The sequence below is a fragment of the Zosterops lateralis genome (genome assembly GCF_965231275.1).
Source record: "Zosterops lateralis genome assembly, chromosome: 6".
Taxonomy (NCBI): domain Eukaryota; kingdom Metazoa; phylum Chordata; class Aves; order Passeriformes; family Zosteropidae; genus Zosterops; species Zosterops lateralis.
Window position 1 is genome coordinate 13,089,180 of NC_139761.1, and position 72,089 is coordinate 13,161,268.

The following is a 72,089-nucleotide window of genomic DNA, read 5'->3' on the forward strand; positions in this document are numbered from 1 at the left end:
GAAGAAAAAAGAAGAAAAGGAAAAGAAAAGAAAAGAAAAGAAAAGAAAAGAAAAGAAAAGAAAAGAAAAGAAAAATGAAAAAAAGAAAAAAGTTATTGTTAATTAAAAGAATTTTTCCTTAGAATCAAAGAGGCTGTGGATGAAGAAATCTGCAGAAATTATCTAAGGCCGCCTCAACCTTAGCATTTATTATTCAACACCTCACTCATTGCCCTGATTATAAATATTTAATCACTCAACAACTGTAAGTGCTTGTGTCTTCCTGGAGGACCTGCAAGCATTAGGAAATAAAGGGATGGGGGGGAACAGGGAGGAGGGGGACTAGAAAGGCAGAGAGCCTAAAAGATGTGTAGAGATTATGCAGGGACAAGTGAAAAGGTGTGAAGGACGCCACTGAATTGGGCCTTTGTAATCAGGTTGCACGAACACCTGAACGCTAATTCATTTTGTTTCTATTCACTGGACTTCAAAGCCATATTTTCTTTATTGCGTGGCAGTCTCTGACAGAGGGTGCCCTTGGAGAACAGGCAGAAAATGTTCTTAATGAAAGCAGAGCCCCGAGCAGTGAGAGGTGCCATCCGTGTACCCTCCTTTGTCTGTCACAAAAAAAGCAGGCAAGCTTGGCAGGCTTTTGGGCCTATCAATAATGCATGAGAAGAATTACATCCACCCTGATGCCAGGAGAAGGGAACGGCAGAGGAGAGGGTTGTGTTACACTACCCTGAAAGTGCGTTCACTTCCCATCCATCCTCCCTCTCCATACAGAACACATGCTGCTGGAGTACAGGTTCATGATGTATGGCTTACGTGCTCTCTGAAGGGATGGTGTCACTTTCTGTATCTGTAAGGGTTATGCAGATTTCCATCTCTGCTGAGGAGGTGCTTGGAGTATGCTGCTTCAGCCTGAAATCCTGTCAGATTTGTTGTGAGACTTAATTCAATATTATGAGGGGGGAAAAGACCTTAAAATGTTAGCAGGGGGAACCATCTTTGCTTCTTCATACTTGGCATTGTTTGGAGAGTCCCCAGTTTACTTTCACTGCAAGGATTATGGTTTAGACATGAATGTATTTATTTTTCTTTGGTGTTTTGTTTTTGGGATTTTTTTATTTTTCTGCCCAGCACTGGAAAGAAAAATAAATACCTTAAGAGGACTAAGTTTTCATGTAGGAATAAGGAACTTCCAAAAACTCAACACATTCAATGGTACAGCATAAAATTAAGGATACACACTGCAAGTTATAATTATTTTTTAGCTTTTCTCCTGTAAGAGGAGCTGCACCCTTGAGGGCTTATTTCTTTTAGACATTATTGAGCACTTTTCATAATTTCTTGTATAAACATGTCCTCTACAAGCACAGCCACCATTTATTTGGCAAAGTGCTCAGAGGTCTGTATTATCTTCTCAGGTTTTCAGGATACAGTGTGGGCATTCTGCAGATTGTCCCAGACAGTTGTGGGGCAGATTTTCCAAGAGATTTTTCCTAAAACACAGATGGGAGTTAAACGTTTATTTACAGGGTTTGCTCAGCTCAGTTTGGTGAAAGGACTACTCCTGAAGCCTGCAGAAATACTTCAGCCTGTAGGTCTGAAGGTGAGACTAAGGTGGAAATGGTGATCCAAGATTTCTTGTGTCCAAGGCTGACTGGGAAGGGCTGAGCATGCAGTACAGTTTAAGACTATCACCCTTATCTTCATTGGAAAAAGTGAACTAACTGGACAACCAATGGGTGGGTTTGAGAATTTAATTGTGCCCTGTTTAGGTAAAGGGATTAAACAAGACATATTGTTCCTGGTGGAATTATCTGGCATGCAGCCTCACCATCCTGATTCCAACAGCTCTACTGCACAGATAAGTCTGGTCCTTCATGTCAGAGCTGTTGAGACATTTGTCACAATGGAGCCCAATAACTAAGCAAAAGTCTCAGGGGAGGAAGATAATTTTGAGGCTTCCAAATACAAACATTTGTACTCTACATTCTAGTGCAGGTGGACACTGTCCAGAATGTCCAGAAGTTGTGAGTGATCTTAGGACCATTGACAACAGTCTAGGAAAAACAAGTAAGACACCAAGGCAGCAAAGAACAAAAGAATCTACAAACTTCACTTTCTTTAATGAAATAATTTAATTCCTTTAGCAGGATCTGCATTTTTGTGACTTCACTGTGATGGATCACAGCGATCAATAATGAGAGTTCTGAGATATTATTTTGAAAGGATTAGTATTGTCTTCTTCAACACAGGTAAATAGGAGACTACTAAAGTTAGGATGTATCAGCAAGTTGGAACCTTCATCTCAAAGTGGACAATCCATTTCAAATTCACATTTGAAATATACATTGTAAGAGAAAGATTACCCATAAAATAATAGGGCCTCCCTTTAAACTGCCTGCTTCCTTTACAATGGTTATTTTACATAAATGCATTTTGATAGACTAACAGTAAATGGAAATACACAGCCACTGTGGAACTCAGTCATGGTGGGTGTCTGAATCTGAACTGGAGCTTGGGGTGATTGTAGCTAATATTTCAATTATAACACTCAAAATCTTTCTATATGCAATGGAGCACTGAAAGGCTGGCTTGCTAGGCCTCTGTTTTCACAGAAACACCCAGAGATGGGAACCCACTGCCAGGCTTGAGAGTAGCATGGATATGACACAATTCCCTTTGCTTATGGCTCTCCAGACCTCGCAGCAATCCTGAGAGATTCAGATATGCTGTGTGTCCTCCTCTATCATTTCAGGCATTGCTACCTGCTTAGAAAGCTAACCCACAACCTGTAAATCTCGTTGCAATAATGAAGCTTGGCACTGCCTGTTGGCGTCACCTCCTCCTCCTCCTCCTCTCTTTCTCCTTCTCTGTGTGCCTGGGGTTGGCCACAGCCGGAGCTAAGAGCATGCTTGTGCTGTGGTGCCAAGCAGCCTCAGGCTTCTGCCAAGCAACTGCCTGTTTTGTCTTTGGCTGCTGTGTGTAAAATGGCAGATCTAATGAGACATCGTGGAGCAGCTGGTTTTGGCTGTTCCTCTGGCACAACTAATTATAGCCACAAGTTGGGGTGTGAACCATTTGTACCTCAAAGACCATTTTCACCCAGGTGAACTCCTTCAAAAATTCCTTAGTGGGAGCAATTTCCTGGTCCCAGCTCCAATATTACTTGTGCCAGACTCTACTCTTTGTCCTCCCATCCCACTGCATTTTCCTTCTTGGATACATTGGAGATCCAAAGCCTCATCAGCGCTTAAGCAAGTAATCAGTTCAGAGCGAGAGCCTTTAGAAAAGCGCCCCCAAGCTCTGCAGGGAAGGAAACTCAGAGGGACAGACATTGCCCCTCTGCCTTCTGCATAATGTGGATCCCAAAATGTTAGCTCAGGGTTCACCCTACCCATGCTGTGTGAAGTTGTTAATGCTGCCTGCTCTGTAAAAAAATGACATAAGCCATAAACATACTAATGGAAGACTGTAATTCTGGCTTCAAATGTGAAAATACAATTGACTCTAAGAGGTCTGTTCTTCCCTTGGTTTATGTGGATGAGTAATACTAATGGAACTTACACATATGGACATTGAGGGGAAGCTTATTTTTCTTGAAATTAGTAAATATCAAACTTTTTTTTATATGACTATCTTCAAGCTGCAGTCAAGTACCCAGCGCTCTGAACTGAACTGAAAAAACATGTCCTAATTGGAATAATTCTTAGTGCTTCTTCCACCTGTCTTCGCTTTGCTCTCTCTTGTTTGTTTTTTTCAGAAATGAAGATGACTCGTGCAATGCAGTTTTGATAAAGATTAAATAAAAACAACAAAAAAAATCTCCACATTTACTGTATTTTTCTTAGTAAGATCAGTGCACAATGTGTCATCTTCCTCTCTCCTCCTTGGAGAGATAAAAAGTGACTCATTGCCTTGCTTTACTTTAATATTTTAGATATATGAAAAGACAGAGACAGTAACAAGAGACTCAGTGAACAGGAATATGAATGCAGAAGGTGGGGGAAGAAGGTTTGGAATGCTACATAAAGAGGAGAAGTTGAAGTGAAATAATGTTGTGGAGAATAAGCATGCTTGCTTTTGATGGAGGAGGTAGAGACAAGTGCATTTCTGTTTACTTAATTAGCATGTGGAATACTTTGGAATAAGTTATATGCATTTTGATCCCATATGAGTTATTATAATAGCTTGCCAACATAAAAACATTTGAAAATGCCAAACAGTGTAGTGAATCTTTAAAAGAGCCTGTTTGCAATCAATGGTTGTTTTATGTTCCTATTAGAGAATGGAATGATATATGGCACTGCTGCGTGATATACTACACCCCAGTTTACTGAATTTATCAAAGAAACAAACAAGACCACAATGACTCACAAGTGCTGAGGGTAGTGGAGACCTGTGTGGGCTCCCAATAGTTTAGCTAATCCTTCATAGCATATTGTATGCTGAAACACACTATCATCTTTTAACTCCCTACTTCTAAGTCATTACATAATAACCCTTTTAACATACATTATTGAAAAATCTCAGCTATAGGCTGTCATTTTAGAAAATTTGATTAAATCCCCATGATGAAAAATAAGGTATTGTAATACATGCACTTGTGTTGCAAAGGTCCTGCTGTAGCTAAAGCTTGGATTCCTTATTATGTTCAAACAAACTGTCCTGAGAAAATAATTTAGTGAGAAATTAACTTAGAGAACTAAAAGCATTTAGATCTGAACAAATTACTGAGCAAAATTGCCTTGCCATGAAATATTAGACTCATTGTCAAAGATGTTTAGTCTACTCTGGGTGTTTGATCTATAAGGGCTCTATTCAAAGCTAATTTCCTTTTCCATGGTTTTGGCCACAGAGACTCCATGAAGCCTCTACAACTTGGCTCTTAGAGATCTCTCAGCTTGGTTTTAGAGCCAAATGTTTCTGGGCACTCGTCCGGAGGAGCTTTGGCTCAAGGCTTTGGCAAAAGCCACTGACTAGAGCTGAGAAAAAAAGTTGTCATGCCTACCTTCATGCCCTTATATAGGGGAGCCATTGACTGATAACATCAGCTCTGTTCTGCTCCTTGTCCCAGAGGGGAACAGTGATATCACAGAGAGCAGAGTCCACCCAGGCAGGCTGACAGCACCATTAGGGCATGCACAAATGACTTCCTTATGCTTGTCTGTACTCTGCTAGAAATATTGGAGGGGGCTCTGGCACATGGATTTGTCACAACTTGCTCTGGATCTACTTGTATCTACAAATTGACTGGCATGCTAACAGATGGTCTTTCTTCTGTGCATTTATCTTGCTTAAATATGGCACTGTCCCTGATGCTGAATGGCTGCTGGCTTCCACCCCAGAGGTGGCTGCATTTCAGTGTCAGATGAGGGAATAAAATGCTCTAGGACCCTTAGGGACGAAAGAAGAACTGTACAAAAATTATGTGTTGCTCATGCAGTACTTGCACAATTTCTGGATGTTTTTAATGTTGATTTTCTGGTAGACCCTTATACTTCTGGGATGGTACATGATATGTTCATATGCTGTGGTCTGGAACGCCTCTTATGTTCAGAACAAGGAACAAATATGACTTCAAAAGAGATCTCAGGCAGAGGCAGAATATAAATGCCATTCTGTCTCTAAGGTGACCTCTACCAAGTTGTACTAACAAGGCTAATGCCATATGGTGACAGTACGAAACTGAATTTTTTCTCTGAGTGAAGAAATTGCTTTTGCTGAAACTTATCATAACACCAATCTCCCTTTGGCCTCAAAGTCTCAGAGATGCAGGAGGAGTGCCCACTGCCTAGTAGGCACAGACATCTGGTCCTTTCTACTGAAATGTGGAAAGAAATGTACAATTCCCTCCCAAGAAAAGCTGTTGTCAGACAAGTGGCACTGCATCCTACTTTTGCTTTTTATGTCTTCCAGCTTCTCCTACATGTGAAGAGTCATTTTGGCTTTCTGGTGCACCATGCCTCTCAAAACACTTGCCATACCAGTTTGGTCAAAGTGCCTACAGCTCATTGCCTCAGGCAATGAACCACAGTGGATTCTGCAAGAAGCCCTAGCCCATGGTCCCTGAGCAGCTTTGTAGGTTGGGGCAGCACCTGCTTGAGAAGCCCAATTCCTGTCTCCTCTGACCTTGTGCAGAGACTGTCTGCTTCTTAATCCAGGTGCATCTCCATGTGCAAAGCTCCCGGGTTCCAAGACTTTGTGAGCAGCTTGTCACTTGATACGTCTGATTACCATAGTCGTACTAGACTTTACATAACACCTCTACATACATGTTGACACCTCACATGATAGTCAGAGAATTTCCCAGACACCCTTTGCAATGTAATGTGGCACCAAATTCATCAAAGCTGGCACAGGGAAACATAAATCATATTTCCAAACTCAACTCGGGGCATTTGAGCTGCATGATCTCTCTTTAGGCTAGCCAATTTCCAGATGCTACTGACCTTCCTTTCTGTTTTTTCCATCCAAGTTTTTCTATGACTGAGCAAATCTTCAGAGAAGACAGGCCCCTAGCATGCATATGTTCTAAATCAATTTAGCTTACCATATGTGGAGGTTTCAACCCTATTGGTTGTTTAGGCCAGATGCATCAGGTGTGGGGACATGTTCCCACCTCAAAGGAGGCATCCGTGCATGTTTGGTCCATCAATCCTCTACGACAACAATTCTGCAAGTCATACTTAATGTAAATAAGGAATATTGTCCTTCCTTCAGATGGCATCCTTCTTTCAGTCTGTCCTGAAAGTACACTACACAGCCTTAAGATGTTGGTTTCAGTTTTATTTTATTTTTAAAAAGTATTTTAAGCTATCAACTTTGTGAAGGATTGTGATTTCCATATGAATATTCTTAAATATCTACCACGCTATAGTTTTCCCCAATATTTTCCTGTGTAGCTCGCTTCTGATCATTTATTTATTTATTGCTCCACATGATATACTTTCTTATCAATTTTCTAGGACCAAAACCAATAATTCCATAAGTGTGGAAGACAACAGTTATGTATGAAAAGACTATAACTTCATTATATGATATTCTATGGAATTATTTTTCTGTGCCTTTGGTCCACATTTGACATGGTCCTTGTTTGCTTCTATGTTATATGTAGAGCTCATATTAAGTTTTAATTGTCAACTACTACTTCTAGATCTTCCTCCTGGATCATTCCTCAGAAGACTTTATATTCCTCAGATTATTTCTCTGCTGTATTTTTTGTATCCATCTGTTGTGCTGTACATTGAAATGACTGGAAATTTCTTTTAACTGCTCTTTATTCATGCTGTTATAATTAAATCTAAGTCTTGATTCATCTCCTTCACATCTCCTGCACATTTAGCTTCATCCACCAACTTTGTCAGTATGTTGCTTACTCTGTATTTGAGTTTGTTAATGAAGATATTATAGTGGACCAAAGACTGTTCCCTCTGGTGCCCTGGTAGGCATCTCTCCTCAGTCATTACACTGTGGTTTGTCATTACCCTTTCATTGCAGTATTATTTACCTATTTATCCACTTATGATTGTTTTCAATCCACATAGCACGGTTCTTCTCTAAGACAACTTCAATGAAGTTTTCAAGTAAGGTTTTATCAGGCACTGTATCAAATATTTTTTTCTGAAATTCAAATACATTATATGTGCCACTTTCTCTTCATCCAGTAATTTTGCTCTTTTATCAAATACATGACCAAGGTTGTCCGGCAGATTAAGAAGGAATTTTTTGAAGGATTCAGACATGTGGTCCATGTTAATGAAATTTGCATATATTAAAAATACAGCAATGCTTTTGTGATCAAAAATATATTGCAAGGGTAAATCAAAGTAGTTGTTTCTCTATCCCTTTATTTGAACCAGTTTCCAGTTAGAGGAGAATTATCTAATTCTACAATGAACTGTACATGCAAACACTTCCATACAAAAACCCAAAAGGCACATTAGAAAAATCTGAATAATTTTACCATACTACTGTCCTTTGATTACTGAAAGAATATCCAAAGGTATAACTTTTGCTGCTTAAAATTGAAATCCTTGTAAAAGTGTTAGTGGAAAGTTGCTTGGACAAAGGAAACCTCTGATGACATCATTACAATTTCTTAAATTTAATGACAGTAGTTCTAATCTGTTAATCACATAGTCGAATGATTACAGAATTATTTAAAATACAATTTTTGAAAATTTTAAAATTATATTTTTGTGTCAGTCTAGAATTCTAATACAGTAAACTAATTAGTTCATTCAATGATAATTGGTTTAAATAGCATTTCTATATTTGCAAATAGTTTTTTTTCTTCAGTCTACATGATTTTCCTAACCCTTCATCAAATATTTTTAGAATGATAATAGCACAATATATTAGTTTACTAAGATGATCTGTAGTTCACTTTATTTTTGGAGTCTTGGCAGAACGAAAAAAGGAGAAACTTTTTCTTTACTGCCTTTCTTTTCCATAAGATGGAGAACCTCAACTGTTCTGTATAAGAGATGTGGTCAATATCAGAACACCATGATATGGACCCTGACATTTTTCAGGTATTAAAACCATGTGCTTCTGTTTAACCCATTGAGAAAAATAACCAGAAAATTGATGGCTCATATTGTAAGGAGTTTATTTGGTGGTGTTCTACTCTCTGTCCATCTATCCATTTACCCATTCATCTGAAACTATAAAGCTAGTGTCTTTTTCAGCACTTAGAAGCAGCTGAGTTTCTTTTCTTTTCTTGCACTGCATATGATTAGGGCTAAGAAAAACATGTAGTGCTAAAGTGGCAGTACAGACTCAGAGGAAAACCTGTCTCTGAAGAGCTGTCACGTACCATTTTGTCCAGGCTGCTCATCTAAACTCATGGAGCTAAATTTATTCCTGTTATAACTTTATGTCTTTATTACAGTTTTGGCCCCTTATGCCTTCTTTCCACTCCAGAGGAAGCATTTCTTCCCAGTGCATGAAAGATCACTGCAGTATCTACTCTGATCTACTTTTTTGTGTGGTCTTGAGAACTTCTACTGCTTGTAAGAAAATACCTCATAGCCAGAAAGTCCTTGCAGATCTTATGCAATTGTTAAAGTTAGAGAACAAGGTTTGACAAGTGACCAGAATGCTCATTGATGACATACACTCCATACACTGGATAAATTTTCAGCTTGCAGCTGGAGAGTTATGAACTTCTGGGGTATCTTCAGTGAGTCCTTCAGCAGAAGCAATGCATAATATTAACCATAGATCTGAACAAGTTGAAGCATGTTGAATTTTGAAATTTATCAATGATAAATGGGCTTATTTACTTTTCTTAAAAATATTTACCCTATTTTCACTCTGAACCAGTATGCTGTGATTAAAACCATTGAAAATAAATGACATTCCACAGCACTTTGTAGAAATTATATTACCTCTTGGGATGCACAATGATCTAGTAAATAAAGTATACTAACAAAAGAATCAGGCATATTGCCACAAGTTTGTTCCAATGGTAAAAAGAAATATGGTAAGAGGGTATTGGAAAACAAATAAACACAGAATGCATTAAAGCTGAGAAGTGAACAACAGTCATTTCTTTAAGACAGAGATGGTGTTGTAACACAGAAAGCAACACAATTCAAACATATAGATAAGAAAAGGAACTCTTAGAAGAACTGGAATAATAGTGAGTGCCATGTGAGTGAATGAATGGAAGGTAAGATTTTCAATTCCACTCCTTCAGTAATTTTGTAGTTTTGCAAATCTCAACCAATTAATAACAGAAATGTGAATATTTTTTTTTATTCATATAAGGATAAAAAGAAAATGAATAGTTTGCAATGGCTTTTTGGGGAAATAATAGTAATAGAACATATTTAGAAATCTTTTACATTCATAAGGAAAGGCAGGAAAGCCTCAGACTTTTAGACAAGGGAGTTACTGTGCATTCTCATCAAATTCCAAGGGAGGTACTCAGCCTTGTCTTTCATTTATCAAGGACCAAATGTTGCCACTGTCACTCTCACTGAGGACTACCTTATTCCACAAGTGATTTGTTTGACTCAGTGTCAGAATTTGCCTCTAATTAAGGATTTTCTTGTGATTAAAGCACAAGGTGCATGTCAAGAGACTTGTTTTCTCTGGGCTTGTGAAAGTCAGGAAATGCTTCCAAACCAAATGTTAAAGTCTCATACTAAAGCAGGATGCCTCTCTTCTCTAATACCACAAAAAAAAAAAAAAAAAAAAAAAAAAAAAAAAAAAAAAAAAAAAAAAAAAAAAAACCACAAAAAACAACAAAACAAAACAAAACAAAACAAACAAACAAACAAAAACAAAAACACAAACAAACAAAAACAAAACAAAACAAAACAAAAAAAACCCACCAAAACAAAACAAAGAGTCTGATTTCTGGGGGCCATAGCATTTCCCAGTGAGTTAAACTCCAAGAGACAAGTACTGAACTCTGTGTATGTACATCGTCGTTTGTCACTTGAGAGTAATCTCGACCTTAAGTACCAGAAACACAGGCTGCTGGCTGAAGTGATAGAAAGGAAATATCTCTGAGGAGGTAATTGATCAGATATAAGAAGATGGCATAAGTCCAGAACCCAGATTAATGGAAACCTGCAAAAATATCTATTTATGATCACTCGTGTCTCTTTGTTCAATGGTATTAATAACTATGTCCACCACTGGTATGTTTTGAAATAAATTTCTCTGTACTTCGTTGAACTGCCTGGATATCCAGTGCTGTATTCATTACTATCACTTTAGGACAGAAACTTGCATCTGAAATTATGCAGTTCAAGTACAAAAAAAATTGTAAGCACGACTGAAACTGATAGTATAATAGAACAAATAATATTCCATTATTTGTTGTTTACATAAACTCTTAATAAATGTAAACAGTACAAAAAGTAATATGAACAATATAAAATTATATAAACAGTAGTCCTAGTAAGTTGATGATCATTAACAGCCATTCCTGAACAGAATTTCTCCTAGCAAATGGCTGTTCTTCGTATCACATAGACAGGGATTTCCCCCCCGCTCAGAACATGCCAACTCCTGGCTGCAGCTTCAGCCAGCAGCATTTTCTACTGTAGATGAAAATGGTGAAACCTGAAAAGGGACTGGAAGTGTTTAAAACATCCTTGTAAGCCAGAAAATTGATTGGAGATCATAGAACTAGGCAAATCTGCATAAAATGTAAATTGAAAGATAACATGCATGAACAGGAGACAACATGCTTTATGTGCTGAGAGAATGTAGTTTGTCTTATGTGGATCATTCTAGGGGCTGATTAATGACTTTGACTTTCAGTCACAGGATCCATTTCTAAAACCAACAGAAGTATTAGGTGATCATTGATTCTCCCCTTGGCTGATGGTAATGATTATCAAATATTAGCATGCTGTCAGTCTCTATTTAAAGCTCTTCAAGAATGAATTAAACATGGAAACTAAATAACCTTGAACTCCCCTTCAAGATCCCATTAAGATACAGTAGCACACGAGCTACAGGTAAACACTGTGCATGCCCTGAAATGAAGAGATTCAGTATTCCATGCTAAGTCACATTCCAGAGGAATTAAATAATTGACGGGTGGGTGGGAGGAAAGGAAGGGATAAATAGCCATAAACATGCAGGCAGTAAAATTTTCAAAACACTAGCACATTCAAGTAATAGGATATACTGATGGGTATCTTCAGTCTCACATGCTATGATGAGTATTACTGTTGTGTAGATTTAATTGACCCTATTTGACTGTTGTTTATTCAATTGAGTATGTAGGTGTCTAACCATAGATCTTACATATTTAATTGGATAATTTATAGCCAAAGTTGCAGAGATACTTTTTAAAACAAGATTTCTGATATCTGGTTCCTTCCCGAATACATTACTGAAAGAATGATAGCCAGTTAAAAAACTCTTTCAAAAACACAAACAGGAATTAAGTGCCCAAAACCTATTGACTCACAACAGAATTTATGTTAATAGCACACCACTGGAATCTTGAAAATTTACTCCTGAAACAGCCCTATCATTCGATGCCATGTTTTGGACAAAGTTGGGGCCACTGACATGAGATAGGTATTGGCCCAAGTTTGCAGTGAAGTTGATGTATCAAAGCCAGATCTTGCCACATTGTTGGAAAATACACGCATGCATAAAATTTTGCTAAATACAGAGATAAAACCAGAAGGTAGTGCTGATGTTGACCTGTACAGTTGTTTCTTTTCTTCCACATTTGCTTTCTTTCATTGGCGTTTTGCATGTATGCACTTGACTAGGGATTAATAGGTTTGTTAACTGAGCTAGGATGGAGATCTGCAGAGGAAGAGAGGGGAGGGAAAAGCAAAAAACAGCCTGCAGACAACTTCAACAAGCGAATTTTCTTGGCTCAAGCTTTGAAGATAAAGCAGTGCCCTAGGGACTGTGGTAAATATAAGCTCTCGATTAGGCATCAGACACAAACTGACCAGCCTCCAATCAGATTTGTTCTAAAGTGTTTCATCGAAGCAGCAATGTGCAGATGTCTTTGTCGCTTGCTTTTTTTTTTTTTTAATTTATTTTCAGCTGAGGAGAATGAAACTTTGATCAGCCATTTTAGCTCAAATGATGTCTATTTACACTGGCTATTTTAATATATCATAGATGCATTTCACTGTCTATATGTGAACTAATTATTGGGCTTTACTGCCATTTTATTTCATGAAACCCCTCTGAATTCTCCATTAAACAGGGTTTTGTCTGAAGCAAAGAATGCTACTGCAGCAATATTCATCTTCTACTATCCCTTCTTTCTACTGTGACTTTCATATGGCACCATAGTCTTCACAGCTGGGAGGTTGTTCTCAGCAGCAGAGTTTCTGTCCTGAGACAGAGATTCTGGAACCTACAAAAAGGCTTTGAGCATACTAGAGGCTTGATCCTAGTTTAGCATGATGCCAGCTTAAAATGAGGGACCAGTGACCTAATGGCTAAAGAGACTGATCCTTCCCAATCATTCTGAGCTTCTGGAGATGAGAGTGAGTCAGAGAAGAGGAGAATGAGCGTGTAAGTCTATTTTCCAACAGCAGAAAAAGAGTGAGAAATGCTGACTAACTCTTGCTTAGCAGCTGTGTTGGGGTGGAATTGAAAAGCTTCTGTACACACAAAATTATACCTGTTTAATTATTGGAATCTTTCCACGTGAAATGCTTAAAATTCAACAATGCATGCATGCCCTCAGCCTGCACTGAAAGTCAGCTAAGATAGGTCATGTCACCTTGCATTTTCCATAGGTGAAGTGCATATGTGAACAGAAGCCCCAGAGCCTAGTGAATGCCCAGTAACTTCTTAAGCCACGGTAATTTGATACCAAATCAGCTCCTGCCTGAGCTTGGCATCATTTAGGTGACCTGACCCTTCAGGTCTTATGTCGATCAGATTTTGGTAGGGCTTGGGCCCTTGTTCTGAGGATTTATAGAGCTAATTAGTTCCTAGAGAAGTACTGTACAACCCAATGATTCCAGATGGTCACTACAACAGGGCTATTGAAATAAACATTCATGAAAACTGCACAATGGGATGTGACAAGGCTTCATTTAAACTGCAAGTCTGAAGATTAAAGCCCTGCTGCTTGGCATTTTCAGTCACATAATGGAGTTTTTTCTATGTACAGTACTTATCTTGTCTCTATCTCTGTAGTGTTTGAGCACCTCCCAGACTTTGATGTTTATCTCTCTCTGTGCAATTTCAAGTATTTCTACCTCTATTTTACAGAGTGACAAGAAGTGGGATAAGGTCCAAGGTCACACAGGAAGACTGAAGCTTAGGATGGAACAGAAAGGTGACCCAGGCAGGGCAGACCATCCTTTAGCCCATCTTGTCCCTTTGTTTTCCTGCAGAGAATTTGAGAGTGTTGCTGAGTTTCTCTCTGAGACTGATCACTAGAATGGACAGGAAGATATTTGTTCAAAATTTTATAGCAAGAGAGGGGTTTGGGTGGTAAGCAACCTTATCATGGGAGTTCATCAAAAAAACACATCAAAGTTTAATTGTTTTTCAACTTAAAAACCCAGACAATCCTTGCACTTTAAAATTTGTAATTATTTTACAAAACTTAAGGAGATAATATACAAGGGGAGAAATACTTTGAAGGTACATTAAAAGAAATTACTTTTCTGTAATAAGCAGCATATATTCAAATAAATGAGGAGAAAACAAAACAAAACAAAATACATTTTAAAAAGTCTTTAAAAGCCAAAAGGTAAATTTTGGAGGATTTTTTTTTTAATACAAAAAAAAAAAAAAAAAAAAAAAAAAAAAAAAAAAAAAAAAAAAAAAAAAAAAAAAAAGTTTCAATCTCCCTCTTTTTAACCTGTTCAAGCAGTGGCTGGTAATGTGCCATTCTAGCTTACCCCTTTATGATCCTTTCCGTCACAGTACCATGTAGTGTCAGAGATTACAGGGAAACAAAGGTCTCTTTATTTGCAGTGAAATAACAAGAGCAAAAGTAAATAGAATGTTGATAGGTCTGAAAGATTATAAGAAACCAAAGCCATATATATGTTTCATTCAAGAAGCACTGAACCAGGAGATGCACTTATTGAGCACTCATGTTCATTCTGCTGTCTTCCTCAAGACCCTGGATTTATTCCCACTATAACACACATATTCCATGTTTGTACCACCTGGTACAGAATTTTTGGGTACTCTTAGCAGATTTTAAGCAAGAAAAGTCCCTATTTTAGGTGCTTTTGATCTCAACAACTTTTGAATATAAATTAAAAGGATTTATAATTTCTCTAAAAAGGATTTAATTTCTGACAGAGCACAGAAATTATTGAGATAAATTTTGGGGTTTCAACCCGATTTTTTGAACTCAACTACAAAACAGAGCTTCTCCTTCAATACAGATCTTACAAACTGGGAGTAGCTGTTCCCACATTTAATAGTGGTATGTAGCCTCTTGAATTAATTTTAATTTTCAATGTTGTAAACCTGAGGAAAATCAAGTCCAGTATGTCTATCCTATACTCATTATTGACTCAGGCATAATTCATATTGGTTTGAATCAGTCTGAGTAGATATTTTTACCTATTACTCATCCCACAGTCATTTCTATCACTAACCTCTCCAAGTATCGGTAATGAGAAAACCTTCACAACAGTTTCTCTAGGCAACATTCATGATTCTATGAATATTTTACATTTTTCTAGTACTTAATATTTCCAAATCCCATACACACTAGGATGACCAGATTCAAATTGCAAGAAGGTCAAACAGGGCCAACTTTTGTATTGCTGCTGTATGTTCTGCATGTTGCATTGTTGCATTTCTGAATTTCTTTCCCCTTTCATTACTCTGCAGTCTTTAACATTGATGGTGAGAGAACCACTTCCTTCTGTTTCTCTGTTCAACTGAAATTCCCCTTTGCTGTAGTAGATTGTTATTATACATGCCTCAACAGCTAAAGTGGTAAATAGGCATGACTTTTGACAGTTTTTTAATTCTCTGACTTCTCTTTAAAGGTCTTCTGAGGACCCCAAAATGCTCATCTCAAATGACTGTGGGCCATCTTTCTCTCTATAAAGGGGAAGATTGACATAGCAATAGAGGATCAGAGGAAACAAAAGGTTCCATCTCTTGTACTTAGGGCAGTACTTTCCCAAGATCATTATTTCCATCTAGGAAAGTTATGAAATTCCTCATTTCAGAGGAACACCCTTTATAAGCCTTTATTGTACCTCTTGTTCTCACCTATATGTTCTTGGAATGGCTTTAACTGTGGTTTACAGCAAAGATTGCTCAACACTTGGACACATATGTCTACTCAAATTAAAATCTATCAGTGTAGCAGTATGGGAAATTATTCCTAATGGGGAATTCTTCTGAAGAAATCATAGGAAAAATCAAAGAAATGTCCTACATGTGTTGATAACAGCAAAGCACTCAAGGAATCTGTAGCCATGGATAAGTCTTTTGTGACTCATAGTGGTGTTCCTAAACCACAAGCATCCAAAAGTATTCATTCATCTGTGTTCATAGCTGCCTTCTCATTTGCCATGTGGTTGAATCTAACCTGAAGCCTGGAAGCTGGAGTCATGTTTCCAGGGAGGCAGGTAGCATGTCTGAGGCAAAGCTGAGTCCTGAGGCAGCTGAGGTTTGACATCTTTAGAGTGCTCAGTTCCATCCACAGCTGGGCAATGCAGGCTGTGTATTGGAAATGTTTTTGTGATGGCACACAGATACATAAGATACACAGCCTCTCTGGCAGCCAGAGAACCAAGGAGTCTGTTTCTGTCTAGTTGTCTGAATAAAGGGTGTTTTATCTTCACATACCCCTGTCTCTTTTCCATGGCAAGGGGGACTTTAGTGATGGGGTCAAACAGCTGTCACATATTGCACAAACCTACAATGGGTAATGGATACAGTTATACTTCATGTAGATTAGTCACACCCAAAGAAAACTTGCTTCTAAAGTAGGAATGAAAAACCAAAACATTCTTTGGTGCTTTTTCCCTTTTTTTCTTGAATGACCAAAATGGGCATATTAACATTGCTCTTCATAAAATAATGTGCTTATAATGCTTCTATAAATCCTGCCTGCTTTCTATTGTAAGCACAGGGAAAATTAAAAATTATTTCAAGACGTAAATCAGGATAAGAACTAGGATTTGCAATGGATAAGAATCTGTCTAACACTTTGACAGAGTACAGTTCTGTACACAAAGTGTAATGTAATAGCTCCCTTATTTATTCCTGTTTTGCAGAAAGCAGAAACTGTTCTTGCCATGCATTACCCCTATTATGTTCCTTCTTGGGAACCTGAGACCTTTTGAATCTATCTTCTGAACCATTTTAATATGCAGCAGAACAAAAGGATCACAGTGTCACTGATGAATACATTGTAAAGCCAAAACCATAATTACAAATAGCAAATGGAAAATGTATGCAGATAGATAGATTAAAAAAGTACCATATGCAAGCACAAAAATAATATTTTTTTACCATATTTATGTTAGTTAAACTTCTCTCCCCCCTCCCCCCTTTTTCTTTCCCTGGCTCCTCTCAAAGAAATCTTTCTTTCAATAGTCTCTTCAGACATGGAAAGGGACACCAAGGGGAAGGAAGAATCAGCTTTCATTGATGCCGTGACTAAGGGCCATGGTCTTGGCCTAGACCCCTGACCCTCATGTCTGTAGCATTATACACAGTGTCTGGTGTGATCAGCCCAACCTTGTTATTCAGCTTTTGTACTGTGCATATTTAATTTCAAAACACATTCCAATGGCAGCGGGGAAAAATTCGCCCTCTTTTAAGTGTATGATTCACCAGCTCTTTAGAGTCAGTTGGTGGCAGATGGGCAAGTGTGAAAACTTCTATTTGTGATCTCACACTATATAATGAGCACAAGCCACTACTGGAATCTCAGTTTCTGCATGGAGAGCCCTGTGCACTCACTTCCCTCTCAGAACTGGTTCTCTTAACTTTTGCCACAGTGGGAGCTGTGCCAGGAGGCCTGGACAAGGTCACTGTCCCCCAGAAGCGTCCCAAGGAGTACCTCAGGTTTTCTGAAGCTCCCTTCACAAGCCTTTTGCCAAGCCAGAGCACTGCTGCAGGGCACCCTTTGCAGTTCATCCTTGTAGGGCCTGACAAACAGGCTCTGCTTTCCACTCTGGGTGCACTTTTACCTCAAAATACAAGTAAACTGCTCTCTGCCACTCCTAATCAACTGCATTATAAAGCAGCAGTCTCTGAAGTGTTCTTGCATTTGAACCTATAAACCCTCCAACTCTGGCACAAAGTGGATTCGATCTCCTCTGCAGTCTTAAAACCAGAGAGGTTTCCACTAGAGAGTTTTCCACCAGAGCAAAGCATCCAGTTTCAGCTAGGCATGAAAATTTTAGTGCACATACTACGTGGTTCAGTCTAACTTTCAGCTGAAAGTTTGACAGAAAAGATGAGAATAATGAGACTTCTAGAGAAACTATGCAGAATGAAATTTGTCAAGTCATATCTAAAGGATTATCATCATGGTTCTTACATATGAAGAACGCAAACAATCTCATTCAATTCTTGTTTCTCCACTGGAGATGAATTAATTTTGTCTAGTTAAAATAAGACCCTTGTATGAAGTTGACCAATAATGGAACATGAACTTTTCTAAAAGTGAAAACAGTTCATGCTTCTAAGTTATTTTTATTGCTGGTAGTTATTATTCCAGTGCACTTATTTGTACAACCAGGTATCAGAATTTGAGTCTGCAAAGCACTGTACAAATAACAAAGTAAATAGTCTCCATTCCAGTAATCTTGACATTTGTCTGATAGGATCCACAATATTTAAGTGATAAATAAAGAGAATGACAATAAAAGAAGTTGTTATGACATCTTCACCTCAACTTGCTTTGTATCTGACCAGTTTCAGAGAAGGAAGTTTTATTTTCTTGTTCTGAGTCTTCATCTCCTTATAATTTTTGGCAAGGACCAGGGACATAATCTTGTGAAGTGCTGAGTGCCTCCTGTGATATCATCATCCCCTTAGTGACAGCCTCCAAAGTAGAAGGACTAAAAATACTGGGAAAAAAAGAAAAAAGGAAAAGAAAATAAGAGGTTCTGGGAATTTGAAAATTAAAATTGTTCTTGAAGGGTTTAGTTAGGCAGCTTTTGGCTACAAAAATGTTTAAAGAAGGTCAGTGTTGATAAGGTTCAACGTGCAGGGATTTGGGTACTTGTCCAGCATGAACTGAACTTCAACCACTTTTTGATGTATGTCTTGCACACTTCTTCATATGTTTGGTGCAGGTCAGCACAGGGCAGTGATAGCTTTAGTATATAATGCAGATTGTAACCATGTGTAACTATAAAATCTCAAGAGAGGAACTTTTGTACATGAACAAATTTTAGGATCGTTGTTTGCACTGCAAGAGAAAGACAAAGAATTAGCTAAGCTGAAAAAGGAATAAAATGTAAGACATTGATAAAAATATTGAACAAGCTTATTTACCATTGCATTAACATTGGGATTTCTTACTTAACTTAAGGGAATCCTCTTCATTATATGTTATTTTCATTTTTGCTGTATCTTATGTTCAAAAGACATGAAATATGCTTTCTGCTTTTTTCTGCTTACTGTTGTTATTTGTGGTTGCACCTCAGAAGAATGAGGGGCTTTTTACACACTCACAGAGGATGATCTCTAGGAGTAATAATAATAATAATAATAATAATAATAATAATACCAACAGAGACCAAAAGAAATGGAATTTAAGTAAGTGAGACCAGACAGTTCTTACAGACATCTTTGATTTAGAGGAGTTTTTGCTTCTCCTTTAGTCCTTACTGTTTAAAATGCAGTTTGACTAGATTCTTTCTGAAATTAGGAAGACATCACATCAGGCATCATCACAGCTCTGTCTTTCCGATAAAGTCAGTCCTTTTGGAGTTTACTGTGCCATGTAGAGACACTGTGGTATATCTTCAGAAGTAACAGGTCAAGGTTCAAGACATGCTTCAATATAACAGTGGGCTTTCATTGTAGATTATCATCCTTTTTCTTGTTTTCATGCCATGTACAATCAGTGAGTGTTTGTGTATCAGGTCTTGGGGTAGCAGGGGCCTTAACCAGAAAGCCAGCTACAAACAGTTCCCGTGATATCTTGTGTTTGAAATCCAGGCTGATTCCAGGCTCCGAATAATTTAATCTCTCCTCCAGTTTTCAGTTAGCAGGGAAGTTAAAATAAAATTTTATTTAATTAAACTACACAGATTATGAGTAATGTAGAGATTATTAACAAATATTTTTGAGGAAAGAGAATGCAGTGCTCTCTCTCTCTCTCTCTCTCTCTCAAAACACCTTGGCCTGGAGCCAGTTATTATTATAAGCTGACTGAGCTGGCACAAAGCCAAGCAGATGATAATTTTGCATGAAGCCAAAATGGATGGCTTTTCTCCCATGCTTCTCTTTCAGATATAGCTTGTGGGTGTGACAAACGTTTCTACCACCCAAATTTTAAAACTGCTCACAGATCAAGTGTGTGTCTGTCTGTGTGGGTGGGGTTGGTGCCATGTATTTATTGTGTGTTTAGAAAAGCATGACATCTTGCTTAGAATCTTACAAGAGTTCAGCTTCTGCCCCATTTTATTTTGTGAGGCAGATGATGATTCAGATGTTGTCTTCCTGGGCCTCGTTTTCTTCTTTGATACTTGAGAGAACTTATCAGGCCTATGGGGGCACAAGACTGTTGTCCTTTAGAAGCACCAAATTTAATGGCAGCTCTTCTGTGAGCTCAGAGTTCAGCAGAGAATGGGGCAATAGCTCATCCAGGCTTTTAGATTTTTATCACATTTATCTCTGATTCTATTTTCCCCAGATGGACAGTGGAAAGTGCAAAACAACCCTGATACTGCCTCAAGACAGGGCAGGGACTGGGAGCTCCCTGGCTTAAGAGCAATGCCTTAGTAACATACAGTCAGTCACCTCCTTGTCATGGTGGCTGCAACACAGCTTCAGGGAGGGATGCTGTAGCCAAGGAGGTAGACTTGATGGAAGAATTTCCCTGTTCTTTCCTCTCATTTCCTTTTCTGAAGAGCTTTCATGGCAAAGTATAGTGTGGCTCATGATGGTTACGTTATCAAGAGTAACTGATTTAGGGAATGGGAGGTTAAATGATTGGCCAGTGGACAAGGTCCCACACATCAGAGAACTGTGTATCTGCAGTTCACCTGGAGCAAGTATGTCCCTTCCATCCATCTGCTTCCATTTCATCAGTCTGCTGCTTATCCTTCCTTTAACAACTTGAGCAAAGAAAAACTTTCTCAAATCTAGGAAAAAGAGAATATACTAGAGTGATTGCTCTTCATCTACACTGATCCTTTTCCAGGCTTTTCACTTCTTCACCAAACACTCCATGGTCTTCTACACAAGTCCTCAGAAGTATATATTTTGAGCTTACTGGTGAATTTCAGCTGCATTGGGTTAATGGGGAAATAGCAGAATAGCATCTTAGAGGGCAGCTAAGAGGGTAATTAACTGGAAAATTTTTAATATATAAAAAGTTTTCTATGACCTTTTCTCTTACAGACTTGTCTGCAATTCTATCTATGGTGCAAGAATGAGCTACCTGGCAACCACCTTTTGGCCCTGAATACTGCGATAATATGTTGAATAAGTTAAATGATTGTATGGCAAAATATTGTCTGCAGTCATTCATATTAAATTAAATCTGTCTCTCACCCAAACTAAGATGCCCTAGAAAAACATGGGATTTAAACTTGTTTACAATGGCACCAGCAAGAGACAGAAGAGTTCATAACTGTCCTTTCAACCATTCTGGCCTTCTTAGTGTGATACATACCGTGGACAGTACTCAAGAGACCAGAAGGCTAGCAAACTGAAGCAGGTGAACATGCAGGTGACCAGACCTCACAAAAGTCATCACTACAGTTACCCCTCATCTTCTCCCGATGCATGTGTTTGCCTGAGAAGACACAAAGAGAACTTCAAATGGCTCTTGAGTAAATGCGAAAGACAGAGCGTACATGAGCCAATACATTTTCTTCATTTTTTGCTTTAAAGCCAGTCATGGATGTTCATTGGAGACCTAACATAAAATAACCTGTTCATCAAGCTTGCATAGTGAAGCTACTCTCCAGACGAAAAATTATAACCAGTTAAGCATGACTAGAAACTCATATATCAAAGTCTCAGGACCATGTTCCAGCTTGTGGATAATTATTTAAGGCAAGTTAATATTTTATTTCTTGCAAATCAAATACAGTCAAATGAAAAAGGACTTCATGGCCAGGTTCTCAGTGAGATTCTGCACCTCTGAAATGTACCAATATAGATGTCTGTTAGCAGCAGGGTGGTGAGAGCAATAACAAACACAGCTGATTATAATAAGAAAGCATGATATCCTCATCAAGGCTGCAGAGCCATTTGAATGGACACTTTGGGCTCGATTCTATTACATTGTGACCATTTTGGTGCAATCATTATGAGTGCAATGGAGGTATTAGGGCTTAAGACTGGAGTGATGCACAACAAAACAAAGCAAGGAACTCTGGAGGAACTAATGACTTTATTTTTCCAGGGCAGAAAAAGGGTGTGCTTTGCTGTAGTTTCCAGTTGTGTGACTGCAGAGGCTAAATGGCTGAGTAAGAACTGCAGGCTCTAGTCTCCAGAAGGTGGTCCTGATTCAGCAGGGTGCCTAAGTACTTGCAGAATGTTGAGTAATAAGCAGCTCCATGACTCAAACAAAGGTCTAACTATAGAAGATGTGGTTTAGTGGTTGAAGGAGAGATCTGGGATTCAGGGCTTTATGCATTCTAATCCCAGCTTTAGTGGTCTCTGTGGTCTTCTCTATTTTTAATGTGTAAGTAGTAATCCTTAACTCATGAAAAGGGCTAAGCTTTATTACATAACAACATGGTTCACTTTTACTTTTGTTATTGTTCAGTCTCTCCCAGTATTATACTTACCCCCAAATGCTCTGCTTTTGTAAGTTGCAGCACATGTCTCATTCGTGTCTGGTACTGCTCTTGGACAACCTGTCACAGTTTAACCAAAGCTGGGAACTGCAGAGATTATCTCTACCCCAGCCAAGACCAGCACACAACCTTCTGTCAGAATGGTAAAGAGAGACTTTCCACTGGGAACTGTACAGTACAGTGGATGTACACTCCAGCTATGCATACAAGGCTAGGGAGGGCAGAGAAATACACTTTGCCTTGAAGAAATGCATGTATCAAATTTTTGACAGTTCGACTGGCAATTCTGTGAAAGACTAAGATTGATCAGAAAAGACATGCTCACTCCATAAAGTGCTCTTCTGTGAGCATAGGTAACTCCAGCATGAATAGGTATCCTTTTAAGAGTAATCCAGATGGTAAAGGAAATACAGCTCACTTTGAAACACTGCAAAATTATTTTTTTAATGTGTCATCATTTTGTTAGAAAATTTTTGTTAATGACATAACAGGCTGCTAGTGTATATCCAAGTTTTTATTCTAAAAAGCAAACATTTGAAGCCCAGAAAAGAAGGGAGAGGTTTCTGTACCTGTGCCAAAAGTTCTGGCAACAGATCTTTTCTTTTGATACCCATTCCTAGACTAGCTTTGTCCACACTCCAGGTAATAGAAGAATTCAGTGACACAACGACATCGTGCATTCTAAATATGTCATTAGCAAAAAAATGTTCTCTGGTCCTGAATAGACAGTCACAACGATTGCCATCAACTAACTCACAGACACTTTCCATTTTTAGAAATTCCTATAAGCTACTCTAAGTTCTCAAAAAACTACTGAGTTTCAGTAATTAGTACAAAATTTTGTAAATAGAATATGGTTCAAAATCTGCAATCTCTCAAACTTTCCCAAAAGCACAATGTAATAGTAAAATGCCAGCTACAAAATATTTGTTCTAACACTAAAATCTTGCTTTCACATTTTTTACATAAATGATGATGAAGATGTGAATAATAGTATTCTATGTTGGTTTCTCTCTAAGTTGGAGCAACATAGAAAATAAGTAGGTGAAAAAAACAGCACAATTCTCTACAAGTTTATTGTACAATTTTTGCTTTTTTGTTGAGTGGAATTTGCTATTCTTCATCTTCCCTGTTAGTATTGGATTTTCAGATATCTGGGGGCTGGCAAAAAAGGGAACAAGGTAAACAAATATTGATGATTTATTTCACCAGTTTTTGCTTGTTTGTTGGAAATGTCTGCTAAAATTTTCATGTGTGGTGGTGAATGAGGAAGTGTGATGAAACAGCATACCAAATGGGATATGGACCTTTTGTCAAAGTTGAGCGTGTTCATCTGACCTACCTGGATATTGGTGTACTGCTGAAAGCTTGTACGGCAAAGGTTCATTGCCACAGGAATGAAGAAACATGAGGCCCTACAGAAATGTACAAATAGTGCTGTCAGGAATTGACTCTCAGACAGGAGTCAGAGAAAGGAATTCAACCTAACTTTTAAACATTTGGCCTTCAGGTTTTAATAGGAAGTTTTATTGCCTTCCAGTCACGTTTTGGTCAGAGTCAGATCTGTGGTCTGTATTGTAAGCAAACCTACTGGATGAATCCCTCTGGGAAAGCACCTCATGTGTAGAGGCTGAGTGGCTTTGGGTGGTGAATTAGATAATGAACTTTCATGACAATGTCAAGAGTTATGGATTTCTGAAAGTGTCCTATTGATTACTAATTGAAATGCAGGTGTCCACTTTTATCATGGACTGCATCCTACAACTCCTGTTCTTCCCTGTGCTATCAACATTTTCTGCAATTAGTATCCCATGCTAAGTCTCAGGATTGGTCTTTGAGTACTTGACAACATTTATCCAATTATTCATCATGAATTTTAATTAATCCTAACATTCTCACTAGTGCAAAGAATTTACGAGTTGCATTATGTGTGAACATAAAGTATGAACAAAACCCATAAAAATAGAAATTAAATATTTGAACCTTAATATTATCACTTATTATTAGTCTCTAATTGTCCATAAGACAACAGCTTTGGTCACCTGCTAGGTCATGTATCTTCATCTAGGTCTTATTACAATGTGCCCAGTGTTTTGCATTCTGCCTGCATATCCTGTCTGTTCTTAAACTTGATTATAGATCCCCCAGGCATTCATAGTGCATGTAATCCCATGGGAGACAGTAGCAGCAGGGGACAAAATGAAACCAGAGGATTCTCTCTGACTGAGCCATTTAAGAGGAGCTGTTCACTTGACCAGAGTATTGGTCACTTGCCTGTGGTGTCTAGTTCAGGAAAAAAAAAATAAAATCCATTTCTCCAGAGATTTTTGTACTGTTTTGGTTGGTTTATTTTTTTTTTTTTTTTTAGATTTTTTTCACCTCAAACTTCTTTGATCTTAGGGAGGATAGTGGAAGATAAGTGCACACAGTACAGAACATCTGTCTCATATCTAGAGAAATACTTGAGAAACATATGTGTTGATACTAAGTGGTTCACAAAACTCTCATTATTCTGAGTTTGTATGTGGCACCAGTTGTTGTTCAGGCAAGCATGAAACTGGAGTATGAGCATTTTCGTCTAACACAGATCTGTGGAAGTGGTATCATCAGATGGTCAATGGGAACTTTCCCTGGAGGGCTGGATACAATTTTACTTCAGCATGCACAGGTTGAGACTCAGTTGGGTCAACTGGAAGAATCTAAAGGGAGTAGGCCTATATGTGACCTGGGAGAGTTCAGCAGAGATTACAGACATACTTCATGGAGCATAAGAAGCTAGAAAACACAAAGGAGACAAAAGATGACAAAGTAAACATGGCTGTAGTTTTCCTAGCTATGTGTAAAATGTGATTGCATAGGAAGGTGCTAGAGCATGCAAACTTAGTCTATCAGCCATGTATTATCTTCATTATTTTACTCTCTATACTCCACAAAGCTTTGCAAATGTGAGTGCTTTTTTTTAAATGGAAGGTTAATAATTTTTCTGAAACTTAGCTTAATGCTTTTGGAGTACATTTTTGCATCTGTCAGTCAGCAGTAGCTTGTAACTCAACTCTGCTTTCACTGAACGATGCTTAAATGAATTGCCTTTACTGTAGCGTAGCAACTTATTTATCCAGTCTTCACTGTTTTCAGCCTGTCTCTTTCTCTGTCCCTTATTACATCCAGTATCTCAGTGTCTGATACTCTTCTGTGGATTTTAACCTGAAAACACCCCTGTCAGGTAGGAAGTATTATTCTCCCATTTTACAAACACGGGAAAAAATAGGGAGGTGCAAGGTCACAGAGGAAGTTTGGGTGTGAGCTGAGCATTTGGTGTGGGCCTTTAGGATCTGGATGTATCGAAATATATACTAAATTAGAGTTAATAATCAGGCTGTGCAAGAATACTATATGTGGATAGCCTTAGTTTTTGTAAATAATCATCTTCAACTACTTGTAGGGATTGTGTTTCGAGGTTTTTATTCTTTTTGTATCTAGTTCCAAAGACTATTTAAGCATTACATAAATTACATTAATTACACAAAACTTGAATTTTTAATGCAGAATTTTTTAAAACTATGCTATTTCATTTCCATAATATTATTATCAAAATTCATGTGTAGACTTACAACGAACAAAGCAAAAGTGTTCTGCATTTATTTCGCACAAGGTTTCTGTGAGGCAGAAGAAAATACGTAATGAGTCTGGCAAGGCATTCCGGGCTGACGTAATAGTGATGAAAAACCCCCTCATTTTGGTGATATCACAGAAATGATGAAAATCGTGTTTTTTATTTAAGATTGGAATGGTGTTTAAGAATTCAAATGGCTGGTTTTGGCAGACATCTAATTGTAATACTGTAACATCGCTGCAGGCAATTTTCTTTGATTTAATTAGATGAACTGTGGTATTTTTTTCTTTTTGCAAAAGGCTTTATTATGTAGAAATGAAATATGTATAAATTTAATTTTTAATCTTGTCACTACAGAGTAGGAAGGAATAAGCTGATTCTTTTAATTTATCCTCTTTGTTTTAGAAAAAATTAAATTAATCTTATCACAAATGTTTATGAGTAATTGATTTGAGTTTTGCACTCCAGTCAGAAGTGATAGAGTCAAGATTGCTTTGTGTTTTTTCTGAATTGAATGCACTGCAACTCTCTTTGAGTGTGTAAACACAAACATTTTGAAGCCTCAATGATGTTATTTTTCTTCCAGACTATGATAATATTAACACTTAAATCACAACTTAGAGTACAAAAATTTACTCTGCATTTTTCTTTGTTTGTTTGTGGATTTTCCATTTGTCTTTTTATTTTGGTTTGGTTTTGGGTTTGTTAATATACTCGTCTGTGAAGTTTAACTCCAAAAAGTACTTGATTACCAAAGACTTTCTTCAATACTGATTTCAGGTCTTTTTCTGTGGGCCATATCCAGAGGAGTTAATTTTAAGCAAATTACAGGCAATTATAGTTGCAGGTAATCAACATTACTCATAGGGCTCTATGTCCTCAGGTTGTAGCAAATATTCCTCACAGTTTCTAATTAGCTGTCTGTTTCAGTTTCCTAGATCTGAAAATGTTCTCGCAATGTCCAATAGCTAGATCATGATATTGATTGATTTTTCAAATATTGATTGTTTTGAGGTATCTTTAAAATTTTGTAGAACCATAGAATCATCTTTGTGCTTCTCCCGAAGATGAAGCCAAAAATCCAACTTCTTGGATGGAAATGAAAAATTTCTGCTTGCTTTTTCAGAGGCAACATTTTGTTCTGTTTTCGAAGATGGGTGATTAAGGAGCTCTTGAAATCAAGGACGGAATATCCATTGGTTTCAGAACTGAAGCTTTCCCTTGTGTTAAAACTGTGGCTTTTACTCCGTGAAACCTTGTTTTTTTACCAACCTGACAAAGACATTTTCTTTCCAGTGGCAGTGGGGATGATAGGACAGTTAATTGAATTATTGTCTGCTGTAAAATTGCTGGAAAAAAAGGGCAGGAGAGTATTTGCATTTATTTTTTTTTTTGCTTGCCATTGAAAATGTTGATGCACTTGAAGTTCTTGTCTAGTACCAGTTTTAATAGCAGAGGAGTCCACAGTGATTATCACAGCTTGGTCAAGGCCATGTAGGGCAAATCTGTGCTCTGGCAAATTATCTAATGAATCTTTTTCCTTTCTGTAAATATTTTTAATATAACTGGTGAAACAGTAGAAAGTTCATCTTGAATTGTGTATATGTTTCTTATAATGATGAAAGTGATAAGATTACACTCTAGTCAGAACAGAAGGCTTCTTTTTTGATTAATTCTTCTTTTGACAGAAAAATGCACTCTTCAGTGAACCTGAACTAGTAACAAAATGAAGAGTATTCTTCTTTGATTTTTTCCTTTTTTGTATCCCAAAAAATATTACTTGACATCAGTTGAATTTAAATAATTTTTTTAAAAAAGGTTTCAAAATTAAATTATACCTGTCAGTATTTTAAAATAAAAGTTTCAGGTTTATCTGAAATAAAAATATTTTCTAACTAGTTTGTTTTCACAGTTTAACTCAAAAGAAATTAATTTATTCGCAGTTCCCATTCAGCGTAGCTAAATGCAAAACTTTTACTGTGCTTCAATTCTTTTTTTGTATTTGATATTTGGTTGTTGTGGTTTGCATTAATGAATGAAAAAAATCAGTGCTAAACGCTTTTTGCATGCACTTTTTAAAAACCCTTTTTTTCCTTCTGCTTCATTTTTTAAAATGTCTTCAAAGAAATGGAATGTAAATATTTAGCCCATTTTTTTGCCAGTTCATGTATTACTAGAAGGGGTCTGATTTTCTCATGTGATTGTGTTTCAAAGTGGAACATGCTTATCTGTCTATTCCTTCATCCCAAACACAGGACTGGCTTGTTCACCAGTGTAAAAGAGAGTAGCTTCAGAATCTCTCTTATTTCTGCTAAAAATAACAAGCATCTTGCTCCAGATTGCTCAACAGTATTTTTTTTTTTCCTTACAGTACAGACCCCAATAGAAATAGAAGAGATGATTCTGTAGAGCCAGGAGAAATTTTCTTTGTATAAAGGGAGTGTCTCGTCACCTGCTTAAGGCAGTTTCCTCAAGCCTTTGCTGCTACAGTGACCAGAGACGAGCACAGGTTCTGGAGCAAACTCAATGTTTTAAAAATTAATACTGAGGAGAGGGAATCAGGACTGTGAAGTTTTGTTCTGGGGTAGCAGCAGCTCTTGAATTTGGCATTCCTGCTCTTATTTTTATTTTATAAGGAATGCAAACCACATTTGTAGTGTAGATAGTTTGCATGTGCACTGATGTGAACTGAGATCAGAATCTGAACTGCCAGTAAAATGTGCTGCAATATAATCTGCTATACCAAGGGGTTGTAAGGATTAATTATTGTTTGCAAAGCTCTTCAAGTTCCTCAGAAGAAAGATGCTATAAAAGTACAAAATACTGTTGTTATTATTATTATAAACTTTCAAATGCCAAAAACCAGGCAGTAATAATAGAAGTGCTGAAACAACTTTAACAATAGTGATGTGAACACATTAAGCTGTAATAAAGCCAGAGTCAACTAAATCAATCAAGTAGGCCTTGCAAACTGCTTTTTAGGACAAAATTGCATCTTTTCTAAAATAAATACAAGAGCATTCTCAGCTGGTGTAAATTAGTCCAGCTCTACTGGAGTCTGAGACTTGGATTTAAAATGAGAGTTGCATTTTTTAATTTTTTTTTCCCTTTTCTTCTCTTGTTGCCATTGTTCATCTGTGTATGACTGTCTGTGTGTGTCAATGTGTGTGCAGTTGGATGTGCATGCTGCAGAAACACCAGTGCTAATGCAATTTGTATCAGTTTCACTTGGGAGAAAGGCCAAAGTTATGACAAAAAAGTTTAATTTCAAACAGGAAAAGCCACTTACTTGTGTTTCCACCCATGCACAGGTGAAGTTTTGAAATTCTTTTGTTTTCATCTGACTTGTGCTCTGTAGAAAATGCCTCTGCATCAGATTTTGTGGGTGTTATGTCAGAAGAGAGGATGTTTTGGTACAGCAGAAAAGGGACCATGAGAAAATATGTTTAAATGTGTAAAATTGGAAGTTATACACTGCTACTTACTAATCCTCCTCTTCATTGACTCTTGCCCTGAATAGTCACAATCCTTACAAGACTATCAAGCAAAACTACTTAACCATCAAATTAAGATGATAAGTTGGGCAACTGATTTTGCTGAAAATCAGATTGAAATTTCAAAATATTTTCAAACAGTTTCAATCAAGTACATTTCGTAATTGTTTAAAAGTACTTTTTCAGTCTCAAAACCTGTGTAGATCTTGCTTTTAGGACTACTCATGCAACATGTTAATGCTATTATCTAACTACACTGAATTTATATGTCATCTTGTGATCCTTCAGAAAGATAATATATAAAGCATATATGATTGAGTATGTCAGAATTTGTATCTTGTTGCCATGAGAATGCTCTTTATTTCCTGGAAACAAAATACTTTTCTTGTAACTAGTCTGAGGATAAAATTTCCTACTGGTTTATGCTGTCAGCTAAACTTATATCAGCAAAAAGAACACAGAAAGAAGAAGAGATTCTGAGACTTGGTACAGTTCTGTCACTGACTTTCTGTTGTTTTTTTTTTTTTTTTTCCCAGCCCTCTTTTCCTAAGGTAAAAAGAAGAATGTAAAATCCTGTAAAATGAGGGTCATTACACTTAAATTGCTCACTGTTAAGCTGTTTAAAAAAGAGAGTGAGTTTGAATCTCCATGATTTTTGGACAGTTTATCATTTTTGATTTCAGAGCTAGTAAGGGACCAGCAAGTGCAAAGGAGGGGTTAAAGTCCAAAGTGCCAAAGAATTTGTATTTTGAACTGTGACTCAGTGACTGATATGGTATGAACCCCAACTCCAAGTCTAAGCAGATGTTTCAAATCTGTGTTTGCATAGTGCAGCTTGGGACCATGCACACTTCTAAAAGACTTATTATAATTTATTATTAATAAGAGTAATGATTGATATTGTTGCATTATTTAATAATTGCAGTACTTTCACTATTTAATAATAATTATTATTTGCACATGCAGCTCAGGTAGTTAAGGTTCTTTTCCATAAGAAATGCAAATAAAGATTAATGAGTGATTCATAGCAAGTAAGATAATTTGATAATTTTTCCCCTGCAATTAAGCATCATTTACTTCAAGTGATCCTCAGTATTTTCATTGTGTGCTCAATTTCTTAGTGGTGAAATCACTACTGAAATCACAAGGAATTGTTTCTTTGTCCTGATTACTGGGACATAACTTATACAATCCTTGTTAGCTCTTTGTCTTGACATCTAAGACTATAATCCCTTTAAATCAAGAACTAAGTTCTAGTCAACCTCTGTATAATGCCCAAAACAATGGTGCTCTAGGGTCTTTGAAATAATTAGTATTCTTGTACAAACCAGTAATAAAAATCAAATTTCTGAAAAATAAATATAAAGGAATGTGTCCTAGAAGTACTTGAGAAAACCTCTAGAACACCCATTTTTGCAAATGAGCACTGTGACTGTTGAACAAAGTAGCTATTATTAGAGTAAACAGGGAGAAAACCAGACAAAGTATATTCAACATGGTTAACAATTCTTGTCTTTTATTCATGGAAGTATTAGTATCATATATAAAATTACTATAAAACTCTTTAAATTATATACATTCTCTATTTAGCTTCTTGGTACTTAGTGTGGTGATCTTTTAATTTCATGGCTGCCATTGTGACACTTAAAATTTTTGTGCTTCAAAGATTTAGATATATTAAAAATAATGTAACATATAAGGTGTTATATAAGATATGAGTTGTTTTTCTATCATCTTCACACGTAAGTATGTAGCTAACCTCATTATAGGGAATGAATGGTACCAGTTTTGAACACACACTGAAATATTTGTAGGATTGGAATCACAGAGAAACCTTGTAACAGGTTAGATTCATGCCCTCTGATTATCATTCATGATGTAGACATAAGTTGCAGGGTACAGAGTCAATCTCTAATCAGTTTGGTTTGTGGGTTTTGGTTTTTTTTCTCCCCCCTAAATGGGAAACACTCTGCAACATGCAGCAGCAATAGTATTTTGAGAGACTTCTGCTTATGTGAAGGTTTTCTGTTTGAGCAGACACTGCTCAGTATGCAATTAGCAGTGTCCATTCCTGTTTTTATAAGCAGCATTTTAGCAATTAGGAACTTTTTAATTAAGTCGACTGTGTTCTCAGCTTGAGGCTTTTTGGGTGCACTCTTCCTCAGGAAAGTGAGATAACATTCAACCGAGACTTTCTTTTTCTTCAGTAGCTCTTCCAGCTTCCACTCCACAACAGGTCAATGCCTCCTTTTAAAGACTTCAAAACAATTTTTATTTTTTGTTCTTAATTCTTTTTAAAAAAATATAGCTTGTGTCACCACTGCTACCATCAAGATTCCTCTTTCAATAAGATGCTGACTGGATGAATATGGCTTCCAGTAACTCAGTCTTTGTTTTGTAAAAACATTATTACAACATTGTATAACACTTTAGAAATGTTTCAAATTTAGGCTGGCGTGGTGACTTAGCAGACTAGGGGGCTAACATATGGAGTCTGCAACACACTAGAGACTGTGGTTTTATTGCTGGCACCACTAGTCAAGTCAGGATTAGCAACCATAGTATTTTCAGCAAGATCTGAGATCACAAGGCCTCAGGTGTGGTAACCTAACCATGGCCAGAAGTAGGGCAAACAGGCAAAAGTAAAGATTGATTTAGTATATTCGGAGGAATACTTTTGCTATAAGGGCTGCATTTTTCTTAGGATTAAATGATTTCCTTTGTTTTCCATTAACTTAATCAAGCAGTTCAAAATTCAAAACATGCTCCAAATGGTAGCCCTTGCTGGGTGCAGAGGCACCCGTCGGGACAGCGACCCTGAATAGGATACGGCTGGAACCTCTCCTGGTCCGCGGCTGCAGCTGTGTGTGCGCCAGACCTTGAAAAACAATCTGAGGAGCAAGCAAACAAGCAAACAAACAGATTCCTTTTCATATGAACTCACAGTGCGGGCAGGATCCCAAGCAAAATGTTTCTCATCTCAGCCCTGTCTCTGCTGGTGAAAAGCACAGAAAAGAGAAAGAACTTCTTTGGGAAAGACAGGCTGGCTGAGAGTGGGAATAATATACTTTAGGTGTTGATTATAGTGTAACAAATAATGGTGAGATTTCATTAGAAAGTAAAAGAATGCAACTGTAGGAGAAAACGGATCCCATTAGAGAGCTGTGCAGAGCCTTCTTTTTATTTCATGGTTGAAGTACAAAGTGACAATATCAGAACAAAAATAAAATAAGAGGGGATCGCATTCTCTATCTTAAAAAGAAAAAAAAAAAAAAAAAAGAAAAGAAAAAGAAAAGTGGCAGCTAAAGCCAATAAAGTCCTTTATTTGAATGCCATTAGTGGGTTTGGCAGCCATCCGCACCATCTACTTCAGAGGAGCACTGCACAGATTAAGAGGGGCTGGATGCTAATTTGCACATATGGAAATGCTTTTTCTCGCCGTTCCGATGGCTCTGTTGTGGACAGATGGAATTAGTGAGCACTCCAAAGCCGTGAAGGCAAACACATAAAAAAAAGCCTCCTCTCTTCTTTCTTTCTTTCTTTCTTTCTTTCTTTCTTTCTTTCTTTCTTTCTTTCTTTCTTTCTTTCTTTCTTTCTTTCTTTCTTTCTTTCTTTCTTTCTTTCTTTCTTTCTTTCTTTCTTTCTTTCTTTCTTTCTTTCTTTCTTTCTTTCTTTCTTTCTTTCTTTCTTTCTTTCTTTCTTTCTTTCTTTCTTTCTTTCTTTCTTTCTTTCTTTCTTTCTTTCTTTCTTTCTTTCTTTCTTTCTTTCTTTCTTTCTTTCTTTCTTTCTTTCTTTCTTTCTTTCTTTCTTTCTTTCTTTCTTTCTCTTTCTTCTCTTTCTTTCTTCTCTTTCTTTCCTTCTCTCTCTCTTTTCTCCCTTTTTCTCTATTTCTTTCTCCTTCTATCTCTCTTTCTCTCCTTCCTTCCCTTTTTTTCTTCCTTCCTTTCCCTCTTTCCTTCCTTCCTTCCTGAAATAAATAACATTATCAGACCACTTTCCTTGGCATTGACAAACTATTTTATCATATTTCAATTGCAAATCATTTTTTTAACTGGGAGCTGCAGTCATCTTAGCTTAGAATCAAGTGTGCCAAACAGTGTTGGCAAATAAGGACATCTTCAGATAAATTTGGCTTTATATACTGTATATAGATCTCTGTCCACTTTAGCCTGTGCTTTGCAATGCTCTCTTTCCTGACAGTGTACAGTAACTAAGAATTGTATTTTTACATTCCAGTCCTTACATTAGTTGAACAAATGACATTTCAGCTGTCTTATGACCAGGATGTGTTCTGATATGTTGTTAACATGTGGGGCAGAGAATGGTCTTAGTGGGATGAAGGATGATAAAAAGTGAATCCTGATGAGGATGAAAATCCCTGCATTTCAAACATGCAAAAACTACTTCATCTGTCTGCCTTTGGACTAGCAGATACTCCATGGACAAACTGCAGGAAGCAGATAGAAGAGAGCAGCCTGGACTCTCGCCCAGGAAGGAAGAGGTAGGAATTATTCCTGGGGCTTTCCCCTGGGCAGCACAGCTCCCCACCAACTTCAAAATAGGGGTGTGTCTTCAACATGATTAAAACACTGGAAAAAGGATTAATCCAAGGAGACAAGACTCACTTTTATCTTGCTAATTTACAAGGGGAATTTCATATGCACCTTATCTATTGGCAGTCAAACAAAGCAGATGCATCATTCTTTAAAGCAGTCGAAAGTCAATGACCTTTGTTGCCAAATGTCTGTCTAGCCATTTTTTAAAATTTCTTTGAAATCCGCTGGCACCAACAATTAGCACCTGACCACCCCCCAAATTTTGGATGAAGTGAGTGCCGGAAACCAGATCAGGATTCAAATACAGTAAATAACACCTCTCTCTGTGCACTGTGACTGGCTTGTTGCCACTAGGAAAAGGTCTGTACACGGTTCAGTCTTTTTGGGGACCATTTCTGCTCTTCTTTAAACTGCATAAATCCACTGAACAAGGCCATACACCCTCAGAACTTAAGGCAAGAACTGGGTTTTGTAAGAGCACCTGGCTGGGATCTCTGTTACAGTGTGATGAATGGCTTGAAGAGGTGTTCCAGGGTCTTAAAACTACTTCACTCTGGCCTTTTCTCTGGCATTTTTCTCACCCATTCTCTTCTCTCAACTTCTGAGGGTGTCTCAGTTATCTTAAGGGATTCACAGCTAAAAACAGTGTTGAAACTCACCATTTACTTGACTTGCTCTGAAGAACCAGCTATGAAAATACTTTTTGCTACCAAGTGATTTTTTTTTTTTTTTAAGGACAATATTCTGAGCATGTTTCTTTGGTGGCATCAATCACAGCTATCAAGTGAATTGAAAACATGTGCACTTCAGGCAGAGGAACAAAATGTTGTTTGTGATCAGTTCCACTTGGTTATTAGCTCTATTCTGAAGAGCTCCACAGTTTCTGTAGAAGATGGTACCAAAGAAGAGATTTAATGAATCACTACCAAAAATGGCGAGTGCTCTTCTCCACTTATTTCTCTGTCTTTTTATTTCTTTTTCGTTTCTTGGGTTTTTTTTTTTTTTCTTTTTTTCCTGCTCTCCCACCCCCACCCCAATTCTTTCCCAAGTGCTCTGATGCCAGAGGCTAGAAAGATTTTGCTTCCAAAGAGCAGCATGTGGCTCTGGAGTGACAGATTCCTGACTGCTGCTCCAAGGCATTGTTCACAGCGAACAGGGAGGCTCTGACCTCTCTGATCACACAGCTGAGAGAGGAGGAGAGCATGCTACTCTTATAACTCTTACTTCTTTTTGTGTACAGTGCATCTAATGGGGACACACATTTATACTGCTCTCTTCCTTTAGAGAACAAGGCCCAGTCTTGAACTCTTTATTCAGGCTCTTCACACTCTCACTGAAGTCTGTTGAAGCCAATGTCCTTCAGGAGACTCACTCCTCCTGTGTTTTTCAATGCATAACATAAGTATATCTTCCAATTCTAGTCAGAGGCATTTTACATTTCATTTTCCATATTTTCTTTTTTTTTTTTTTTTTCCTACCATGGTAGAAGCCCTGGTGCTTTTCTTTCCCTAGCTACTTTTTGGGGATTTGAGGAGAGAGCCATTGTTTTCTAGTGTCACAGTTAGAAGGAGGAGAAACAACTTCCAAGCTCTCCTTTCCCTGTGTACATCTGGTTGAATATATGCTTCTTAGATAATCCCTTATACTATGATAGTTTTATCAAACAGTTAAACTTTTCTCCTTCTACATAAAGCGCAATGATAGTAATTAGACTTCTGGAATCTAGAATGTCAGGGGAAAGGCTGCACCCTTTACAATAAAGCTGGGATTTCACTCAAGTTCCAGCCTTATAGTAACCCCCTCCCCACTTCCCTAGAAAATGTATTGGCATTTCCTATATGATTTCAATGGCTTCAACATTTAATCCCTACAGAAGAGGCTTTAAATTGTTGCTATTGTTCACAGATAGAAGCCCCTTAAAAAAATAAAACTTTGAGCTTCAAGGACCTGCGTTAAAAAAAAAAAAAAATGAGGCTTGTAATATAAGATCCCATAAAAAATTTGTAAAAATTAATGCTTTGGGGAAATAATGGTGAAGATTTGCACAACTTGAAAGTTTCGTTTTTGCAGTGACTTTACAGGAAATTTAACAGCAATATTTGGCTTATAAGAAAAATATGTTTTCTGAAAACTGAACACAAAGCATCTTCAGGTGAAAAGACTCAAGACTGTTTTGAAGCATGATGGGAGTTATAAATTAAAACAAGAAAAAGCCAACCCTGAAATATTTGTGTTTATCTTGATGGTTTTTCTATTACAGTTTTGTTTCTCTTCAGTTTTATTCACTTTTTTTATTTCTTCTTTTAAAAAATGTTAAAGTGGTAATTTAAAATTGCCTGAAAAGTGAAATTTGAGTAACAGAAGTTGGGGAAAGGGTTCAGCATAAAAAATATTTAATTTCTTATTATTTACAGTAACCACGCTATCACAGCAATGATAAACAAGCTCATAGAAACTTTTCAGTAAATCCTCAATATCCAAAAATGGAAACGTAAACAGAATAATTCAGAATAATTACTGAAAGATTAATAATGATTATAAAAAGGCAAAGAGTGGGGGTTTTTTATGCTAGTTTGGTTATTTTTTTGGTTTTGTGTTTGTTTTTGGTTTTCTGTTTGGTTTCCGGGGGAGGGGGGAGATGTGTTTATTTGTTTGTATGTTGGGGTTTTTTTAAGTGTCTGCTCTCTGTTCTTTCTAATTATTTCTGTCCAAGAAATCCAGTTAATGCTGCTTGGGAAGGTCTTGTAGCTGGACTTCCCAGAAGAAGGCTAATAGGAATAGGAGAAACACAGCAAAGTACCCAAAGCCTGGAGTGGGAAGTTGCATTTCAGCCAGACATCCCATTTCTCAGCCTCCACCTGAATTTCTGAATCCTACTAGCATGGTGAGATGCTTCAGTAGTCCCCAGTGTCTGCAGCCTGCACCAAAAGAGAGCAAGGAGCTGTGAAAAATTAGCACATCTAATTTGTGAAGAAGACAACTGGGAAACCCTCTTAGCACGGATCCAGGTTGTGTCTTCCACTCATCAGGATGTTGGTGCAAACTTCAGTGTACTCACTCACCAGGAAATTCCAGACTGCCCGAAGGAGTCTTAGCTCCTTGTTGACAAGCGTAATCACTCCTTTATGAAGCAGTAAATGTTCCATACAGGCATGAAATTTACCTGAGTTCTTGTAAACACACCATCATCCAAAGAAAGATGAAAAAATTCTATGCTGGTTTTAACAAACTAACTTCAATTTTGTCTTTGCAGAGGAAATGCATAGAGGCAATGTTCTGAGATCAAAAAAAAAAACTTTCTTCCAGTTGAAGCTATTAATTACTCTTAGATTCAGGGCAGCTCCTGAAATTTGAACATCCTCCAAGGCTCAGAGTGAGGCTTTTCCCTTGAGTGGGAAGTGAGGAGATGCAAAACTTCATTACCCTTTGGGCTTCTAATACATTTTACTGTGAGGTATAGTTGCCCTTCCTGAGAGGTGGTTTAAATATTTCCTGGAGGGACACATCAAGTGAGCTGTAAGTGTGGCATGCTTCACATCCCACCCTCTGCTGACCCTCCCCCAGTTTGGACACAGCTGATGATTCAGCCTGCAGGGTCACAGATGCTCCAGTCCTTGCACTTTGGCCATGCCAGAAGCTGATCTCTTGGGTTTGCTCTCTGCATAAAGAGGCAAGACTGGTCTTCAGCGTACCTTCAAGAAACAGGAAAACTGAACCTTTTATAACACTGGATGCATTACATGAAAATGATGAGATGTGATCTGTAGCCTCTAAATCCTCTCCCTATCTGTGTATTCCTGACAAATAACTTTATTTGAGTTTCTTTGTTTCTGGTCTCTCCAGGTGATTCCTCAATTCCAAGCAACTGTTCTTGCAGACAGAAATGTGACCCCATTGCAGGGGGCAGAAAACGTGGGGTATTCCTGGCATGAGCTGTTTCTTGTGCCATTATCCCATGGCTGGTCTCAGCCAACCTTTATTTGGGTATGTGAGCTTATCTTCTGTTAATAATTTAAACCTAGTCCTCACAACATAGCTGCGTCACTTTCAAAGATGAGTGGATGAGGACATTTGGTTTTCTGTCTGTCCACAGAAAGCAAACAACTAAAATGTCTAATTAGAAAGCTACATAAAAGTAATAGAGGAAGTATAAGTTGAAGGACCATCCATTACAGAGAGACTGAAGGATTCTTGGAACTTCACTGACCATAAGCTCCTGTAAGTTGCAATTTCAGACACAGTTTTAAGCAAATTCCCTTTTTAGCTTCACTTGTCCCACATGAAAGAAATGCTAACTTTAACATAGCAGACAAGAACCCTTAAAATGAGGCAAGAGGAATTTTTTATTTAAGTGGAACATCATGGGGCTCATCAGAGTATTTAATAGTATTTTCCCTCCAGCTGTTTTTATTTATCTTTAAACTTCCAATAAAAGTTATGTTTTATTTCAAGAAGCAATCCATAATAAACTTTTCAGCTGATGGTAGTGGTTAGTGCCTGTGCCACCAACAGTGATGATTAATTCTTTAGAGAAGAAACAAAAATTATGCTTTGCTATGCAGTACCTATCAAAATGAATTTGAGTAGGGGCATTTGGGCCTTACCATCAATTTTCAAATTAGAGGAAACAAGAATCTCATTCAATTGCTCTACGATAATGCTGGGAACTTAAGATGGGGTCAGTTTCTTACTGGAAGGCAAACTCAGAGCAATTCCTGGTCTTGCACATCGTTGCTTTTATTCCATTGTAGTGGCTTGACTCCCTGGGCTAGGTGTTGTCCAGGCATGGTGGGAGGGACAGCAAGAACATGTTTCACCCAGTCCCTACAGACAGAGAGATGCTTTTAACTCCAGGCATTGTCAATCAAACCCTTGAATTGAATGAGATGTTTCACATGTGCCAAACCAAGCACATGTCAAAATCTACATGGGATTTGGGCCATATAAGCATGGACCAAGGGTGAAGGCTTCACTATTATTAGAACACAGGAAGCATACCAATTCTTTTCACTTTAAGTATCGATGGCAAAAACAGCAAGGCTGCACATAAACTCTTCAGCTAAGACATGACTTCATTCAGGCCCGTAGCCACAAAACCAGCTCCTTTTCTGACCCCCGGTCTCTGTCTCTTGCCTTCAGCACACTGTCTGTTATAGCATCCTGCCTACTCCCAAAAGTCTATCCCATGGCGTCATGGAAACTGCTCTTCCCCGTACTGAACTAATACAGATGGGTTTAGGCATTAATTCTGCTTTTGTCCAGCTGCTGACAAGGAGGAGGAAACTGTTGAGACAAGTTCAGTTAGAACTCTGAAGCTCACAGCACTGCAAGTTTCCATTGAGAAAAAGCAGAATTTTTACCCTGGTCAACACTTTGGGTGCTCATTTTGTATGGGTCTTTTTGACCAGGGTCTGAGCCTACTGTTTGATACAGCAAAGATGATCTTTAACCATAAAGCTGAACCTTTTCTGTGTGGAGCTGTCTCCTAAAACCTCATTTTGATAGCAGAAGAATATACTTCCTTAACTGACTGCCATACACAATATTGGAAGATGAAGGGCCTCCAAGATGTTTTTTTTCAGACAGGATGCTGAGTTGGAAATTTTTACTTCATTGCGGTCAGGTTTGGGCCTATTGTAAAAATATTTGTTCATCTATATTTGGACTTTCCATTGGGGCAGAGGGACAGACCATTTTGCTGATCTCTTTCTATCTGGTTTTCCTTCACTTTCTTCTGTTCAGGTTCTCATATTTATTACCAGTTTGTGTCATACTCACTATTTGTGAGTATGTATCTGTTTAAAAAGTGTGTAAAATGAAAATACTGTAGCATATACCATTGTTTACCTATCTTCTTCTGGACAGATGAGTTTCTAAAGTCGAGTGCATTGTTTTATATTAACTAAATTTCAACCCCCAAAAAGATTTCTGTGTATGTGTGTGTGCACACACATGCATTACAAAAGGTGAGCTAAATGAGGAAAATAAGATGATGAACTGAGGCTTGTTTGGGTCTGTCTGCACTAGTTTTGTATGAAGTTCACTTCTCTACACAAATGACAACTGTACATTCTCCTCGTGGAGAAACCCAGTCAGCCAGGGGCATGAAGCTGCCAAGGGCAGTCTGGGGACTGCTATTTCACTGATCTTTTAATAATATGATCCAAGGCTTTGTGAATAAAGGCCTTCAGACGAATGCAGAGTTCTGTGGGAAGCCAGTGGAGGGAGCAGAGGGATTAGAGGACTTGTTGGAAAAGTCTGCAGGAGTTTGTGTTTCTAAGTAAAATATGTAGCAAGAGTCAAAGTTTTCAAACTACTGAAACTTACTGCCCTTGTGTTTGTTACTGTTATTCAAAAATAAAGTGTTTCCATCAAAGAAAAACAAATATAAAAACTTATACCAGAAAGCTATTTATTTCCAGACAGCTAACATTCACAAGTAGGGTGAAATCACAACTCTTTTATCCTCAGTAGGAATATTGAAACGGAATCCAACAGAGACGTGATAATATCCAGGGTCATTTGGTCAACTGTACACTGGCCACAGGGCCAGGTATACCTCAGTTATTCTTCTGGGGCTCTCAGTCATACACTTTGCATATTTCACAATTTCCAAAAGAAACTGTCAGTTTTCTTGCCCTTTTTTTTGTCTGTGCACATATATCTTAAGAAAATTAGGCTCTACCAGAAACTTTGGTCTTCATCTGACTGTGGTCAAAAGCTAATTGAAAATAATAAGTTCACACAAGATAGTTTAAATAAATATTATTACTATGGACAAGCTTCAACCTTGTGATCTGATCATATTCCCATAGACAGCCCACAATGCCTAGATTTTGCATCTGTAATAACATTCACTGTTGTTGATACTTAAAGATAACACTGCACACAACAAAAGAATTATCACATTTTTGCAGGAAATACTTTATTGATTCACTGCCAGGATTATGGTTCCTTTTATTTGTTTGTTTTGGCAGTTGTACCCCTTCAAAAAATTGCTTCTGTATTTTAAAATGCTAAAGAGTATCCTTTTAATTAAATTGCTGTTTGGTGCACATGCTATCCCATTCTTTACTTGCTTAAAAGCCATGTGTTTATATATGGGAACTTCCCTTTTGCACTGAGACTTTAGCTGTAAAGAAAGCATATGGTTTAACTCAAGTTTTTTCCTACAGTTTGACTGTGCCTCGGTTTCCTATCTCAGGACTTTTATTTCATATCTTCATATTATCTAACTCCAATGGGCCAGGTTAGTTCTCCATTAAGTTAAAAAAAATAAAAATAAAAAGGCTCTGTGTTTGTCTTTTATTTTCTTAATACTTGGGGAAACTGAAGCAAAAAAAAAAAAAATCATAAATTGTATCAGGTGTTTCAACTTCCTCATAATTAGAAACATCCACCAAAATATAACAAAAATAACTTACGAACTTGTGGGAGGACTTTAAGTTTCTTGGAATGACTTCTCTTGCAAAATCTCAGTGTTGTAGTCACCCCTTTTTCACCTCATTCCACAAGATTCTTGTCCCTTTGTCACCTGCAAGTGTAAGCAACAGAAACCTTGGGCCTTCTCTCATCTTTTCTTCCTTGCTTCTTTGAGGTGAAGTTTAAGAATATCATGGTAGAAAATTTGGTGAATAATGCACACAAGTAATTTTTTTGTATGTATGGGGTGTGTTGGTTTTTTTTTTTCTCAGAGTTTGGAATGTGTTTTTAGAAGTCAGCATGAGTGCTAGGAACCTCAAAGGAATGATTTGTATTGATCGATAAATCCAAACCAAACTATCTCTGACAAACTGTAGTTCATAAGTAACTTAAAGGAATAACTTACTTTTTTCATAGTGCATATCTCCAACACACTGTCTTCTTGTTAAGCCTGAGATATTCCAGGTGAAACTAATACTCCAAACAAAGTTAAAGACTGTAGTTGGAATAAAGGGACACCAGTAAGGGACTTGGTTGTGATTTTTACCATATTTATGCTTCCACATCCCTATTATGGCATATTCCAACATACTGATTCTTCTTCCATTGTTTCCATGGGAACATCCTGATGTCTATAATTACCAGAAAGTGTTCAATTAATATAAAACACAGTGGTAAATCTTTCCTTATGTACTCCATTTCCATGCAAAAGGTGTAGCCAAATGGCATTTATAGAGCAATATAAATAGCTGAAATGCTATTTACTTGCATATCTCGTTTGTTCAAAGAAATGAGTCTCTGGGAGTGCATTTTCCTCTATTAATGCCTGAGCTTAATATTAACCTGAGTGCTTAAATGAATTTGCTGATGGCAGCTAAGGCTCACATAGACCTTATTCAACACGAGTTACACACACTGTTGGCACCTGTAGCAGTGCCTGCTTAAAGGAAACCTAATTTGAAAGCAGTACACAGAGATATTTTCTTTACTCTTTCCAGGAGACTTTAGTTTCTACCTTGAAGTTAGGTTTAAAGTAAATACACACTGAGCAGGAGAGAGAATACAAGTTTTGCCTTCCCACTCTCTGGCTCACAAACAGAGTTTTAGTCTCTGAACTTCCATCTTTATGAACTTTTTACTTTTATTTGTTTGTTTAAACAATGTCTTTTTTAGCATTTAAAACAAGGAGTATCTTGTTATATAGTGCAGATGATTTAAAAAATGACCTGTTTTTAAAATAGGATATGATAATCTGATAGAACAATCTCTAATCATCGATAGGACTACACCCAAAGTAAGACACAGCTTAATTAAGTGATTTCAAGTCCTTGATGAGCAAAGAAGTCTAGATTAGTTAGGAAAAGAAAGAAAGAAAGAAAAAAAAAAAAAAAAAAAAAAAAAAAAAAAAAAAAAAAAAAAAAAAAGCAATGCTGAATTCTATGGTAACTAGTGGCAGACCGAACTTGCAAACTTTGAATTCAGAGAGTTGGTTGAAGGGATATTTAATGTTTTAGCATATGCCCACCTCAATTAAGAAATGAAAGATGGATACCCACTGGGTTTTGGGCTTTTTTACCACTGAAGAGGAGGTATTTTCTGTATAATACCATTATTTCCCACCAGTATGTAACAGCCATTTGATTCAAGAAGGCAGAGGTCAGCATTTTGATTTCCAGATTCCTTGAAGACATTTCTTAAAATAAAGACATAAATGCTTTTCACATTTTCACAGAAATTTTGTATTTTAATTGGATGTGTGAATACTCCCTGCTGGAATATCAAGCCTCAATTATTAATTTAGAAATGTATCTGTAAGCACTTTGGTATGAACTCCATCCTTTCATGGAGACCAATGAATCCTGTTCATCTGATGGGGAAGAATCTGATCTCTGACGTTTCTCTGTGGAGTTGTGGGGCTGGAATTTCATTCAGTACCTGATAACTGCACCACTTCAGTTCCTCCTCCTCCAGACTCTTGAATGGATATTCAAGTAGCAATCACCAAGATGGCATTGCAAAATAACTAAGTTCCCTCACAAGGGAGTAAAGAAAACTAGGTTAAAATATGTGCTGACATACAGGGTGCCATTTCAAACAACATCAATGGAGTTGTTTTTATTTACATCACCAGAGAGTTTGGAGCAATCTTCCTTGTGTTGTCCCAAGCATGCTAAACAAGTTTGAAGATTGTTTAAAGAAACCATTTTAGCTTTGCTGATTACTCAATCTCCGCAGTCATTTATTGCTCCAATACTACAAAGTAAGAGAGATTATCTTTTAATTAGGTGATTTTTATCCTTGTAACATCTTCAACTGCACTAGATATTCATTAAGGTTTTTTTCCTCTCCCCCTGCAACTTTCTTGAATCAGCTTTCATGTTTCTTTGCTCTTTTCCCTGGTGAGTTGTTGATCCAGGGACCAATGAATGTTAGTAATACATCTATTTATGGACTAATCATTATGAATATTTTTAAATGTACTTCAGAAAATTATTTGTAGGCTATGCACTCAAAACTGCTTAATCCCCATAAATGCTTAGAATGAAAAGTTGTGAAGTTTATCTATGAGTGGAGAAAACACTCTTTAAATTTTCTGTTATTCTTTGTGTAAAACCTCTTGTGTACAAACATGGAACAGTATTACATCCAATTGTTAACATTTATTTGAAACTAAGAGTTATACACATTCTTAGCAGGTTTGCCTGCCTACAGCACAGTTCACAAAAAGGCCTTTAAGATGTTTAAGAATAATGGAAGTTAATGATCCTATCTCTGGTTTATCTATGAGCTGATACAAAGGTATTGATCCTACCTGGAGACATGAGGAAAGGTTATCTGATCTTTGGAAGTCATTCTCATACTTCCTTTCCAAGATTAGATGATTCTATTCATAGCCATTGCTCTTATGGCAAAAGGCAGGTGAGTGGATTCTCCTATCTTAGTTGACAAGTCCATGGCCAATTTACAGGACAGGGTACACATTTAGGATGTAGATAAAGGGATGTTGTTATTGTTATCAACATGTCTCATGGTGGGTGAAGATTTGTCATCCTCGATGACAGAACTATTATGATAAGGAGTCACATTAGCATTTAATGCAAAAGATGTTGGGGGGGAGGGCACTTTTGAAAAGTCTATCCAAAATAATAAAAACAGCATAAATGGGTAAGACCCTCAGGCTCTTGTTTCCAAGTGAGTGAGAAGTGGAAAGCTTTTGACCCAGAACTCTTATATCTGACAGCACACATTCTCCAAAATATAAACAGCATTGGGAAGGTGACAAATGAGAGAAGTTGTGCATACTCCTAAACTGCTTAGGATTTTCAATGAAAAAAAGAAACAAAACCAAAGCAACAACAAAGCAACACCTCTGAGGTGCTGAAGAAAATCAATTAATTTGTTTGTAAGACGGGATGCCATGTAGGGCAGAAATATTTTGGTGACAGAAGAGTGTTTTGTGCCTGAATAAGTAAATTTGTGCTTGGAGGCGCAGAAATTCCCCAGTTCCCCAAGGGCACCAAAATCTTTGGAGCCAACACGGGATCTGTGGCAAAATCTGCAGATGGCTCTGCAGGAGGAATGCATACAGCTGTGTACAGCTGGGTTATGGCTGCTTGGCTTTATATTGGCAACCCAGTTAAAGAGATATCTTGTTGATGGTGGAGACACAAACACAAAAATAATATCCACAGATGCTAACACACTCTCTCTCCAGTGGTTTCAGCACTGGTTTACTTGAACTCATAGAAGTTAACTTGTTCCTTACCTCGATAAAGATTTGCTGCTAGTTTATGCTTTCCCTCCAAATGAGGGACAGTTGTTAAATTTCTTTAGTTCTAAAAAACAAGTTTTGAACTAGGTTTTCTCTTTTTTTTTTTTTTTTTTTCTCCTCACTGAAAACACAGAAATAAGACACCAATAATAAATTGGGATAGCCTTATTCATAATTCCTCTCTGGCAGCTTCTAATATCAAGCATGAAAATATTCAGCTAGATAAAGTCCAAAATTAAAAAGGAAGAATGTCCAATCTGGCCAAAATGACATATTTCTGACCCACGGGAAAATAAAAATATTTTAAATTTTATTCTTATTCTTAATAATAAAATTTGAAAAAATACCCTTTTAGAAACCATTTTTGTTCGGAAACTTTTGGGGTATTGGCTTTTTTTTAAAGGATAATTTTTAAATTTTGTAGTTTCTTATATTATATCAACACATGCCAAAAATAGTCATGCATAATTTGCTGACAGATTATAATATGGCATTGGTTAAAATGTTCTATTGCTTTTCATTTGTTCATTGTTTTTGTAACAAAATGCAAACTTGTAAATTTGGGATGATGCAGAATGTTTCAATCAGTACTAAGTAGCATCTGCCTTAAAGTCTAAAAATAATTTATTTAAACATTTTCTCATTTTACAGGAAACCTAATCATGTTCATGTCACTTTGAGGGGAAAAAAAAAAGTCACTTGCCTTGAAACCTCTTTTTCTAACAAAATGTTCTGTATTAAATTTCTCTATATAGATCTGGTTGGCATAACTTTATAGCTGATTGAACAAATGTTCTCAAAAGACTGCCAACTTTATAATCCAGTATCACTTGTTTCTGGACAGCACCAATCTCTTTGGTCACTTTTAATTCAGAGATTCCAGATCACTGACAAATGACTTTACAATATAAAGTCTTTAAACAGAGCTCTTACACCAAAAATTTTTCAGTCCCCGTGAACCTCTCCACTGATCATAACAGATGCTAAGTCTGGTCATCAGTAGAGGATAAAGCATGGCAAAACACTTTCATAAATTGATTTTACTGGATGTGGATCAAGGAGCTGTGACTTCCATAATGACTGCTAATTCATACAAGAAAACAACCTGATTTTTGAGAGTTACAAAAACATCTCTTGTTGTCAAACCATGAACCTTCTGCAAAGTCCATTGGGACATTAGAAATTTTACTGGTGATTCAATGAAGGCAGAAGCACTGGAACTCCTCTGCAATGTCATGTGGCTAATCAGAGTTCTGTGGAACAGCTGTTCAAAAAGGAGACAGTTCTATCTCAGACCAACTTATCCCTGCTTAGACATGTGCAGACCTTGCTAGGGAAATTACATTTAACTGTAAGAGTGTGCAAGCACATGTGTGTGTGTACATGCACACGTATTAATAGAGAGAGATGCATATGGACACTGCAAAAAAAATCTGCTGGTGAAAAAGGATGAATGGATATAGTACATGAAATAAGATTAAAATGTGCAAAGATAATTTCTCAGGAATATAGCCTAAATTTAACCATTTGTTTCTGAATAATTTAATTTTTAATTTTAAGCCTTTAGAATTATGGTCTATTTATAATTGGAGCCAGAGTCTGAATGTATTTTAAATACAAAGAGAGGTTCCAACAGTCAAGTTATTGTATTAGTCGAGAGTTTTAATTAATAACACACACTAATTGTAGAAGCCAACAGCAAGAGCCACATCGTATTGTTTTGATTAAATTTTGAAAATGTTTGAAATTATTTAGTAATTTTAAAAGATGAATTTCTGGGTAATCTTCTCATGAGGACATCATTTACTTTGAGTTCTTTCACTTTGCAGACTATAGGATTCTTCACCAGGTTCTACACTGCAGTGTGCTTTTAGATCTGAACAGTAGTGAATATTGTTGCAGTTATGCAGAAAGGGAAGAAACTCAGTCCAAAGTCTTTTGTCAAAGTTCACCTCAGGTCCCCAGAACATAAATATTTAGTAGAATTGGGTTTGCATGGCCAGTTTTTTGGAAGCAGGGGGGCTACAAGAGTGGCTTTTGTGAGAAGCTGCTGGAAGCTTCCCCCATGTCCAGCAGAACCAATCCCAGCTGGCTCCAGGATAGATGTGCTGGTGGCCAGGGCTGGGCCCATCAGAACTGGTGATAAAGACCTCTGTGATAACACATTTAAGAAGAAAGAAAAAAAGTTACTGAGCAGATAAAATTGTGGCCAGACAATACCAGAGTGAGAATGTGTGAAAGGAACAACTCTGCAGACACCAAAGTCAGTGGAGGAGGAGTGGGAGGAAGGGCTGTAGGTGCTGGAGTGGACTACCCCTGCAGCCCGTGGTGCAGCCCATGGTGAGGCAGCTGTGCTCCTGCAGTCCGTGGAGGTCCCTGAGGATGCAGAATCCACCTGCAGCCCCTGGAGGAGACCCATGGTGGAGCAGCTGGATGTCTGAGAGCAGACTATGACCCCGCTGGAGCAAACTCCTGACCCTGACCTGCAGATTTGTGAACATAGGAGCCCACAACGGAGCAGGTTTCCTGGTAGGATTTACAACCCTTTGAGGACTCATGGTGGAGCAGCCTGTGCTTGGAGGACTGGACCCTACTGAAGAGTGATCTATGTTGCAATGGTTTGTGGAGAACTGCCTCCCATGGGAGAGACCTCGTGTTGGAGCAGGAGAAGGACTCCTCTCCCTGAGCAGCAGCAGAAACAACGTGCGATGAACTGACCTTAACCCCCATTTCCTGTGTCCCTAGGCTGCCAAAGGGGAGGTGGTAGAGCAGGGAAAGAGGGAGGAGTGTGGGGGGGTGTTTTTAAGGTTTTATTTTACCTCTCATTAGCCTGCTTTGATTTTGTTTGTAATAAATTAAGTTAATATCTCTAATTTGAGTCTGCTTCACCCATGACAGTATTTGGGGTGTGATCTGTCTCCTTAACTCATGAATATTTCTTATATTTTGTCTCCCCTGTTCAGCTGCAGAGGGGAATGATAGAGAGGCTTTTGTGGGTGCCTAGCATCCAGCCAGGGTCAACTCACTACAATAGTGGTATGAGATCATTAAAAATATAAATAAGTGAAAGTTACAAAAATTCTGTAAGAATAAGAATAATCAGTATCTCCTGAGGAAATGCACAGTCAGTTGAGTGTGATTTAAAGGCAACATATAAACTCAGTTCTAAAATATTGATTCATCTTTCACCCATGGGTATTTGCACTAACCAAATACACAGAAGTGTCAGAAGACATTCAAGACAGTGTAAAATCACTAAGATAGATCTCTATAGCTGTTCTCACTAGTAAACCATAGCCTTATATACATCTGTGTGCTGGGACAAAGGGCAGGGTTGGAGCAGGGCCCTCCCACATACAGGCTGCTACCCTTTGGGACCTGCTACGCTTCCACCCGGCACCTCTGGGACCAACAGCAGCCATGGCCTGTTGGGCACTGGGCAGCATACAGAGCACATACCCCAGGGTACCTTCCCAGGACATTTTCTCTCCCCAGCTGCCTTGTTCTACCCAGTTCTGCACAAGTAGACTGGTTCTGCTGCCAGCACCCCTCCACTCCTCCCTCCTCAACAACCATATTGCATAACAGTAGGATTTTGCCCCAAGCTGCTGTGATGACTCCAGAATTTCCAGTCTTATAAGCTCTCTGTAAATTGATAAAATATTCCTCCCCTCTCCTCCCCTCCCCTCTGCATTTCAAAATAAACATCCTACTAACTTAGTGCAGTCTTAGGGGCAATTAAAATGAATAAATACTATGGGAGCCTGATAATTTTGCAGTGAAAAATCAATGCTAAAAATAATACATATATCTTATTACTGCTTGTGATGTAACAGAAGCATGATATAAGGATTTAAAATAGCAGATATTATTGGAAAGATTGATATAATAACAATTTCTCATATCTTATTAGAAAACAACAAATTTAATAACACAATGCATGCAAACCCACTAATAAGATTCAAAAATCTAGTAATATAATATTTGAAAACTTACAAATTTGATAGGATGTGTCAGTAGTATCACAAAAATTAGCTGTAAATCTGTTGCAATAAATGCTGATCTTTTTCATACTCCTGAAAAATCCTTCCCTTTATTTCACTGTTTCCATAAGCATGTCATGTTATCAATTCATGAAAAAGAGCCCCAAAATGTGTGAACTACCAGTTTACAAATGGCCATGATTTTATTTTTTTTTTTTCTTGATGGAAGGTCTACCCAAATTTATGCTTTGTTTATCTAAATAGTAATGGGTGTCATTTGAAAACCAACTACATTTTGGTTGGCTTCTCCCTTTAAAAAATAGTATTTTGTCATTAAGTATTCCTTAAACCCATTCAGCTTCAAAATCTCCACTATTCTTTAAAAACCAGAAAAAAGCAACATACTTTTGCAGTTTGTCTGCCAAAGCACTTTGCCTCACCAGCAGGGGCAAACTGGATCCATGTGTCCTTCAAATTTTTTCCTTCCTTCCATCAGATGAAGGACATATTGGATAGGTCAAGAGGTTAAATTCAAATTCTCATAATTTTGAAGGAGTTCAATGCAGATACCCATCCATAGAAGATGTGGTTCATTAATAAACCAGAGATGGAAATGAGCACAGGAAAAGACCCCTGGAGAGGCTAAAGAAAAGAAGTACTTGGTAAAATATTTGGTTTCTTGGGGGAAATTATGTTCCTTTTTATCAGCTGTCTTCATCCTATTACCAAGGCAGACCAAAGGTTCCAGCAATGATTTTGGGTCCAGGTTGGCTCTGTGAACAATTAAGGAGAGAAAAGTTTTTTGCTCTGTAAGACGGATACACTTTTCTTGGACAATTTAATGAAAGAGGAGTTAATCAAACCACACCTAATCTCTCTTCTCCTGCATGAAGGGGACAATAGGCATCAAGTGACCTCACATCGGAAACCTGAACTCTTGTTGACTAGGTGATTGTGGCACTCCATGTCCTACAACCAAAATCTGTTCACCACTGAGTATCATGAAATGCTGTACAAAAATATCGCTGCTTGCCACATAGACCTGCAATGCTTCTGGTGGATGGTCAGGATCCCTTAACCAGGTCAGCTTCAGGCTGTTGAGGCACGATTATCCTGATTGTAATCCCAAGTTTAGATACCAAAGAAAGCCTTCAGGGTGCCAGCTGTACATTGGTGATCCAGACTCCTCTGTAGGGCCAGCAGACAGGAGGGACATGGCATGGGGCTTGGAGCAGGCAGGGGCTGGTGAGATGGTGCAGTGACAGGCTCTGGGAAAGGGAACACAGCGAGAGGGATCTCTTCTGGTTTACCAAATCCCTCAGATGGGCCACCCTTTCCCAAGTCTTATCCCTCAAGAGCAAAGTCTTGGTTCTGCCAGGCTCTTCAAAAGTCTGGAAAGAAACAACCCTCACTAGAAATGTCCTTGGAGAATGTTCTGAGCACAGAAATGAAATAGACCACCTAGAAAAATCTCATGTACAGTAGAGCAGAGAACAGCGGTATGTGAAATGGAAGCAAATAAAAAAATGGATAGAATAAGGAGCTTGCTGTGCATCAGAATTAAAAAAAAAAAAAAAAAAAAAAAAAAAAAAAAAAAAAAAAAAAAAAAAAAAAATTGGAGGTTTCATTTTTGCACACCTGGTATGAATATTTTGTTATTCTTGTTTAGCTGAACTAATATTTCATGTGGGACAATGAAAGTAGATAACAAAATTTCCCCCATTTTTTGCTCCAATCATTCTTTGACATGAATATAAAGAGGTACAGTACATGACACTGAATACTGACAGAAAGAATTAAAGGTGAGATATGGAGGTATCAACTCCCATGGCAAGGAAAAGTCAGAGAGAGCCAAGGCTTTGTAATTTGCAAGGAGAACTTCAATTCAGAAGTGTGTAATGAGGGTGGTTATTTCTCTAGCCTAGGTTCAGTTAACAGAATATATTATTTATCAGTTTTGCCAAGTTTGAATACAGATCTGGATTTCCATTTCAATGTTTTTTATGCATGTATAACTGTATACCTCTGCAGGGTTTCTAGCCTCCTTTCAGAGGTACATAGGTCCAGTTATTCACTTTGAAATCATTTGCACATTAGCAGAGCGGTTAATTTCCTCTGTTTGTTTGGGATTCACATACCCAGTTGCTTGTTTTGATGTCTGTAACCTTCAGTTATGTGAAAATGCCTTATATATATATATTCCATCAGTGAAAATGGCTTAAATATATTCAATCAAGACTCTTTTTGAATTTTATCTGACCTGCTTTTTGCTTTTAATAAGGAATAATAAGATTTCATTTACTTCATGGCCTGGAATTCTTTGTCTTCTCTCTTGGATTGCCTAGACCATCTTGGAGGTTTTTGTGAGAAATAGTCTTCCAGTAGACAGATATCAAAAAATATTAGAAAACTTAGTTTCCAGCTAAAAAACTGCCCCCCCCCCCCCCCCACCTCTTTATAAGTATATAAAGCTTATACTTCTTGGACACCGATTTTATCTTGAATGCAAATTTTTCACATTAGTAGTATTTCAGGCTGTGTTTAATGATACTGTTCAGAAGTTAAGGAAATGGCTAATCACATAAAGCTATGAAAACTGAGTGGATAGCTAGGGAAGAGAACAAGTTTAGAGAAAAAGTTTGTGTCTCAGTCTCAACAGAAATAATTTGTCATGTTTTCCTTTCTCAGCTAAGAGCTGGCAATATCACAACCCGTGCAGTATCTTGGCATAACTTGATGTCTTTATTTGAAAGAGACCTGGGCAAAATAAGCCCCTATAATGTAATAAATTGTTGAAATCCTGTAGTGAGCCTTTTTCCTCTCATATTTATTCTGAAGCTCTTGACAGACCAGCAGAGAAGGAGTGATGCATTCAAACTAGAGGAAACCTCTCTGTAGCAGAAACAAATGTGAATCCTGCTATTTCCACAATTATGCTAATAAATCAAAGGCATTTCTTATTGATGTTTTTGTATAATGTACATAATGTATTGTTTATATTTTGGTGTGCTATGCTTTCAAATAGCAAGTTCTTTTGGGTCCCTTTTCTCACTGTGTTGGTTCAGCACCAGCCACACTTTATGAAATTAGCAAAAGCACAGGCTTAGGAAAGAGTAGGTATACTCAGGAAGACTGTGCCAGGATTTTTTTGCACCATTTTGTTTTAAGAAAGGATCAGGCCTGCAGGAGCACTGTTTGGTCCGGCAGCACAATTGCATGGTTACTTATTTTTTAATGGAGATGTCCATTTCTATTACTACTCAATCACTTCAACTGCCTCTCACAGAAAAATCCAATATAACTGGGCAGAGAATGATAACTTGTCTATGGCATTCTTAAGCCAACCTAAAGGAATATACAGCAGAGATAAAATGTTACATTGAAAATGTGTATGTTGATTTTAAAATGCTTTAACAAGACAACCATTGTTTTTAAGCTCTATAGGTGTTGGGGTTTTAGTTTCAAATTATTTTTTTAAAAAGTGCTTTCTGTGGGGACTGTATTATGTCTCACTATAATCCAGCTGGTTTCAGCCCTTTTAAATACCATGGGGCTTTGCCGTGAGGGTGCAGCAGCAAAGCAGTGAGAGCCTCTCTTTAAATCATCTGAGTCTCCTGCCTTACAGGCCATTAAGAGGACAGACACACACACACACAACTGCCAGGCAGACCAGTGCCCCCATCCCCCCCTTCTCTCCCCAGAGACAGCATGTGTGACCTCTGCAGCACACTCTGCTCCCTGCTCAGGGCCAGGAACCTGAGTCCTCTCTCTGCCCGCTGCTGCCTGGGCAAAGCAACGCCTCCCAAAGCCTCCTTCTGCCTGGGTGTTTTCTTACAGAGATCCCATCTCCTCCACACCTCTGTCTCTGACAAAGACATTTGGTGCATTTATCTTGAGCCTGCAGAATTCAAAGGCTATTTCCTTCAACATGGTTTTAGCTTTGTGGACAGGCTCAGCATTAAGTACACTTTTTTTAAGCAAAGTGTTTTATAAGAGTATCAGGCACCCTAATTTTCTATAACATTCTGCAGAAAACTATCCAGACCTCAGAAACTTCTTTATTGACCTGAAGTGGGTTAAAATATTAGATTTATTATTCTGTGTGTATGTATGTCAGTAACTGCTTATAATATCACTTCAAGCATATCTTCAATTCAAAACAATTTACCTGGGACATTTCTTTGCAATCACAAGTATGGGATTCTTTGAAACAGAACAATTTCCAAACTGTCTTACCAAAGTCCCAATAAGGAAAAAAACTACTTCAAAAGGGAAAAAAAAAAAAAAGAGAGAGAGAGGGGATATTGTTTCAGAATTCAGAAGAAAAAGTAATTATCAAAAAATAAAAAAAGGACTGAAATGTTTGCTGAACTATTTTTTTTTAATTACTATTGCTATTATTATTGTTATAAGGGATAATGTGGTTTTGGCAGGCAATATTTTAGATATAAAAACCTTTAAATTTTACACAGCCCAATCAACAGCTTGAACATTCAAAACACTTGATTTTTAAGCCACCCTCATTGTTCTTGTGGGAGGATGGGAACAGGACATATGCTTTATTTTTCCTTGAAGAGGGGAGAGAAGGAAATATTTCTTTTTTGACCTCCAAATATGTTAAACTTAATTCAGCATGATCAACAAGTTCAGTCCAAAACATTTGGATGCTTCAGGTCAGAATGCAAAAGCTTCAACAGAACTGTGCTAAGTCTGCACAAATGGTTCTTTTTGTGGCCCCAAATCCACAGTGATCCCACTGAAAGGATGCTCACTCACCCTCTCTGATTGCCCTTAATCAAATCTATAGTATCTGTATGGATTATAAAATTGACTTTATCAGTGAATAATGCCTTAGTCAAATAACATCCTTAAAATTTCCTAGCATTTCAGATTCTGAAATTCAATCAAAACAGGACAAGATGCTGGGAACTATGAGTGCCAGTATCCCAAATTTTAATTGATCCTTAATTTCAAAAAATGCAGAATTGAAAGCTAGATTATTTTTAAGGTATACCAGATTGGGTACTAGATACATCTAACAGCTTTCTCTTTCTGTGGATTGATAAGGTTTTATCTTCTGCCTACATTTCAACATTTGAGTATTGGGCTTTACTGCTAGTCTGAATGTACCAGAATGGATAAGGGAGCTGTAACATTTGCAATAACTCTGCTTGATTTACCTCACCCTGGAGTCTGTCATAGGCAAGTGACTCACAGAGAGCCCCTCAATGCCCAGCTCCATCCACCCCTTCTTCCAGTAAACATAGATCTTGTTTTTCCTTTGCAGTGCCTGTAGTGTCTGTGGTAGCTGTGTTCAGGAAGGTCAGTGGCTTGAGAAATTTTTCTTTATATCACCTTCAGGGCCAAGAGTTCAGAGGACAGCTGCAGAATTAGGGTTGGAGCACAAACTGGACACCTCCTCTGTTGTAGGGGTACCTGTCTCTCTTCATTAGGAATTAGCAGAGTTTAGGTCTGTCAGCACAACCTGACAAATGATGATGAAAGTAAGCAGGGTGACACTGATTGTCAGTTTCTCCTTGTTGGAAATGATCTGTCTGTCCTCATTCATGGCTTGGCTGTGTTCTGGCACTAAGTCATGGTACACAGGACCCCATGTTTGTGATTACTTTGAGCATCTCAGATTTCTTGTGTTTCCATTTTCTATTGCATTGCAGGAAGTACTTGTGTAGTAAACCAGGCAAATAATTTTTTGTCAGACACTTGGCAATAAAAAGAAGTTTCAAGAATTTTAGGTTTGCTTTCCAATCCAGGTGAGCACTGCAGGTAAGTGACACTGTGGATTCTCTTTTATCTAATAAGGTTTGAGAGATATTTGAGCTTTTCTTTGAGAAAGGATGCAAAACGATCTCTGTCCACTGCCAGCTGTCTATTTTGACAAGACTTAGAGAAAGCCAATATTTTTGAAACTCTATCCTTATCAAATTTAGTTGAAGTTAACCTTTCAATTCAAACCTGATGGGAAGAGCAAGGAAAGGATGGGAAGCCTCCAATAAAAAAGTCAGTTTTCAAAAATGTCAAATAGCATCACAGTTTGCTGCTGCAAAAGACTGTTAAAAATATAAAAAACCTGTTGTTTCTCAAGTGCACCAGTGAAGAGTGGCCAATGGTTGTGTTACCCAGCACCACACTGGGGCTGACATATCACAAAGGAAGGCAAGCTTAGAAGCTTTTTACAATGCTACAGGAGGGAGTAAGCAGAATCTGAAATCTATGTGGTATATCTCATAGTCCTGTTCCATGACATATCTGTAATAGTGGGTGCTCTCTGACCAGAAAATGTGGAAACAACGTATGATTATTCTTACAGAGAGAGGAAAAGAGACCTGGTCTCCCTGTGTTGCGAAATGATAACTTTAAATACTTTGTAGAAAAGGTGTAGCATGGCTCTATCATTTCAGGAATTATAGTTTATGGACCTTTTGTAGGCTCTTCATCATAGGCATACTCTAAATTGTCAAAAAATCAATTCTTTTCCAAGAGAATACAACTTCTTGCATTTTTGTATTGACCACAAATATGCATTGATCTTTGACAGGGACATTTTATCCAAAGGAGAAAAATGTGGATATCAAACAGAAGATAACACAGTACTGTATTTTGAGTCTTTCTTTGTAATTTTGATTTTTTAAAAGGAAAATATACCAGAGAGTGCCCCAAGTTTCCCTGTTGCACCAGTTTTCATAAAGCCAAGTTTCCCAATGGGTGCGTTAATCATGTGTTTTACACGCTGTCATATCACATAACATTTTGAGTTTGACTTAACCTGGTGTGATATGTCACAATCCTACAGTATGTGTGCCCCAGGGAACTTTAAATCAGTTTGCTGAAAAACACAATTAAGACCCACAGTGAAATGAGTTTTCGTTAAAACTGTGCATGCACTCAAACCCACATACTTTTCTCTAGGAAACAGCACATATTGCCTGTGAAAATATTGGTATCACATAAAGCCTTTAAAATTTGCAAAGAAAATTAAAAATAATATTTTCCAATGGCTATATTGTCTAAGAAAATTACTTGCATGTAATATGATTCCATACCTGCAACTATTCTTCCCATATGTACAAGTTACACTGGGTTTTTTTTGAGCAGCTGCAAAGCAATATTAGAAGTGGCACTGGAATATTTATTTAATCACTTTATCATGCCCTGATGTTCTGAACATGGTTTACTTGAGAGAAACCTATGGGCACATACTTAAAAAAAAAAACCTACAAGTCAGGAAGGTTTAAAAAAGAACTGAAGGAAATATTTGTAATTAAACCACATCTTCCAATTCTTATTTTCTAAAATTTACCTATTGCACTTATTTTTTAGCTGATCAGCAACTGCTTCACCATGGTTTTGTGCAGTCAGACTTCAATGGCCTGGTACTGACTTGTGGGTTGTTTGATTGACCTTCATGGGTTGCTTTGGCTTCTGTGCAAAATGAATGTGTTTGCTCCCAAAACTATTTAAAAATCATCTACAGATCTGAACTCCTTCTTTCAATATATAAATTGCGCAACAGTAGTATGTCATTAAAGGAATTTGATCATGCCAAACATTACTACCTATTTTACAAGGTAGTCACAAGTTGCTTTTTCTTATTATTTATTTTTCTGTGGTTTGTATTGCTAATGATGCTTCTCACATTTTTATTTTCTATCATATGTTGCTGATGTATGAGTGGCAATATACTTAAATAGGTTAAGGGCTTTTCATTGCCTGTGGAAATTGTAGTTTTAAACACAAGATGCTATTCTAACCAGGCAAAAACAATTTTTTGTGTCCAAATTCATTTTACTGGGGTACTTATTTTTTATATGAAATGGGATGTATGATGATGTGCAGTGGTAATAACGAAAAAAAGACTAACAAGACAACATACTGCCTAAGCATGTGGCCAGGTTTAACAGTACGTATTTTGACACACATGTAAATACAGGCAGAAGAAAACAAACATGTCTTTTTCACTGTATATGATAGATAGATAAATTCTAAGGGGAAATGACACATTTTGTTATTCATTAACATCCAGTGATCCTTTCACGCAACACCCTGGAGGCTGAATGCAGTGACAGCATAAAAAGGTATACACCCACCAGTACTTGGCATCAGGCATCAAGCAGTTTGCTGGAAAAGAGCTGGCATACATTCCCTGATAATATGTCTCATAGGTTTGTTGGATGGCAGTACACTGAAGTGTCTGACCAGTAAATGACATACCAAAATGCTGACATTTAACCATCTCTGCCTGTTGCCAGTCACACAGGTTTTCCCCAAATTCTATTCACTTTCTGCTTGGAATGGTTGAAGTGCATGCTGACAACAAGCTGAGACTAAGCAAAGTGTAAATACATTTCAAATGTGTTATGAAAGACAAAAATATAAATTTGCAAGGTAAGTGTGGAGCAGAGAATTGCATTACACTCTTATAAATGAGATTAGACATTATTGAAAATTATGGGCACAACAATAGCTTTTTATTTCATAAATGAAAAGTGTAAATATAAAATAGTGAAACCTCAACTGTAGAACCAGATATCTGCCGCCAAACAGAACATCTTGTTTGTGCAATGAAAAGGTACAGGAGGGTGAAATGTCTTTGTCATGTTCCTTTGTAAGAGTTTGTGTCCTTGGCTGCAAAGAAAGAGATGATTGTAAAGAAAAACAGAGGTACTAATTGCATATGGAGGCAAAAGTTGCTGTAATAGAGATTTAGATCACATTTTTAGCCAAAAAATGCTCCAGTTAGGAATGAAGAAGCTTTTCTATCCTCATATTTTCAGAGAACTAGGACTTCATGCAGTCCTTGTAACTAAACAGGTAATGAAACCTTTGATAAAGATGTTAAAAAGAATCAAAAAAATAAAAGGAAAAATGCAGACTGGTATATAAAGTTTTATATCATAGTGTTAAGGCAAATGCTCTTATTTAACCCTTCCCAAAGTGTGGACATAATTCTTAATATCTGAGAACCATTTTTGAAGAATATTACTAATGCATATATTTTCTCAAAGTTTGTATGGAAGAAGGTAGGGTTGTCAAAGCACAGTACCTGTAAGGAAGAATATTAGGATGGTAACAGAAAAAAATGGATAGGAAAAACTTATAGTGAGGCTTGCAAGGGAGCACAGAGAATTGAACTTGAAATACATCATATCTATAAACCACTAGTACATTAACTAATTCTTCATTAAGATATAACCCAAATTTTTGTGAGTGTAACTTTCTAGAAAATCAGAAAAGGCACTAGCTCACATCTGAACGGGTGACTAGTATCTGGGGTTTGTAATGAGAGGGAATTATAAGGATAATTTAAAAAGTCACTATGTTTTTGCCAAAAAAATTTTAAACTTTGTTTATAAAATACTATCAAATTTATTTAGAGATTAGTAGCAGATATTTAATTTCTGTGTAATTTCTGGTCAAAATATTCAGTGTTACCCTTCATTTTTGTTTACTCACTACATTAAGTGTCATTGACTGAAAACTTTGGACCTGACATTGGCTTTGTATGCAGCAGCACCTTCTTATACTCATGTGCAAACCTGTAGAGAAGCCTTTTGTAAATGTAGAAAAAAGTTGCCTTTGTGTACTGCATGGCACAGACAGGCACTTTGAGCTAAAAACCTCAGCTTGACACAGTGCAGCCTGACTCTGAAATAGCTGTCCTAAAAGTTTACCTGAATGTCCTCTTTGCAGGAAAACTTCTTTTCCTTCTTGCTTGTAGTGGATAGATACCTCTTCCTGTAGGAACTGACATTCTGCTTAACACTTCAATAGAGAAGTGCTCTCCCCATCAGAGCCACGCTTTCTGGTCAAAATTTGCTTTCCTGGACATGTTACATTCAGAAGGACATTGGAAGGGATTGATGAGCCCAACCGTTGTCAGTCACAAGTGACATCATTTGGGGGTAATATTTAGAAGATTAGTAACATCTGCTTTTTTAAATATGGTTAGTAGCAACCCCTCCAGTCTACTTCAACCATATGGGATGCTTTGTATGCACAGATAGGCACTGTACACTGCAAAAGCTATGCTGGAGAAGAAATGTTTCCTTCAAATAACATAGTTGAAAAAATGAAATGAAATCTGTCTTTCTTATTTGGTCAGAAAAAGCAAATGCGAAACCATATCTCTGAACAAACATGTTTTTAAATTAAAACTTTTACCTTATGGCTACTATTAATAAATATTGTTATTACTGCAGTGTTTCTATTTTGTGTAAAAAGCCTTATTGCTCAACAAGACCATCACAGTAAGAAAAAGAAATTCTAATTTTAAGCACAGCATTCTGGTTATTTGCATCTTGGTTATCAGCAAGCTATTGTTTACAATTGTGAAGGGAAAAGCCTGACTAAGTGCTACATGAATCTAGAAGCTTTAGCCATCAAAACCCCATGGCACCCCATTCTGTTCTCACTCCTTGGAGTGGAAGCTCCCTGTAATTCCACTGATTCTCAAAAGAAAAAGTAAATGTGTTTACCCCTTTGTGACATTGCAAACAGAATGTAATCCTGGCTCTTAAAAATGATAATGCAAATGATTGCTTTCATGTATTTATGCTGAGAAGAGGTATTTGTTAAAAAAAAAGTTTAAGAAAATTGGTGAGCCCTTGGTGGGCTATAAATTAGGGGTAAGAGGAGGAAGGAAAGCAGAATATTTGCTTGTTTAGAAACGCTTTTTATAGATGTTTCTTTCCCATTTCAGCAATTTGAAGGAGTAGTCATAAAAGAACATGATCACAGTTTCCTCTTGTGTGTGGAATATGGATTTCCCCCTTCCACACCTCAAAGCAGAAGGTTTAGGGTTTCCAAATGAGCCTCAAAATTGGTAACTCGATTGCTTTCATTGCAATATGAGTTTTTACATTAGCTGCCTTTTGCTTCTTTTTTTATGTCTGGTCTGTACAGATTCCTAAACATTTTTGGCATAGGCTTATGAAAATGATCCTTTTTTTTTCCTGCATTCATGTCTAAACCAGTCATATCATATATATTATACAGAGCAGAGTATCTTGAAGATTTTCTTAAACTAGTTTTGAATATGGTCCCATGCACTCAAACCTAATCTCCTCCATATCCCTAATTTCTTCTCTTGCATTTTACTGCTAGGTTGCAACTAAAGAGTCTGCTTTGTTAATACTTATTACAGTTTTGATAAATTGACAGCTATTATATCTGCTAAGAATAGGCTCATTTCCAAAACATCTGGTCAGAAGAGGTCAGGACTGGCCTCTTCCTCTTCTTGCGAAAACAGTTGGGGCTGCTGCAGTTGTGAGCATTAGGGTTCCCAGGGGAATGTTACTTTACCTAATGTACTGGCCGGATGGCACGCTTCACTTCCACAACACCTGCTTACAGATTCCTCCCTGCCACTCAAACCCCAGCCAGCAGAGCATGGGAAATTGGGAACAGGGAGAAAAGCACATACAGAATAACTTGGGAGGGGATGGCAGAGTGAAGAGGAATAGAGCATGCTGAAAAGCATAGACATACAATGAGACAAGAAAGAGAGAGATGTTCAGCATTGAAGAGGTACATGTTGTCTAGCTAATTGTGACAGACAATTATCCTTTCGTCCTACAAGGGCTACGTGTGGTATTGATTTCTTTTTTGACTGTGATTACACTGGAGCACCATATCCTTGACCCACAAAGAACACTTTTCTCTTCTTAAGATGTTTTTTAGTGTTTTCCTTTGCCGTTTTGTCAGAACAGATCATATTATGCTTTGTAAACCTTAGGGAGACTTGAGAAAGGTCAGGCAGTTTTGGATTCAGGGTGTCAATGTCTAGCCTAGCAGTGCAAATAATCACCTTTGCAGACCACCATCTCTGCCTGTTTGAGTTGGTGACATTGCTTGCAAAAACTCATTTATTTGCTATAGAGTGGCAGCTCTCAACTTCCTTTCTTAGGTAACCAAGATGGTAAAATGATCTAATGGCAATAGTTCTCCCTCTTTAGTGCACTAAAGAAAGAAAAAAAAAAAGTCAACCATGAAGGAGAATTAGTCTCACACCAACTTATTCTCTAAAACATCAGTGTCGTAGAGAGCTTGTAACTGACATTTCCTGTTGGACAAGAAGAGAAAAGGTATAGAGTAACCTGTATGTTTCTACTAGACCACTGTCACTCTATATTAATATCTATATTTTTAATAACCCATGGACTCCTTGTGAGCAGAAAATGACTCTCACATCATGAGAGTGAGGTGCTGTTTTTAAATTCTTTGACTTCAGATGGTTTTGGGAGGTATGAGGTATTTTTAAATGTTGGACTTTTTAAATTTTATTTTTACTTACTTGTATTTTTGTATTTTTGTTTTGTTATGCCCTGTCATGAACTTCAGGGTAATGGAGTCATTTTCGTTGCCAAAAGAGAGGTAACATTAAAAGATCATTTCACATGCTTTCTTACAGGGTAAAATTGATTGTTGTGCAACAGAAGCAATGGCACAGGGTGAGAACAGACACAGCTGTATTATGACAAAGACACACTGTCTTGTGTCCTCCTTTCATATTCTCTGAGAAACAGAATTTGTCCCCTGCTATTCTGCTGAGATCCTCTTTGCATGCCATCACCTAAAAGGCAGACTGGGAGAAGGGCTCAAATGCTGTACAAACAGGAGGAAACTCTGGGATCTATGTGGGGCAGGTCAATAGATGATGGTGCAAGGCTGAGTGGCTGGTTACTATTTTTGTTCAGAGGATGACAGAGTTTGTTTCTACTTATGGTGTTTCAAATTAGGATTCAGAAGGAGTGAAAAGATTTTTAGCAACTTAAATTGACACTGCATTGTGAGGGGGTTTATTTACCATCTCTTTAATTTCCAATCCTGGCTTGAGTGGATCAGTATGCAGTTACTGGTACTGCAGTAGGTGTCTGCATTCTGCTCTTGGCCCTTACAATCAGCTTCAGATGTGCTGTACATCAGGAGTTGCTAGTGACAGCTGACATCTTCACTAGAATCAAGGCAGGGAGCGTGAGCCTTTTATCTTCATTAAATTTCATTCAGCAGACTGGAGTTTGTGTCTCATTGTTTCTCATTTTCATGTAAAAGTTGTAGTTGTCTGGGTAACTTTTGGCAGACTACTGGTGAAGAAAGGTCTCCTCAGATTATTTCCTCCATGAAGATAAAGGTGTTATCTGTGAGAGATAAATGTGGACTCTGGATTGAAGGAATATTTAAGCACTCTCACAAATACCAAATAAGCCTCATCTGTTTCTCTAGAGCAAAGTAGATACATACATGTACTAATCCATATATACACTAATCTATAAGATCTAGGTCCAAGCTAAAATTCATTCTCTCAGGTTTGTGAATACTGAAAATAAACAGGATTGAGTCACACTGCCAAGGTCTGTATTAAGGTTTTCACAGAGTTTGGATTTCAGATTCATACCTTTAGGTTGTATCCACACTAATATCAACGACAAGAATTGTTGAGCTGCAGGACACAGAGAAACATCATTCCTTGTGAGTGAATGAAAGAAATTCTACCTGACAAAATTTAAAAGATCTGTTACCAACAAACTCATATTATTTTTGGCCTTTTCAGATGTTACCTATGAAATATAGGAATCAACATGAATCAATTTCTATTTAACAATCCCTTGCATTCTTCTGATAAAATATAAGCTTTTCTTAATGATATCAAATCCAACACTTCTTAATGAAACTTAGTTTTGGAACTACATACATTACTAAAGAACCTTATGATTGTACTGTTAATTGCTTTATAAACCTATTGCCCATTCAGAATTAAAGCAATTTCATAAAAGACAAATAAGGGTATAAATTAAATATTAGGAGGTCTGAATAGGAAATAACTATTTATGCAGAACAGCTTTTGTTCTCTGTTCAATCATGGTTGCTTAATTTTGTCAGCACCTTCTGGTGGCACTTTGATTTACTGCTTTTGAAGTCAAGCACCACCTTTACAGTATATCATTGAGGTCTGTAAACTGTTAGGCCCAGAGAGATTGGGCAGTTTATTTTCCACATACCCCTGACGTGTCAACCATGTGCATCAGTATGACATAAACACTGAGCACCCACAGACTTATAACAGTGTCAAACCTTGTCTTTTGCCAGCTAGCACGGCTAGCATTATGTTTGTTACAGGGAAAATGTCCACGTGAAAAACAGCCTGGCCCTAATTTGCTTCAGTTTCTACCCTTTTTTACAGTATTTCTGTTAATTGGCTTTCCTGGAGATGATCCAAGTCACTCCTCGTGATGGTCTACATCTCACTTGGGTTATGGATTTAGTTTGACAAAGAATTCTACATTAAAAAACAAACAAACAAACAAACAGAAAAGCTGCAAAGAGAGGATGGGCAGAGACCAAACCTACAGGCAAATGTAAGACTTATCAAGAGGTATGTTAGTCTGTGAACATCCAGAGGATCAGCTGCCCTACAGTACCTGCTTGTGCTCACACTGACACCTTAGCTACCAGACGTGTGCTGGAGAATGAGTGGACAGATGCTTGTGACACTTGTGATGCAAGTTCTCCCCCTACCTTACCTCATGAAAATGTGTCAAGAGCAAATAAAACAATTTAAGGGGAAATTTTCCCTGAATTCTGCTGCAGAGACTCTACACAGCCAGTGTTCATCCAAGATGTCCAATATGCAAGTAAGTTTGCTAGTAAGGCAGCTAGAAAGGCCCTCAGACTCATGGGAAGCTGAGGTACTGGTTGGCTTTTTATACTTGTGTGAGTCCTATCACTCTAATGAACAGCTTGTAATATTTGTAGTATATAACTGATAGATATTTAGTGGTAAATGAAGTTGAATATAAAGCCACATCTATGCTGACATAAAAAAAAAAAAAGAAAAACAAACCAAATAGACTCAAAGGATGGAAATTTTTAAATAAGGTTTTAAAAAGCCAATGTAAAGAAATCAAAAGAGGTGTAATGCATTTAGTCCATTGCAAACTTTGTGGTGCGTTTTCAGTTTTAATTTATTTTCTCTCCAGACACCTGCCTATCTTAAAACAGACTCTTTTCTAAAATATCCCCTATTTTCTTTTTTCACATCCGATTTTTTTTCATCAGTATCTAATAGATTTCAAGTCAGAAGTCCAAAAAATCAAAGACATTTTTAAAGACAGATGAAATTGCAAATGAAAAATATCTTCAAAAAAAACCACTTGCTTCAAAACATGCTTCTCTCTTGACTCTGCCTTCAAAAACCAAAATAAGAGCCAGAAAGTCTGCAAGTCTTTGACAGAGTTCAAGTAAAAATCTGAAATTTAGCCCATTTTCAGGTTCACTTCTGTGCTCGAAAGAATCTGCCTTAACTGAATGTAAATCCAATTGCAGTGACTACCTTCTCCTCCTGTAACTGTCACTTGTGACTGTTCTGTGCTAAGTCAGGCAGTTTGTGAATTAATTATGAGGGGGTGTGTATTTTCTTTTTCTGAAGAACAGTGAAACTAAAATTTCTCATTTCAAGTCTGCCAGTGTTGTTATGCGCACATTCTTCATTCCTTTCCAATCAGACTAGAGCCTTGCTATAATTTTCTAAGTCCAGATCTGCTATTCATTCAGCAACATAGTCTCTGGCCATGTACAGAACAAAATCACTGATTTTCTGAATTTTTTTTAATAATGTAATTTTAAGTGCTTTAGACACTAATTGCACAGCAATGGCAGCCATTGCCTAGCTGGATTGGCTTAAAAGCTTCATGCAAAATGCTGATTTGCAAATTAACTTGCCTTGGCAACCAGGAGAGATGTCAATTTGAAACTAAGTGGCAGTATATCATTTCACCTCAAAAGGCCAGGGTTTGCTGAAAAGTGATACATACATTCTCATGATGAAGGATTTGTTATGCTATTGACCATTGACATAAGTAAGTAAGAAACCATTATCCCGAGGACAAAAATAAAAATAAATCAAAGCTCACTTTCCAGCTGTCTTTAAGGAGAAGAACTTGCTATTGATGTAATTTCTGGCTAAAATTACTGAGACATGTGCCAGCTGCTTTGTCAAAAGTGAGGGTCTGCTTGCTGAAGGCACTATGGCTACTTGTCCAACCAGTGACAAAATCCAAACAGAAGCCTTTTTAAAGGTTCTCCTAACATTTAGGGACACCAAAAATATTTTGACGCTGACACATGCACAAATCTAAACCCCGTTAATTTCTTTAAAGAAAAGCCTGTTTGCAAACATGATCTTTATATTGCACTTATGAGGTGCTGCATGAATTCAGGGTAAGTGATATTTGAATTGCCCCATGAAACTGAGAGTTCATATTGGTTGAATTGAAACTGAATGACATGATCATGATTTGGATGGGGCTGTGAAGTGAGTGAGAAACAGCAGTACTGTTTGCATCACCATGTACCATCTCACAATGAAGCTAAGGTGAAAAGGCTCTTTGTTCTGGGAACACAGCCTAGACAGAGGAAATTGAGGGGAGAAGAGATGAAACTTTCTTGCTTTGTCTGTCCTCAAAGCTTGTCAACTCAGAGGTTGCTGTCTGCAAGCCCTGGCTCCTACAGGGAAGGGAGGGGGCTGGCAGCGACGTGGAGCTCAGACCAGCTTCTTTCCTTGTAGCATTTAGTTCCTACATCTCCTCTCAATCCCTTTCTTCTAGAGCAAAGCAATATTGCAACATGAGCAGCCATGCTCGGCCCTTCAGGATGATCAACAAACCAACAGGATGGGTGGTGTGTCCCTGTGTGACTGGGAGTCCATAGGGATGTCCAGGCACGTCGGGGCCCCTGGCAAGTTGTGCAGAATGAATCCCACTGCAGGACTTCCCCCTGCACACTGAGAGGGGGCAGGAACCCAAGCTCACCTCGGGAGTGGTGCTCATTGAATGTCCCTGTGTTGGACAGAAGTTCATCTCAGCCCTTTCAGCTCTGAAGCTACATCCGTAATTCGTCTGAATGGAAATATTTTGGAGAATGAGAAGGAAAAAAATAGATTTTTTGGCTTTGCCAACAACCTGCAGTTTGACAGTAGCAGTTTGGACACAAAAAGCCCAGGATTATGTTACTCCTCTAGCTAACTCTGACTAATTACATCTACAAATCAGTGGTGAAAATGAGTAATTTGTGATTCAGGTTGAGAAAAGACTTCAGTCTGGGTCTTTCAGTTGTCCCTGGATGATATACAGATATGCACTTCCACGTGTGGGCATTTTCACCATTTTCTCCAGAAACAGAAACAAAAGCAAAGCAAACCAAACCAAACTAGGCACGAAGACATGAAGTCTTGAAAATTAATGTAGCGTGGAATTATTGTCCTCCAGTCAGGTTTAATTGCTGGTGCAACAATTGATGATTAGAATTCAAAAATTCATATCCCACATGTATTCAATTTTTGTTTATAATTTGTCATCCCAGCAGATCCTCCTTACAGTAAGTTTATTTATCAGAGTGTTCATGGAAAGTAGAGCCCAAAGGGGATGTAAATCCAAAGTAAGTGAATTTGTTTAAATATTTAAATCAACATTTGTGTGATGTATTATTCTAGCTCCAGTCAGCATTCTGGAGTAAAGTGGGATGAAAAATAATTTTCAGAGGAAATTTTTAAAGATGGAAGTTAATTATAATTCCAATGCCTAAACTGTACTATGTAAAGAAGATTTTTTTTTTTCTATTTTGGGTTGGGAAATTTGTTAACATCTCTAACAAAGAAGTATTTACATCATTAAAAAAAGAAAGTGTAAAATTCAGTGCTTAAACTCAGTAACTAAAATTTGAACATATAGTCAAACTTCAAAAGGAATTATATGCTTTTTTTTAATGAAATGCAGATACTTCTATTTTGGATTTTTAGTTTCTTAGAAAGTGTTAAATAACTTGAATATTTTCCAAATATATTGAAACATGATACTGATCTAATGCAGTAAAAAATTAATTATAAATTCTGTGCAAATGCGTTATAATATATTTTTTTTAATCCAGAAGAGAAAGTTTATGCACTCTTGTAAGCGGACTAGAACTGTTGCTTAGTATCTCAATGTTGCCTTTCACTTTTGAAAAGGAAAAGAAAACATTTTTAACTGTACTAAAAAGCCTGCAAAGTGGGTGGCTAATTTTGGGAGGATAACTGTAAAACTCCACGCTCACCCAAAATGTATTTACATGCAGCTGCACAGTTTTTTTGTTATGAATTCATTTTAGCCATGTTTGCTGCTTACCTGCCTTCAACACAGCAGGAACCAAAGTCATCTATGTCTGCTGCAGTTATTTCAATTCTTTTCTTATTAAATGTGTGTTTCAAATGACTGGCACCACAGATTACATTCCCAGTAGACTCTTAGGCTTTTGCTTAAATTCATGTAGATCGAGAGTTATCCCAAAATCAGCAAGACATTCTCATTATGTAAAGTTAAGCATATGTTCAAGTGTTTGTATTATCAGGGCTAATCCATAAAATTGAAAAGAAAATAGAATACACAAATATAAGATATTTTTATAGGAACCTATAACTGTATAAACTTAAACTTAATGGGTAGTTTAAACATTAAGCATGTATGTCTACATATCATACATATTTGTATTAAATTGAACTTGTTCAGTTTTTTAAATTGGAATCATCAGTTCTAAATACATGCCAAAATAATTATATAAGTTATTTTTCTTTCCAAAAGTGGGTTGCAGCAATACCTGTTGCAAGGAGATGTGATTAACATTGTTTGGGCCCTGTGGCATTATATTTTTTATTTATTTATTTCTGAGAGAATCCCTAATCCCTGCTTAATTTTATGAACTGTCAAAATGATTCTAAATATCTCTCTGGTTTGCATTTTCACCTCAGGACAGGAGTCCAGAGGTACAGATTTGTTGTACAACAGTGGACTTCAGGCAATTTTCATCTTTTAATGCCTACAGCACTCAAGGTTGAATTTGTAATAATCACCAGATTATCTCTAAAGGATCTTCCTGTTACACTTGCAAATAGTTCTGCAGGAAAATGTAAAAGATATAGAAGAAAAATAATTGATTAGATGCAGGAGATCATTTTGTCACATAATCCCAGATGAAAAAGAAAACAAATGTGGATTTCTTTTTTCTTTTTAATGACAGCTGAAAGATACTATGGGAAAGATACTTTGTCATTCTAGTTAAGTCATATGCTGGTCTTAGTGCCCTGGTTGGATCTTAAAATGCCTCAAGAAAAGGTGCAAAAATAACACTGTAGCTACAATTTTATTTCAGAATGGAAATGGATTGTTCAAGTGGTGTGTACAACCATGACAGCTAGCAGAGTAATGTGCCTACACTGCTATTGATATAGCAGGTATAAGGAAAAAAAGGTGTGGATATAAATTAACTATAGGCAAGATTCTTATTGTTTTCAATAGCATATGATTATTCTTCCATTATATTTTAGGGGGCTATGAAATAATTGGGTGATCTTTAAAGTGAGAAAGGGAAACAGAATATGGCAACAGATTCCACATAGTAATTGTGCATATGAAAGTCAGGTGGTGGGAACCATGAAGATTTAATAAATGTTGATAAATAATTTACCTTTTTTATTGGCATCATGAATGAGATCTCATTCAGGTATAATTCGTGGGCTGTTAAAATTTTCTGTAGTTTGTATTTTACTAAGAGACTGGACTTAATTTCTTTCTCAGAACTGGGATGTGATTCTAAATTTGTTCATATTATAATAAATTCATTTGAATTCTAATTATGGTGTCAGTTGAAATTCACTCCAAAATAATTGATCAAATCAAGGAAGATGGACTGAAAAAAAATTTAGGGTGTGCCTTTGATTTGAAATGTTTTTGTGGTTTTTTTTTTTCCTTTATGTACTGTTAAATCTCACATAGATTTTAACATTTTAAAAACAAGGTGAGGTATTCTTTAGTGGTCCGGGCCAGAGGATGGATGGCACTTCGCCTGCTAGTGCAGAAGCTTTAATATGTGAAAGTGAGACATGGCAAACTACACTTATATGTCATTAAGGGGACCGAAAAAGGATGGCTCTGTGGGTATGTCAGGAGGCAAAAAGAATTGATCAGAGTTTCTGTGTCTGGACACTGCATTTCAGGGCAAGTCAGTGTCTGGTGCAGAAGGAAATTGAGAGTTTAATTACATGGTTAAAGGATTAGTACATGAGAATGATGAAATAGAAAACAATAAAGATTTATTTCCTAAAGAGAGTCAAGATTCAGATGGGGTAATAAAAAATAATCCAGAGGAAAAATACCTGTCTACTGGCCAGAAAATACAGCATTTATTATTGTAAACTGACATATCCAACTGAAGTCAACCTGGGCAACCTATGTCTTAAAGCACGGGTTGGACAACCTGGAAGAAATGTATTTGGTCTGTCTCCTGTAGAGTTTTCTTTTTGCTTAGAAATGCAGGCTGTCCCATGAACCTTCATCTACACTTGAAGAGGAAAGAACAACTCTTCTCTTCTCTGAGCTCCACCCAAAACAGCATGAAAGAGACCAAAACTTATGAACCTGGGGAATAATCAAAACAGAGCCAGCAGCGGAAGGGTAGAACACGAAATCTGTCTGAAGCAGCACACATATCTACTCTCATCTTACTGCTGAGGACAAAATGTCATAAACTTAGGAAATTCTAGCCCCAATTCCTTGCATGAGATCAATTTTTTATTTTTTTTTTTTTTACCTGTAAGTAATCAGCAATCTTAAAATGAAAGTAACAAAAACCCAACAAAACAACAAAACAAAAGCAAAAACCAGGACATTGAAATTGCATCTACTTTCAACTTGTGTGTTTTGATGAATTTAGGAGAAAGCATTTGGGAAATTTGAAATTGGGAAGCCAGGTGATCAAATTATCATCTTTGTCCAGATATATAGAGACATTAGGTAGTCATTAAATATTGATGATGCATTAAAGGTATAAGACTAAGGCAGAGCTCTTCATTTGTTTGTTTTGTTTGGCCAATACATTAAGTAGAATAACTTATGAAAAATGATAGAATTCATCCCTTCTACTCCTTTTGTTAACAGGTTAGCACTCGACCAATTCACATATCTAAGGCTTTATATATTATTAATCAAAAGAGTTAAAAAGTCAATCCAATCTGGTTATATACAGTAGTTCTTGTGGTTTTCAAACCTTTAAATAATTTATGGTGTCATCACTTTCCCAGTGGATATCAGGCTAGTTGATTGTCTGGAATCAGAATCCCACTGGGAAAAAAAGAAACATAGTCAGAAAAAGTAGTAATTTTTTTTTTTTAATAATAGCAACTCCAGCCTATTGTATCATCACTATCAGTCTCTAGAGAGATCATTTCTCTGAAAGAGAAGTTTTTCTTATACGAATCCTTTTGGGATCAAACAATCCTGCCAAATCTATACCTACATATTGTTCTAACTGGATAAGGGAGTGTGTGTGTGTTGAGCACACATGGAGGCTTGTTCTGTTTCTTTTGAAGTGGTAAGCCCCCACAGTTGATCATTGTAATCTGAAATGGCTATTTTTTTTTTTTTTTTTTTGTAAGTATGTCTCAAATTAATTCAGCCATTTTTGATTATGTGAATACTGGGAAATCTACATTTGAGCTTTTTAATATTTCTAGGTATTCAAGAATATAATAAAAAAGTGATTTAAAATAACACTTTCGATTTAAAAGTATGTTAGAGAAATAATGACATTATTTTATGTGATAGAATACCAGATTCTGCCTTCCCAAGTGAGAGACTTGACTTCTATTATTGAATAGACTGCTACCATATATTTAACATATAACCTCCTTTCAGAATTAAAACCTCCTTTCAACCCAGAAAATCATATATTCTTTCTCCATGTAAAATAAGGCCATTGAAGACCAGGTGTATCTGACAGGTACTTTGCTAGTACCCCAACAGCTCTTTGTTTTCACTGTTTCTTCCAAGCAGTGTCCCATGCATAACCTTTTTTTTTTTTTTCTTGAACCTCTCAATAAAAAAATCAGGATGTATCAGTGAAGATAGTTGTCCTGTGATCTTTTACAACAGCCAATTTTGTCTTTAACTGCCAGCTGTCCATGGTACAACCAGGTACACAATTCTTCCAGCTGCATCCAGATCCTGCTTTCTACATGTCTAGGAAACTTTGCCTCCTGAACCTATAACAGCCTGTGCACTTGCTAACAGAATGGAAAGAATGACAAGGATGCATTTCTGCCTGCAGTCAACCAGCAGGACTTCCAACATTCTCCTGGGCCTCAGAATTATGCATTTATACAAACTAAGACTGGCCTTAAATGTAAGCCAGGGAAGTAATCCTTCCATAAATGTGAGATGTTTACCCTGCTGTTATGAAGTAAGACTGAGAAAATCTGCTAGATGAGGGAAGTGGACATTTCACTTACAGAATCAGGATTTGAGTCCCTTATTCCTTTAAAAACACAGACAAATTTTGAAACATAAAATGTAATAGTATGGATCATGAAAAAAAAAAAAAAAAGAGTGAAGGATTTAAGTACATGCATATCATAAAATTCCCTCAGTACCACTAACTCAGCTGTATTGATGACACGTATTGACTCATATTCTGCTTTCAGCAACACTTGTGTAAATCCAGGGTACTGCAACTTCAGTCACTTTGGAGCTTTTGCTCTTGATTTACACTCGTGTAACTGACAGCATTTGACCCTTAGACTATACATGTATCTTAAATTATGCATTTAGCTTCCCCAGCCACAACTGAACAATAAGGCAGTATATATATCATCTGGTATGTACTATATATCAGTTTAATGTGGACATTTTAGTTTTGCAGTTCTTCTACTCTTGTGCTGCCATTCTCATACTTGAAAGTGTATTAAATTTTATATATATATATGTATACACACACAAAC